This window comes from Oncorhynchus masou, chromosome 5, assembly GCF_036934945.1.
Source record: "Oncorhynchus masou masou isolate Uvic2021 chromosome 5, UVic_Omas_1.1, whole genome shotgun sequence".
Classification (NCBI taxonomy): Eukaryota; Metazoa; Chordata; class Actinopteri; order Salmoniformes; family Salmonidae; genus Oncorhynchus; species Oncorhynchus masou.
In genome coordinates, this window is record NC_088216.1 from 50815040 (window position 1) to 50885199 (window position 70160).

A 70160-nucleotide genomic window follows, 5' to 3' on the forward strand; every position below is an offset into this window, starting at 1 on the left:
ACAATGTCATTACTGACATGCAAAAACAGCCGTTGATGAACGTACCCTCTTGGGAGTGGCCTTCCTTGCTGTCTGGACGACTACCTGGCTCATCTCGACTCTTCTCTTTCGTCTCGTACATCTTACGGATCACAGACGTGGGCACGAAAGATGGTGACAACTGTACAACACACAAGCATCAGTAGTTAAGTTATTTTACTTACATAGGAGGGCATTCAAAAATAAAAAGCAAATTAAACCAGACAGTTGATCAATACTGAGCAGATGGGAAATGTCCAGCTTAACAGACAAGTGCTTATTTATCGCTGTTTCCTGAAACCACTATGGGTTTGAGTCAGTGGAGGTATTGAACAAGGTTACAATGTTTTCACTGGAAAAATGTAATGAGTGTTTCTTATTGGACAAGTTCAGGTAGTCCCGCCCCGTTTTGGTTCTCTGGTTGGCGACTAATTAATACAACGCAGACAACCTTTCGACGTACCATGCTGGTGACTGTGTTGCCAGGGGAGTGTCTGCCTGCAGGATGAGTGCCTGGACCAGGGGATCGGTTCATCCTGGGTTGCCGGATAACACACGTAAATGTAAAATGGCACCCCCATAAATTGTGAATGATGTCAAATTTTAACCCTACTTCAAAAGCGGCAAAAACTCAGTCACCTGTTGTGTTGGTAGACCTTGTTCGGAGGCAGTTTGTTGTAACCGGGCTGGAAGGCGTTGTGGGCATGGAGAGCAAGGTCCTGCTGGTTAATCAGAGCCTCCAGGTCAGCCTGGTCGACAGCCATGGACAGTGCCCTCATCTGGAGGCAAAGTTATAAACCACCAGTTTTTACTTACACCACGAGTCAAACGCATTCCACAGAGGGCTGAGTGTCTGCGGGTTTTCACTCCCCCTTGTACTTGATGAATTAAGGTCTAATTGGTAAAGAACTCTCCTCATCTGGTTGTCTAGGTCTTAATTGAAAGGGAAAACCAAAACCTGCAGACATTTGGCCCTCCATGGAATTCAGGTTTCAGTTTGCATGCCATAGTCGTTTGGTTACCAAGACAACGCAAGATGTAACAAAGGGTGTTGCACCATAAAGAATTATAGATTTGATGTGCTTCAGATAAGGTTTACTGTAAACAACATCTAACCTGTTGCTGGTGTAGGGTGGGTCCATGTCCAGGGCTGAGGGATCTATGCATATCTGGGAACTGCTCCCCCATCATGGGCGCCGCACCAACAGGGTACCCTGAAACAAGACCAATCAGACAAAATCACTTAAAAGTGAAGGAGCACAAAAACATTTAGGAGCACAATGAAAAGAGGGAAGAGTGTTTATGATAAATTACTAAGTTAATGAATAAAACATTATTGGAGTGTTCCATGCTCAATAAAGTAGTCACTTAGGTGAGAAATGTTCAGCTGCCCCTTTAAGGGGTGGGTGATCACTGTGGCAACAGAGGGACTCAAACGTCTGAGATCAGCAGTGTTGGAAACTCAGTGACTGTCGCTATATTTTGTGAGTTAGACTGCACTAGCCACTTAACGGTCAAATATTCAAGAGACAAATTCAGCTACTTCTCAGGCTGCTTTTGGGGTAGTTTAGAAATAGCATTTAGCGATTTTTCACACAATTCTTCAGCAAACGAGAGTGGGAGAAGATGTCTGTGGAGAAGTCACAGCAACGGTGCACGTACAGGAAGGAAACAAGGGTAGGGGGGCGAAAACGCTATGTCGGGGACCGCAGCAAGGCAAAACGTCACCTATCGATTAATCAAGGAGCCAGGAGACGATTTCGCTGAAAAATATTTGGTAACATTGGAGATTAGATGCACCGACTTCTCTTTCCTAGCAGTTGAGAAAGGTCGAACAAAGATAGACAAACAATTTAACGTTAGCGTGTGAAGAAAACGATGTAAACTGCCAAGAAACACTAGTCACTAATAGACTTTCAAATAAATTCAAACTTCATGCCTGTGAGCTTCTAAAAATGAATCTTTCAGGAGAACAGGTTGCTGCACGAGGTGGGATATGAGACTACAGACTGACCAAAAACAAAAAAACGCAACGTGTTGGTGGTCCCACGTTTCATGAGCAGAAATCATCCATACACACAAAGATTGATTCTCAAATTTTGTGCACAAAAGTGTTTGCATCCCTGTTAGTGAGTATATCTCCTTTGCCAAAATAATCCATCCAAAACATAAAGAAACTGATTAAACAGCTTGATCATTACGCAGGTGCACCTTGCACTGTTCTGTACCTGCAGGATATTCTAATGGGGGGTGCTGAGGAGTATTTATGTCTGTAATAAAGCCCTTGTGGGAAAAAACAAATTCCGATTGGCTGGGCCTGGCTCCCCAGTGGGTGGGCCTATGCCCTTCAAGGCCCACCCATGGCTGCACCCCTTCCCAGTCATGTGAAAAGCATAGATAAAAGGCCTAATACATGTAAATTGACCGATTTCCTTATTAGGAACTGTAACTCAGTAAAATCTTTGAAACTATTGTTTATTTTGGTTCAGTATAGTTCTGTGATTAGCTACCCGCAATGAAACAAAACCACAGAATTAGTTTGAAAATAGTCAAGGCAGCATTTTCGTTGCAATAAATCACAACCTCCACGTGCTCATACTTGACTTGATCAGTTCTCACATCTATTTTTAGGCGCAAATTCAAAAGTGGTCGCACTGTAGTGCCCAGTTTTTTCCGTAGCTAGTGTGCCCTAAATTAACACCACCCTTTGCTTCCATATTGATGTAATGTTTACCAGCGGGTGGCCGCATGCGTCCATGGAAGTAGTCAGGCAAAGGTGCCCTCTGTAGGAAGAGTGGAGGCGAGGGCCCCCTGTGCTGAAGACCAGGCCCAGGGGGTGGAGGGGCGTCAGTGCTGCCTAGCACGCTGTGGAGGGTAGGGGAGCCGCTACGGGGAGGGCCCTGGGCACCTAGAAGCTCCTGTAGCAATTATACACACTGCTCAGACAGGACCAACACTCCAACTGAGCCACACAACATAACACCAGCCCCTTATTCCTTAGAAAGCACCCCAACCAGAATGCTACAGCCTATCAAACTCAACAGCTTATAATAAGTACTATTTTAACAGAGTTCCACACACCCACCCTGATAACACGAGCTAGCCCCAAACTACACACCTGGAATACATTCCTCTGCGATGGGGCAGGCACTGTGGCTTCAGGCAGGGGCACTATAGCAGGGTCCGTGGGCTGATTGAGCTGTAATGGGTGGAAGAACGTGGAATCTAGCAGCAGTCTTGGTTGTGGACACGCCTTTAAAACCAATCCCTCTGGGCATTTTTCACTTGCATAAATGTTTTGCATCAGACCAATTAACATTGTTAGACATTGCTACAATGTTGTCAAATGTCCAAATACAAGTTACTTAGACATCATCCCATGGAAAATTATGAGATTGTAATGACGTATATGTAACAACTTATGACTAAATTCTAACGTTGCGGCAGATGACCAAAATGCAACATTAATTGATCATCAGATATGAAAAGCCCATTGGGATGGAGAAGAGCATAGCTTGGCTCAGCCAGAGGCAATGAAATGGTCTTGAATGTAGATATCCCTCCATGCCCAGAGACCAAAGTGACAGACCCTGACAAATTCACCAGGGCACCCACCCCCCCCAAAATGTCACAGTCTAATTTGATAAAGGATAACATTAAGTTTAAATATAAACAAATCTTCCATATGCAATTATTTGATTGACATGTTAGTTCATGTGAATCCAGAACTCTTGGGTGGAACTCAAACTATGCAAATTTATGCCCATCATTTTCCAGACCTGACAACTATTAGTCTAGGAGTTCAGTTATGGTTAGGACGCTAGCTTGCATGCATCATTTGGTTTTGAGAACCTACATGTGATGTAAGAGGCCAAACTTTCAGCAGCACACAGGCAAGAGTCAGTTTACCTGAAGCAGCATGCAGCTCAAAGCCGTTATGGTTTACACATCCAGCATTACCTGAGGCAGCTTGCCGACAGGACAGGCGGCACACTTACGTTGCTGTTCACTTGGTTGGCTTTGGGGTGGGTAGGCAGAGTTCCACTTGCCTTCATGCTGCTGACCAGCTTGTTGAAGGCTGACATGTCAGGGTCTCTGGCCTGTGGCCTCGGCGGCCCTGCACTGGGGCCTACACCGCCTGTTAGAGCCTGCTCCAAGTGCTCAGCCATGAAGGGCGTGCCACTGCCGGTGCTGCCTCTGATTCCTCCCCGATGTGGATTCTGGTGCAGTTTCCGATGAGACTGGTGGTTCTGCTCAGAACCCACCTTTAGCCCCTTCAGGCCTCCCTCCACCTCCTCCAGAGAGAGCACTACACCAGAGTTAGCTAGGGGACAAGATGAGGGCTTTACAAGTGTTGGAAAAGCGTACATGTCTTACTGCAAATTCACCATATGACATTAGGCAGCATGGAAACACGGAACTGCCTGGAACTGTTTAATAAGAAACAATTGTTTTCCCATTACAAAATGTTTTAGTGCTCGAATTAAACGACCCCAATGGAAATTAAGTACTGGTCACACGAACAATTGCTACTTACTGCTCTGCTGTAGCCGTTGTTTGTTGACGTTGAGGCTCGAGAGGAGAGGCTTCAGGTCTATCTTTGCCTTGTGTAACAGCTCCAGAATGTCCACCTTGTCCCGGTGCTCCACTGACTGGATGGGGGTGAAGTAGGGGACAGGGCCCATTTGGCTGGGGGAGGTGCAGCGGGGGTCCTGTCCTGAGAAACGGTAAGTAAGTTTCCAAAAACCTCATTAGAAAACATGCGCAGTCATCAAAACAGAAAGCATCATGGAGTCCTTAGAGGGGTTTGTATGTAATTTCAGAAATTGTGGCTATCAAAAAAAATATGAACCGCCATATCAAAACAGAAATGTTGTGGCTTTATGATTATAATATGAAAAATGTTTCAGGGTGATCCTTCATATGCAAAAGACTGCATATAATTTCACATGTTTAAAAATAAAATTATACTTAACTAAAAGAGGGCCAATGTTTGCTAGGATGTGTTCCACAGGTTGCTTAGCAACCGCTGTACCAATATGCATTTCCCTTACTTGAATTCCATGCTGGGTTACAAAAAACATAAAAAATACAATGTGCAACATCTCTTGCAAAATCAACAATAACTGCTCTTTTTCCACATAAAGTAGTAAAATAATGGCAGTATTATATAAAAAATATTTTAAAAACCCTCATGGCAGTACAAAAGAGGGCTCGCAATTTCAACCAATCACTACACATTTACCTCATTATATGGCTCAGTCAAGAAACATGTCAAACTCTCCCTCGTCAGCACATTTTCCCAACAAATATCCCACATTGCCACGCAAAACAGTAGAAATACAAAAATGCACTTTTTTTGTACGCAATTATCACGAAACCTCCCTGCAAAGTCCTGGCGGGACTGTTTGATCCTTGAGGGCAACACATTTGTATTAATCAAAAACATTCACTTCAGAAGCAGCCCTCTTACCAGCCAGTCTCTCCAGCTCCTCATGGGGGGTGGAGCGCAGGCTGGAGGAGCGGCTGCCCGAGGGACTCAGGTTGCTGGAGAACCACCGGCTGAAACGGCTGGCTGAAACAGGGCCCTCCCCCAGAACATCCTCTATCATCTGCAACACAGAACCAGAGGCCAGTCAGATGCAAGCTGCTGGTCCAGAGTGGCAGACTGCTAAAGGGTGGGTGTGAGCAAAGGTTGCACTTACGTTTCGGCGCTGTCCATCTGCACACTTTTGGGCTTTTTTTGGATGCATTTTGTCAGTGCTTTTTTGTCAGTATTGTATTCTTTCTTCATTGAATCTGTACTTTATTTCCCTATCCCATAGCTAATTTCCTTTTTTATAGATTCCTTCGCAAGGTATTGTAATAAGTACTGAATAAACTGGAACAGATGGGCATAAATTTGCATTGACTGAAACCTAACAAAACCACCCTACTGGAGGTAAAAACCTGTTGCCTTATGACGTTTCACTGGAAAATCACAATACGTCAAGGAAACCTTAGAAAGAAACAGTCCTGGCCAGGGTGACAATACTGCTGTTACCACCACCCATCCAAACAGTCAAAGGACAGTACCACGTGATAAAACCATGGAACTAACCAGTGTAGGTTAAAGGGATAGTTCACCCAAATTGCAATATATTGGTTTCCTTACCCTGTAAGCATTTTGTGGACACGGTATGACAGCAATCTATGCTTTGGTTTGATTTCCATGGCACAGTTTCCACATGCTAACAAATGCTAAAAAATGTGCATGTGGGATCAGTGCCAGGGAAAATAAAGCACGGACTGCCAAAACACTTGGTCCACACACTGCTTACATGTTAAGGAAACAAGTGTAATTTTAGTTAACTATCCCTTTAAACTACACTGAACACTTAAAAAGTAAAATGACCAAGTGTAGCCAACTACAACCCAGTGTGTGATGCACTTAGAACACATTACTGTGGATATTAGCCCAGAGAGCACAACTTCTAGCACCCAAAACACACCTTAAACATGCAGTGCTCCCCAGGACTTACAGAGGCCAGTCCTGGCATGGTCTTCTCCAGATTGAAAAACTCATTGAAGTCAAAGTCTCCAGATGTCTGCTCTGGGAGGACCACTGGGTGTGGGACCTCCTGGTCTGCTGTAGAGTGGGAGTCTTTTACCACCTGCTCCGGCTCCTCCGCAAGCCCACCATTACATTCCACTACAATAGACAGAGTGCAAATTAACATTCAGGGTAGCTTCTTTCCGTAAACAATCCAATGGCATACAGTAACATCATACAGAAAGTACTCTACTGATCATTTGGTGTCTGGTGTCTGGAGCCCCCCCCCCCAAAAAAACCCACCTAAAGACATACCTGTACATTGTAAAGGTAGAAACATTACTATGCTCATGAACCAAACATTGACCCTCACATCAGTGTGGTCATAATTCAAAAATAAATGCACAACAAGTCATCAAGGAGCCTATTCAGACTTGCAATAAGTTAATTTGGATATTCTACAGTACTTTTGTATGCTTTTAAGCCAGTAGTTCTGAAAGTAGCACCCACGAGCCAACTGTCCCAGAAAATTGCCTACTACGTCAAAATGTACAGATGTGCACCACGTTAAGGCTCCCCTCGCTCTACTACGTGTTCATTCAATGGCTGACACTCAAATTGCTGGGGGGCTGGCTCACGTGGGTGTAGTGGAAATTGTGCTGTAGATCTTCCGGAAAACATTTGCTTTCTAACTAGGGATTTCATGGCTAATTGAGGTAAGACTAATTCTGCATGTATGAACTACACATTCACAAACAGCTCAAGGTGGGAGGTCCAAAAAAATAAAAGTCCAAGTACCAGTGCATGTCTTTAACATAGACTTCAGTAAAAAATTATTTATAATAAGTGTTTACTTAAGCCCATGTTGTCTACTTATATCAAGCCTGAACCAAACGCAAGAAAATAAAACATGGCATCCATAACACTGCAAAGCCAATGGGATCCTTTTGGGGGACAATCCAAAAGTTAAAGTATGAAGAACCCAGCATGACATGCCTTCTCTCACAGAGTCAGTCCTCTTCCTGGACCGTTTGGGTCTGCGCTTGTCCTCCTCCAGGATCTTGTCGTCAAAGCCAATGAGCTCTATAGTCTCTGATTGGCTGGTTGGGCCCCCTGAGAACCACTCTGGCTCCTCTTCCGCTTCGTTCCTTCTCCTCTCACTGAACACACGCTTGTCCCCAAAGTCTCGCTGCAGAAAAAAAATATTATATATGACACAAGTTTGGGGTCACATGGAAAGGGGCATTTCTATAAAAACATGAAATTAGTTGACTATTTCCTATTCATTTCGCAAGACATTGACAAGGTTATAAATAATGGTTAATTGAAAATGTCCTTCAAACTTAACTTTCACCAAAGAATCCTCAATTTGCAACAATTACAGCCTTGCAGACCTTTGGCATTCTAGTTGTCAATTTGTTGAGGTAATCTGAAGAGTTTTCACCCCATGCTTCCTGAAGCACCTCCCACAAGTCAGATTTCCTTGATGGGCACTTACGTACCACATGGTCAAGGTGCTCCCACAGGCGACTGTGCTGGCCACTCCATTATATAGACAGAATACCAGTTGGCTGCTTCTTACCCAAATAGTTATTGCATAGTTTGGAGCTGTGCTTTGAGTCATTGTCCTGTTGTAGGAGGAAATTGGCTCCAATTAAGCGCCGTCCACAGGGTATGGCATAGCTTTGCAAAATGGAGCGATAGCCTTCCTTCTTAAAGATTCCTTTTACTCTGTACAAATCTCCCACTTTACCACCAAAGCACCCCAAGACCATCACATTGCCTCCACCATGCTTGACAGATGGTGTCAAGCACTCCGCCGGAATCTTTAAAATAATTTATGCGTCTCACGAATGTTCTTTGTGATCTGAACACCTCAAACGTCTGTCCATAACACATTCTTTCAATCTTCCTCTGTCCCGTGTGTGTTCCTTTGCCCATCTTAATTGTTTATTTTTATTGGCCAGTCTGACATATGGCTTTTTCTTTCCAACTCTGCCTCGAAGGCCAGCATCCCGGAGTCGCCTCTTCACTGTTGACGGTGAGGCTGGTGTTTTGCAGGTACTATTTAATGAAGCTGCCAGTTGAGGGCTTGTGAGGCATCGGTTTCTCAAACTAGACACTAATGTACTTGCTCAGTTGTGCACTGGGGCCTCCCACTCCTCTTCCTATTCTGTTTAGAGCCAGTTTGCGCTATTCAGTGAAGGGAGTAATACACAGCGTTGTACGAAGATCTTCAGTTTAGGCAATTTCTCGCATGGAATAGTCTTAATTTCTCAGAACAAGAATATACTGACGAGTTTCAGAAGATAGACATTTGTTTCGGGCCATTATTTGAGCCTGTAATCGAACCCACAAACGCTGATGCTCCAGATTCTCAACTAGTCTAAAAGCCAGTTTTATAGCTTATTTAATAAGCACAGCAGTTCTCAGCTGTGCTAACAATTTCAAAAGGGTTTTCAAATGATCAATTAGGTTTTTTAAATGATAAACTTAGATGAGCTAACACAGCATGCCATTGGAACCCCAGGAATGATGGTTGCTGATAAAATTAAAATAGAAAGCAGTTTCCAGCTATAATAGTCTCTTACAACATTAACAATGTATTTGTGATCAATTTGATGTTATGTTAATGGAAAAAAAAGTTTTTCAAAAAACGGACATTTCTAAGTGACTCCAAATGTTTAAACGGTAGGGTAAATACACTTTAAAACAATTGAGTCACTGGTAAACTTTGAATCTAACACGCTGCTAAATACCATGGGATATTTTAAAAAGGTGCAATATGCAGAAATCGCACAGCCGTTTCCTTTTTGCTTAAGTCAATAGTTCCCCTAATTTCCGCTTGTGACAAAACAAGAAATGTATAGTTGAGAACCATTGTACCGTCTAAAACTGCTGTGAAAAATCCGAAAGTAAAACACACAAGAAAATAAACTTCAGAACAGTAAACAGAAATAGCCCACAGACCAGATACCTTTCTTTTTTTACCTTTATTTTAGAGTCTTAGAGTTGCTTTCAATGAGAAAGATCTACAACTCACATTTCTACCCAAATTTGGTCAGGTTACATATTGCAGCTTTAAAGAAGAAATAATGGAGTGTACACAGCTCCTGATGATTGTCATTTAGATTACCGCAGAACATATGCCTCTCCTTGAGGCACAAGTAACTGCCATTTTGTGGGGTCGGAACATATAGATAGAATAGCCCTAAAAGGAAAAATAGTTTAAATTGAATGCAGATCAGGAAGCAACAGACACTAACCCTGAACCTCTTATCTTTGAAGTCCCGTTCCTTCTCCATGCGGGGTTCCCTCTCGAAGCCTCGCGCCGCCATGATGCGGCCACTGCCAATGCGCCGCGCACCACCCAGCCTGAGACTCTCGTTCTCCTTATTCTCCAGGGGGCTGATGGGGCGACGGGTGGGTGCAGGCAAAGCATTGCCAACACAGCCCCCTCCAAAGCTACGACGCTGGGGGCTGAGCACCACGTCCAGGTCATCCTCCTTTAGTCGCTCGCGGGGATCTGATCGACAGCGTCACAAGGAACAAACATCCACTATAATGCTTCATGTTGTATTTTACAACGCATATAAGTGTAAGCAATATGGCACTTGTAAGGGTAGCCAAAATAATTTGAGCTTAAAACCACTCAACCCTTAATGAATATGCAATAGATGATTTTAAAATGTATGCCACAGGGATTTGAAAATGAGCTTTGAATATAATATACTACACAGCTTATTTACCTGCAATTCTACGTTTTAAAGGGACCCTATCATCCACAAAGTCCTTCTTATATCCATCCACAGGAGAGCTGCACTCTGAGGTTGGGTACAACGAGGCATGCCACTTCTCGGGGTCCCAAACACAATCACTGTAGCCAAATGTAAGACCAAACCAGAGGGACAAACTCAACAATTAGCATAGAACCAACATGATTGGCTAAGACTATAAGCTTTGTAGGGTGTCAAGTTAATCCAAAGTGTGACAAAGTAAAACACTCACCTGTCATATTTTTCAGAAAGACAGTCTGGCCTTTCATTAGAAATTGGGAAATCTTTTATCTCCAAAAGCTGCTCCTGTAAGAACACATTATGTGAACCTAAGTCCATGAAGCAATCTAATAACTTGCACATCTAGCAACTTATACTAGCCATATCTCCCAAATACCTTGGTGTATCTGTAAGGGGATGGTCCTGTTGATTCCTTGACCACTTGGTCTTTCACCACCACTGTGTCACCATTCTCCTGCTCCTCTACACAAGCATCCCTTTTCCATGACTCTTTTAGGGGGCTAATGTATAGCTTCTGAGACTAGTAGTTGACCTGTTGAAAAACGACATGCTGGTATGACAACCCTCACAGGCTTAACAAAAGTAATTACAATTCATAAACATAAAAGTAATTCTATATTGGTCAGGAAGACACTGCAGATAAAGTACGTGCAAAGACATTAAAACAACGTATTGGCACACTTTTAAAATGTAGTTTGTGTAGTAATATCGATACAATAGTAAAACGCAACAAGCTTAGATCAATGAAATTAGTCGAAAAATCTATACCATAGCACATTAAGCACCGAGGTATATTAACGACATTAGCGCAAGGGCTTCGATGTGGACTGGTGAAAAAAAAATCCGACTCAACCAATTCGCCAAAGGAAGCTGGCCTGGCAACATGTCATCCATACCTGAGCAGCACAGGCAAACTAAATCATAGCAATAGAGTAGCTAAATTGGCTACCATTAGCATGCTAGGAAACTGGCCAGAATTAATTAGCAAGCTGTCAATCTACTGGTAGTAGGGTAAATTAGCTAGCATATTTGCGTAGTTAATTAGCAAAACTGCGTTGGCATATGTAGCTAATGCATGTGTTGATGCCAATTTACAAGACCGGCGTCAAATATTTGATGGACGGCTGACAATTAGCTAAATTACACGACCGTCGTGTTTGGTTTACTGGTAACTAGTTAGCGAATATTAGCTGCCAAAACTTTAGTTTAGCTCGTTAGCCTGAAAGGCGACTTGTCGGCTAATCCGATAGCTAGTTGACGTGTGTGTTCGGCTACTCAATTGATAAACGCCGAGTGCATATGTAACGTTAACAAAGCAAACAAACAGGCCATCATATCACTCTTGATAAATTGCAGATACTTATACATGTAGAAGGTAACCATTAACTTACAATACTGTTTAGAAAACGTTTGAAGCCGACTCAGAAGCTAGCTATGTTTGCTAGCTAAACTAACTCTATGGCTAGTTAGCCAGCTAGCTTGCTGGAGATAAAGCCTTCCAATAAGTGCGATACGTTTTTCTAAACAGCTAGGGTTGTTATTTTGTCAAACAGCCAACGCCCGTGATATTTCTACGAACTGAAATCCGAATGTACACTAGCGTCTTCCTGGGATTGTATTCGAATGTCGAAATATACTTCTCTTTGGTCTCTTCTCTCAGTCGTAGCAGTGATTTTTCTCCGATCACCGCTTCTGAATGAGGGTCCTTCGTAGGATTATATAGTGCCTTACTCAAACATATAAAATAGTATAAATCATTAATTTAAACCATTACTGTCTTTGATATAGTCTCTTTTGACTACGAAATTAATATATATTAATTTAGATGAAATATCAACGACTGCTTGTATTTTACGATTGAGTAATTTCATATCAGGCATTATGTATGGACAGCTAATTGTTGACATTACAAAGCGGATCGATGAAAGCCCAAACTGATCGATCGTTGACATACTTTCAATTTACTTTTTAAAACAAACTAGCGCTTTCATTAATTAATGATTTGACGTATAGGCCAACCAAATGGCACGCAACACATCCACCTTTTTTATTTATTTGTAAATGATACCATATCCTGTCATTTTAGGGTAAAATTCGATGTACTTTAAATCACGCTCATCAGTTCAGTATTTGTACAGAGGGTTGCTACAGTAACGTTTGCAAGACAACACGCGGTCACTGTGAGTGGTAGTAACTTCACCGTCATTGGTTCCATCATAAAGATCCGCATGTTTATTAATTTCACTGGGTATGACACAAATATAGCTAATTTAGCAGGTGTGGTGATACTGATAATTTTGGGCACAGATGGTTTGTTTACATAGCAGTCAGGATAATTAACGTCGCAGGTTACGAGAACTAACGCAGCAGGATATGTGAATTAATGTAGCAGGTTATGAGAATGAGGTTAAGGTTATGAAAAGAGTTAGGATTAGTTCATGTTTCGGTTGGCAACAGCTGTTTTCCCCGACGCGACCACTGGATAGAGATGTAGGCCTACCCCATCCAACCACAACAGAGGAAACGTAAACAAACCATATGTGGCGACAGATCACAGAGGAAAAGGCTAAACGAGAGGGTTTACTCAGCCCAAAAAAATGTAAGCGAAAATTAAACCGTGAGAGTGTCGAATTTGTTCAACGAAAATGTAATGTCTTATTTTCTACCTGAGGTTTATTTGATCGAATAGAAGTTTCGTAATGCTTAAATTGTTACGCGTATGCTGATATAATTTGGACACGTGACATCCCAGCAACTTTGAGAAAAAAACACTTTATATTGGAGTTGTCTCGAGATGGTTTAACGTCGTATTAATGTAATGTGGCTGTAGCATATAATCTCTCGTCATTGAATATGGGCGGTTGAAGTTAACCACCCTCAACGAATATTAAAAACAAATAACAATAAATAGATGTATCCACCAATCCAAAGAATAGGCGGGAACTAGACAGCCAGCCGTGCCACTTTGTGAACAACGACTCCCATTGTTAGGGCGGAGAGACATTTAAGTCTTGTCAGTTTTCCATAATCTTTGGTTTGATGAAAACATCTCTGGTGGGAAAATGCATATTGTTTTAGGCAGATGAGGTTGTTCGCATGAAAATCTGCCCCAAATTGGTTGGAAATCTAGTTATAGACGTCAAACTAGTTAGGGAATTTAAAAAAATGTAATGGAAGCTAAGTTATTCATATGAAGATAATGAAAGGGTGATTTCTGTTCGGCTAGTTGAAGAAGTCAGTTATCTGATTGACAGCCAGTAGTACGAGCTAGTGAGTAACGTTAGTGTTCTCGTGTTGTTAGCTAGGCAACTGTTGTGGCAATAACTTCTAGAGGTAGAGGAACCCAAAAACCAAACATATCTGGTACAAAAGGAACTCCACGCATTGCTATATCCAGTTATAAAATCGGATACACCTGGAACCAAGGTGGAAGACAAGGCGCCGAGAATAGGGTGAGAAGTACCCCCTTCAAATAAATTGCATTTTCTATCTGGAATCTCTGGGACGTCCCTACCCCATTTGAAGTTGACATTTTAAAATGGTTAGGGTAGGTGTAGCTCTCAAAATCTAGGCGATGTTCTGTCTTCGATCTACAGTTTCCGGCTGACGTTAATTAGCTTCGCCCACGCCGACCTCACCTGAACTAGCTACAATCCCGACTCGTTTCTAGAAACGTCAATAATCATCGCTTGCGATACGGCTTTCGAAACATGGCCCTTATCTTTCATCAACGAGAAATAATCCTTCAAATAAAAAAAATATAAGAGTCTAATGACTCTCATGTGTTATGTAACGGATCTGAGAGTCACGATCAAGGGCTAGGACGTCCCAACGATTCGAAATGGCACTAACCACAAATACTTGACCTATCCACATGGGGGTACTTGAGACTACTCATGAGACCATAAACCTACCGGTAAAATGTATACGAGGACGTATTTCAGGGGTACCCGTACCCCCTGACCAGAGCAAACTTCAGTTGGTGGTACAGTAACCGAAAAACGTTGGGAACCACTGATTTAAGGTACTGTATGTTTAGTGACGAGTTGGCCATCCCTGAAATCGGTCTTTCTTCCAGGCAACTTGCATGGAGTTCCTCAAACTATGGATACAGAAGACTTTTGGATGGGGTTATCCTTACAATGCCAGATGCACTTTCTCAGGAATAGCCTATAGATTACAGACATATTACATCACTGCTTGAATTTATAATACATTGCAATGTCAATTCCAAATGGTGGGGAAATAACATTGGTAAAGCTCTTGATACTATGCTGTTAATATATCCACTGTGTGTAGCCTGAGTTCGCTAACATCACAGAGCGAGGCTGGAAGGATGAGTGGTGGACAGCTAGGAGGGAGTTGAGGCTCACAGTGAGGGCAGAGTGCCATTACAGGTCAGTGTCCGGCTCTACCCTCTACATGCTGCTCAGCTGTGGGGTGACCATACATGCCCATCAGTACTTATGGAGAAAGTCTGTTTGTGGAAATGATATTATTACAAAAAAGCAGTAACGAGTTGCTCCTGTATGCCAGCTGAGAGGCTGTGTCTGCGTGTGGCTTGGGACAGCTGGGAAGTGTACATGAGGATGAAACACAGGATGCAAGAATCTGCTCTTCAGTTCCAGAAACTCACAGCTCTATGGTGAGGCATTACGACTGATAGATGCTATTTTTGTTCATTTTATATGGAATTACTTTGAATCAGGAACAATACACTGCCTCTGGGAGGTTACTGAGCTTCCTACATACAGTCATTGCGTGAGTGATTTTATATATATATATATGTGTGTGTTGACAATATAATAATTTGTGAGTGAAAGGGGAGGAGGCAGCCTGTGTTACTGCTGATGTGTGTTTCCCCCAATACAGTTGGGTGTGGACTATGTGGCAGACTAGGATGTGGAGGAGGTATGATGCATGTGATATGGAGGACCAAGCACTGGGCTCTGACTCTACAGAGTAAGGTGAATTGATTACATCAATATTTATGTGGCTCTTTTTCAATTAATCTTTCCTTGATTCCTCACATCCTCATCGCCCCTCAAAAAACACATTCACTACCTTGTTGTCTGTGAATTACAATTTGCAATGAATGTCCATTCGCATAATTGTATGATTTATGCATGTTGTTATTCTGTCATAGGCACTACGTTCATGCCTGTATAAGCTATGTTCACCTCCGCCAAGCTAAGAGGAAACCACAAGGTGCCATCTTCTGTTAATCATGTGTACTACTGTACCTCTTATCACAATCACTGGATGGCATTCATGGTCCAGGATAATATATTCCCAGTTTAGGATATCAGAAACTTATATTGACAATTGTAGCCAAACTTGGGTTGTCTCCAACACATACTACAGATCTGCCTGTTGTCTTCAAGAACTTGCGTTCACATTACCATTGCTTTCTGTTGTTGTTAACCCTCATGTATTGGTCTACCTCCTGTGTTTCAGCTGTTGCTGTGTGAGCCTGGCAACTCCGCTTGGTCCTGAGGTATTGGTATGTGTGGAGAAGTGGACTACAGAGAGCAGGGTGTTGACCATGTGGCACAATGCAGCATACAGCATAGCGCTGGAGACACTATCCTACCACACACACACTGACAGATGTGAAGTCACACACCATTGCAAGAACAACATTAGCAATGCTCACCTTATGGTTAACTTCATGTGCCCTCATCTACCTCAACATCATACTTCGGAACATATTGCAAGAAGATTAAGTGAATTTCCTGAGTTTATGTGCAGATGTGGACTTGTGCATGTGGGAGTCAGAGGGATCAGGCAGCAGCAAGTCAACACCGCCATCTATTGGTGAGATGGAGCAAAGCACTTCTGAATTATTTCTGCTATACTCGGTCCATAGACATGTTGCTGTACCACAGAGTATTCCTTAACTTTCTGTCTCTAATTTGTTCTGTCTGCAGCACGCTGGTCTGAGAAGTCTGGCCCTTAATATTGCTCAGATACTCATCGACTCAACAAGAACATCGCTGTCCAGCATCATCATCACACTGTAAGAGTTATGCTGCTACAGTACTATAATATCCATGTTAGTATATTCACCCTGCATTAGTATCAGTACAATTTTGAAGGTTTCATTTGTATACATGTGTGTGTATATACCCTGTGCTTGCTTCTAATCCTTTATACTGTATCCTACGTGTTTTTGTGTTCTATGTTGTTATGCGTCTTGTACGTACCATTTATCACACATGAAGTTCTCGCCCAGGAAGTAATAGTTATTGGAATTGAATTGTTCCGGAGTTAGTACCACATCTGCTATGTTATGTGTTTTCTCCGTATCTTACAGGCAGGTATTGGATACTCTGGCAGCAACGTCTGGAGGAGGCTGAAGAGGGGGTACTTCAGATGCAAATGACACACACCCACTACAGGTTGGCAGGCTCCTTTTGGCAAATTTCAGCGACGCACGCTGTCCATACACATGTTTTGTTTTACTTCCCAGACAACTAGTGTGTTGCGTGTTAGAAGAGTAATTCTGAAAGTAGTTTCTCTGGCCCGACGTCACTACAGAGCTACTGCTTGAATTACTGGAGAGAGCAGCTTGTTGAGCACTGACAAATGCAGGTACACACACACCGACGTGTAACTGTCAAAATAAAGGAAACGCCAACATAAAGCGTCTCAATAGGGCATTGGCTCCACCACGAGCCAGAACAGCTTCAATGCACCAGTTGGTGTTGATTCTGCAAGTGTCTGGAACTCTATTGGAGGGATACGACAACACTCTTCCACGCAAAATTCTACGCTGTCTCAAGCCCCACTCTGAATCTCTCATAAGTGTTCAGTTGGGTTGTGATCTGGTGACTGAGATGTCCATGGCATACGGTTTACATCATTTTCATGGTCGTCAAAGCATTCAGTGACCACTTGTGCCCTATGAATGGGGTCATTGTCATGCTATGGAGGCATAGCCATGGTAGCTAAAATAATGGCCTGCCAAGCATTTTTGTACGTGACCCTAAGCATGATGGGATGTTAAATACTGAATCAACTTATAACCACACCTGTGTAGAAGCACCTGCTTTCAATACACTTTGTTAATCAAGTGGTTCTGTTATTTCTGACAGTTACCTGTACATTACTGTGTGTGGTTGTAGGGTCTGGAGCGTCGTGCTCAGGCCTGGTTTGCGAACCACATCTTTCCACAGTGTCTGAACTCCTGGGTTGCGTTTACCTGCCAGAGAAAACAGCACAGGGAGAGGTGAGACGACACAATCACATCCTGTTTCTGAACTAGTGCTGATCTAGGATCAGGTCCACCCAGTGCATGTGATCTTATTAATTATGATCTGAAAGGTAAAACTGATCCTAGATCAGCACTACTACTACATATATATATATATATTAATATTATTTTTTTTAAAGGCCCTGGGCTACGTTTATGAACTACATATAGCTAGTCTTGTGTTGGTGATGATGACGTTTGTCTGAATGTGTGAAACACTCTAATGGTCTGTGGGCAGCGTCAGTACACCTGGGCCTTTTACACCTGGTGGGGACATTCAGGGGAGAGAAAGGATCAGAGGCTGGCTGAGAGGATGGTAAAACAGCTGTCCCGACACACACACACACACACACACACACACACACACACCGTCATGGTACAGCCATACACCCAGCCAGAGCCCAGCTGTCCTGCCCTTTGGGTCTTGCTGCATGAAGAGAGGTTGCATTTAAGTAGAGCCTGGCACCACTGGCAGTGGAGGGCGGGGCAGGAGAAGGAAAACGGAGCGCCTCTGACATACTGGACCACCATACTGTAGTCCACAACACACTGAGCCAGTGGAAGGACAGCGTCACCATGATCCGGGACAGGTACTGTACAACTGACTGTAAAATATCAGTGAGGATCAGCATGATATTTTTCTTGATGTTATAATGCACGTTAATGACCTGCTACTTACGCTGACTGTTGGGGACCAACTGGTTCAGAAAGACGTAGACTGGTGTGTGTTCTTAACAGGATTTGATTAGACCCTTTTGAGATTTTGGTTAATCCTTCAAGTGTGTTTTTTTTTAATGTATCTCTTAAGGCGAAACCGAGAGGTGCAGGCAGGTCGACATGGGGATGTGTCTTGTGTGCGATGCGCCCTGAGTGGCTGGAGTGAGGTACAGCATCTTACCATATACAGTATAGTTTACCATTAGCCTTGCTCTGTTTGGTTTCTCCAGAGTAATCCTACATTCTTTGATGTCAGTGTGTCCAGCACAGGGGAGAGAAGAACAGCAGGCTGGATCAGTTTGTCTTCATGGCATGAGTCAGACTTCTCAAACACAACAGGCCTGGAAGGCACAACAGAGCTCACATCCTATACATCACGGATGGGCAAAATATATATATTTTCTTTCTTTCGGAATTCCGGGTCTGAACTTTTGACAGTTAGAATAGTAGAATACACAAGGTGCAGCTTCGAAATTTGGTTGTGCATCATCACTTTATCTTCTGTCACTGACAGTCACTCAATTAGCCCAAGTCAACTAAAATGTATTAGATTGATAAGTTAGTCTAGCGGCGTGCTGTCTAAACTTGTATTTATCATGGTAGAACTACCAACCAGGGGGGCCCCCATTGATTTTGGGAGTCACTCACTCAGATATCATATTAAAAACTGCTAACATTTCTCTTTGCCCCATGTCAAAATCTGTAGCATTGCAGGAAATTAACTTTAAAACTTAAACAACAACAAAAAATTGCTCCGCTGTCAAGACGGGGGCCCCGCCAAAAGGCTAGGACTGGCTCTGACCGCATGTTTGGGTATGGATGTGCGTACGCACCCCTCAAAGTTGCCCATCCCTATTTATACATTAACTGTTCTGAATGTTAGTTAACACTTCTATTGTTCATTCATTTGGTCATCATGTGTCATCTGACCTGACTGATGCTCCTTGCAGAATAGGCTCCACCCTTCCTTGTTTGTTTGTGTCCGAGGGGACGTGCTGTAATCTCTGCCTATGATCCCCTGTGGTGGCATCACCTCCAGACAGAGCAGGCTTGTCGAGGAGCGCTACAGCCTGCATCAGCATGACTTCCTCCAGCATCAACCCAAATGGATCCACCGTCTCAATCTCTTTATCCACCATCTCTTACTTGGAATGTTGATTTTGGTCATCTTTCTGACTGACACTTGTATTACTTTCTTCCCAGGAGGGTTCTGCGTGTGTGGAAGGAGACTACAGCAGCCAGGAGCAGTGAGAAGAGGGCAGAGAACCACTACTGGTACTGTTCAGGCTAAGGTGTTAGAGCAGCTCTATCTGTTACCTATGATAAAGTCTCAGGCTTCATTGAAAGTTTTGTAGAAGCTCAATGACTTAGCTTCTAATTTATTTCTACAGCTTCGTATGTTATCAGTACTGTTACCACGACTGATTCTGGGTGCAACTACTGCTCAAGTCAGTGTGAAATACTCACCAACAAATATCTTTTTTTTTTTCCTATAGGTGCTGTTGGCATGGAGGAAAGCCACATCCTGTGTCAAACCGTCACCGGCTGTGAGCAGGGCTCCGAGTCGCATGGATAAAGGTAAAGAGATACTAAGATGAAGACAAATTGTTCATTATTCAATGCTATTTTCTGTTAGATCAGTCTCCTGGCACATTGAATGAAGCCTCCACTGAAATGTGAAGCCTCCTGCCACCATTTTGTATGTCTCAGTGAGGCAGCGGTGGACTTTCAGGGAGCGAAGCAGAGCGGTTGTGGAGGAGAGAACCAAAAGGCACCACCACCACTCTTCTTTGCAGTATATTCAGATTGGGGACTATGTACCGGCAGCATCAGCAGAGCTATAAGGTAGATGGATACTGCGTTCGGTCCTGTGTTCGAGTCTGTTGTGTGGTGTGTGATACATTCTGATCCTATGTTAGTCTGTGTTTAATATTGTGTTTTTCATGTCCTTATTTAGGTGATGCAAGAAACGGGACACTCAATGTTGAGACGGGCCGCCCCCAGGTGGCAAGGGGAGGTAACAACACAGCCGCCATGCTTATCCTCAACACGGGGGCCCCTCCTGTACCCCCTGTTCACTCATGACTGCACGGCCAGGCACAACTCCAACACCATCATTAAGTTTGCCGATGACACAATAGTGGTAGGCCTGATCACTGACAAGGATGAGAAAGCCTATAGAGAGGTCAGAGACCTGACCGTGTGGTGCAAGGACAACAACCTCTCCCTCAACGTGATGAAGACAGAGGAGATGATTGTGGACAACAGGAAAAGGAGGACCAAGCATGCCCCCATTCTCATCAACAGGGCTGTAGTGGAGCAGGTTGAGAGCTTCAAGTTCCTTGGCGTCCACATCAACAACAAACTAACATGGTCCAAGCACACCAAGACGGTCATGAAGAGGGCACGACAAAACCTATTCCCCCTCAGGAGAAAAGATTTGGCTTCAGATCCTCAAAAGGTTCTACAGCTGCACCATTGAGAACATCCTGACGGGTTGCATCACTGCCTGGTATGGCAACTGCTCGGCCTCCGACCACAAGGCACAACAGAGGGTAGTGCGTACGGCCCAGTACATCACCGGGCCAAGCTTCCTGCCACCCAGGACCTCTATACCTGGCGGTGTCAGAGGAAGGCCGTAAAAATTGTCAGACTCCAGCCACCCTAGTCATGGACTGTTCTCCCTCATAAGACTCCTGAACAGCTAATCAAAGGGCTACCTATACTATTTGCACCCCCCCCCCCGTGCTGCTGCTACTGTGTTATTTTCCACTTTAACAACCCTATCTGCATGTACATAATTGTTAATTACCTCGACACCAGTTCCTGCACATTGACTCTGTATCGGTACCCCCTGTATATAGCCCTGCTATTGTTGTTCACTGCTGCTCTTAATTATTTGTTTTTCTTATCTCTTACTACTTTCACTGTAACCTGTTGTATTTGGCGCATGTGACAAATAAAATTTGATTTGAAACAATACATGCCAGCTCTTTTTTTCTTTTTTTGCACACTGGAACATTGTGGTGAGGTTATTGCTGTTTTAACATGGTTATTTCAAATATTAAAGGTCAACTTACCAAGACTTGTGTGAGAAATTGTGTTCAAGTTACTTTAAAATACAATGATTTAATTGAAAAATAGTGTTTTTGGATGTTTCTTGGCTTTAATGATCTCCTCTTTCTATGATCCATCTGTGAGCTTCTGAGTGTCCGGGTGAACTCCTGGCTGTTATGTAACTCAGTGTTTTTCTTCCCTGGCCTGCACAGCTGCAGCACAGAAGGGGAGAGAGGCTGAACAGACAGAACTGGCCCTCTGGCATTGGTCCCTCAGTCTGCAGGCCAAGGTAACACCTGGACACATACTTCACTGGCAGCTGGCCTTCAGCCTAACTAAAACATGAAATATTATCCCTGTCTCTGTCTGTAGTGGAGGACGTCTCTCCCGTATGATTACCACTGCTGACCCTGTTTAATGTACAGCCTGGGTCCAGATCTGTTTGTGCTGTCTTTCCAATGACCATAGGAGTTAGCAAGACCGCAGAAACGGCTCTGTGACCAGGCTAATGGGTGTAACGTCAGAGACCTATTTTCCTCATTGATGATATCCAGGCTACAGCTGGAATAAGGATATGAAAGGGACTCGATAGACATAATGAATGAGACATCCCCTGGTGAATAGAGTGGAAATGTATAGAATAGTGTATACTCCTCAGACACACTGGATGAGACGGAAGATCCCCTGGTGTGTTCTGTTCCAGGTGCTGGAGGCTATGGGTCGCGGAGCAGCACCGGAAGCAGGAGAGGCTGGCCCAGGCTGCCCAGTTCTATAGAGACCAGCTTCTGAGGAAAGGGGTGGCCCACGCCGCTCACATGGGCAGCTTCTGCACCAACATAGCACTTCACAGCCAGGAGCAGGTGTGTGTGAGCAGATGCTGTGTTTTATTATTCTAGTGTGTCTTGTCTGTGTGGAACTGTATCAAGCCTGTCTTTTTTTGTGCTTTACAGAGTTCTTTGCGGTGTCTCCAGGGGTGGTGTTGCAGTGGAAACAGACAGTGAGTTTAAAAAAATAAATATATTATTTCACCTTTATTTAACCAGGTAGGCTAGTTGAGAACAAGTTCTCATTTACAACTGCAACCTGGCAAAGATGAAGCAAAGCAGTGCGACAAAAACAACAGTTACACATGGGATAAACAAACGTTAAGTCAATAACTCAATACAAAAATCTGTATACAGTCGTGTGCAAAATGAAGTAAGGAGGTTAGGCAATAAATAGGCCAATAGTGGTGAAGTAATTACAATTTAGCAATTAACACTGTGATATACGTGCAGATGAGGATGTGCAAGTAGAAATACTGGTGTGCAAAAGAAAACAAAAACAAATTTGGGGATGAGGTAGATAGTTGGTAGGATGGGCTATTTACAGATGGGCTGTGTACAGCTGCAGCGATCGGCAAGCTGCTTTGACAGCTGACGCTTAAAGTTAGTGAGGGAGATATGTCTCCAGCTTCAGTGATTTTTGAAATTCGTTCCAGTCATTGGCAGCAGGGGACTGGAAGGAAAGGCGGCCAAAGTAGGTGTTGGCTTTGGGGATGACCAGAGAAATATACCTGCTGGAGCGTGTGCTAGAGTGGGTGTTGCTATGGTGACCAGTGAGCTGAGATAAGGTGGAGCTTTACCTAACAAAAATGTATAGATGACCTGGAGACAGTGGGTTTGGCGACGAATATGTAGTGAGTACCAGCCAACGAGAGCAAACAGGTCGCAGTGGTGGGTAGTATATGGGGTTTTGGTGGCAAAACAGATGGCACTGTGATAGACTGCATCCAATTTGCTGAGTAGAGTGTTGGAGGCTATTTTGTAAATGACATCGCCGAAGTCAAGGATTGGCAGGATAGTCCGTTTTACGAGGGTATGTTTCGAAATGGGAATACGATAATAGATTTAATTTTGGATTGGAGATGCTTAATATGAGTCTGGAAGGAGAGTTTACAGTCTAGTCAGACACCTAGGTATTTATAGTTGTCCACATATTCTAAGTCAGAACCGTCCAGAGTAGTGATGGTGGGCGGGTGCGGGCAGCGATAGGTTGCATTTTGTTTTAATAGCATTTAAGAGCAGTCGGAGGCCATGGAAGGAGTGTTGTTTGGAGGTTTGATAAGTGTCCAAAGAAGGGTCCGATGTTTACAGTTTGGAATCGTCTGCGTAGAGGTGGATCAGGGAATCACCTGCAGCAAGAGCGACATCATTGATATGTATACAGAGAAAAGAGTCATCCCGAGAATTGAACCCTGTGGCACCCCCATAGAGACTAAAAATAAAAGAGAGCCGCACACTCTTGGAGCTCAGATGCAAAAATTTAATACCAACGTTTCGACAGCCAAGCTGTCTTCATCAGGGTATAATCACAAACACTGCAGGATGACTCGTTTATATAGTGTCAAAGGACACAGGTGTCTGTAATCATGGCCAGGAGTGGCTTAATATCATTGGTTAATAATCAAATATTAAAATGTCATACAAAGAACAGCATACAAACAAATGGATAGCATACAATCATAGATTAATTTGACTATACAAGTTTACACACAATTACAATGGCAAAGTCACAATAATCCGTTTGAAAGAATGGCTTCAGATCAAAGTCTACGTTGAGACTAGTAAAGGTGTTGCAACAATGGCGGCGGATCTTTAAATTAGAAGGATCCAGGCAGCCTCTGATTTTAACAATAAATTATCAAGGTCACATCAGTTGTCTGGATTTGGGGAAGGTGAATGCTTGGGCCAGTTGCCAATGCATAACTGCAGAGGGTTGGGGTAGCTAGGTGGAAGTGGCATGCCAGCTCCAGAGAAATGCTGGGACTGAAACTGGATAAGTGGTGACAGTTTTTACACCTAATGGTGCTAGGTGCTTATTCTGAGATACAGTGTCCCAAACTTTTAATTTCTGCAGGATGCAAAATTTGTTTTACCTACCTTTTTTTACTGACAAGGACAAGTTTAAGATAAATAACTGCCTTAGTGGATGCACAGTAATAACAGGGTGTTTTTATTGGGATCGATTTCCCTGTTTGTGGGTGTTTGAAGGATCTACATTTATGGGGCATGCTTATTTGATTGAGCACAGCCATTACATTTTTGCTAATTTCCATCCAGTAGGAACTGGAAATAAACGTTGTTCAGGAATATCTTGGGGTGGTAAATCAGAGTTTGAAAAAGCTAATTGATCTAACTGAGATTTATTGGTTCCTGACTTCCCTGAGAAAGTTTCATATCAAGGGAAGGTCCCACTTTTAAAGAACATTACCAAGAATCATCGGATTTTGGGATGTGCCAATGTTTGGAACAATTCCCTTAATTTGTTCAGAGCACTTTGAATGAACGTGGTAGTTAGAACCCAAGAATGCGACAATGAGGCAGTGATTTGAGATCCTGGTTGAAAAAGGTCATGAGGTGTATTTGAGGGAATTTTCTCAATGGCATATATTAATCTGATCATTTTGTAGCCCCTCTCCTTGAACTTTGTTTGAGTATTCAGCCATATTTCTGTAGGATCGGACTGTTTTATCCAAATTTTTTGATTCGACAGAATTGGCTGTAGGGCAAACTGTTTTTCAATGGGGAAGTGGGTGACAACTCAAAGAGCTCCAAGAGTGTGGGCTCTCTTTTATTTTTATTTTCAAGTTTCTACTCCGATATTAGCCAGCACTCTGCAGGCTATCTTTATAGGTGTGCAATTTCTCTTTAGCTTTTTCTGTTTTACCGGAAAATAGAGACTGCCAGAGGTCCGGACAACAGGCCCTCCGATTTGACACACTGAACTCTGTCTGAGAAGTAGTTAGTGAACCAGGCGAGGCAGTCATTAGAGAAACCAATGAACCCAAGGCTTTTACGGTAGCAGAAGTCAACAAATGAGGGTGCCTGGGGAATGGGAGTGATGCTCGAGGATGCAGGGCCTGGGTTAACTTCTACATTAACAGAGGAGGAGTAGGATGAGGGTACGGCCTAAGGCTATAAGAACTGGTTGTCTAGTGCTTTGGGAACAGAGAATAAAAGGAGCAGATTTCTGGGCGTGGTAGGATAGATTCAGGTCATAGTGTACAGACAAGGGTATGATAGGGTGCGAATACAGTGGTTGTAAACCAAGGCATTGAGTGACGATGAGAGAGGTTGCCTCTCTGGAGGCGGCAGTTAAGCAAGGTGTGGTCTCTGCATGTGTGGGGGGTGGGACAAGGGGGCTATCTGAGACATGTTGAGCAGGACTAGGGGCTCCGCAGTAAAATTAAACAATAAGAGCTGCCCTAAACAACCGTATACAAGGCATATTGACATTAGAAAGAGGCATAAAGCAATCACAGGTGTTGATTGGGAGAGCTAAGACAACAACGGGGAAACAGCTAAGACAACAGCAATGGGTAAATGGCGATGAATGGGCAGAGAGGGTCAGTTGGCTACACAGAGGGCCTGAGTTCGAGGCTGGGGCCGACAGATAAACAAAATGAAGTACCGTATTAATGAACAGTCCAGCAGGCATCAGCTGTGTAACCTAGTGATCATAGGGTCAAAAGCAGCAGTAGATGAAATGGGGAGCCGTTGGGTAGTTGATCAGTCCCATACTGGCACGCCCAGCGCCCCCATCTCAGTCTCCCAACAGCCCCACATTATGGATAAGTAGACCAGACTGCCCCCCTCCTCATTCATGACCACCTACACTCAAACTAAGGTAGCGGTTACTATATTCCAAAAACACATGCGTGTGTGTGTTTTGAATTAGATTTTTTATGCAATATTTTTAAAAATCTAGCTAAGGCAGCCTAGTGGCTCATCATGGGTCACAGACCTGTGGGTCCTTACTGAAGTTGCTTGCAGTCCTTTTGGAAGCGCTGCATGTCCAGGTGGATATTGAGCAGCTCTATGGTCCAGGCTAAGGTGGGGGGGGGGGGCAGTACTGTACAGTACCCCCCCACCTTAGCATGGACCATAGAGCTGCTCAATATCCACCTGGACATGCAGCGCTTCCAACAGGACTGCAAGCAACTTCAGTAAGGACCCACAGGTCTGTGATTAACATTACTGTTGGACCTTGTTTATACATTCTGGTGGATTTGTGAGCGTGTTTGTAGGGCGTACAGTACCTTGCAAAAATATTCATCCCCCTTGGTGTTTTTTCCTATTTTGTTGCATTACAACCTGTAATTTAAATAGATTTTTATTTGGATTTCATGTAATGGACAAATACAAAATAGTCCAAATTGGTGAAGTAAATTTTTAAATGTATTGTTTGAAAAAATGTGATAATATAAAACCGCAAAAGTGATGCGTGTATATGTGTTCACCCCCTTTGCTATGAAGCCCCTAAATAAGATCTGATGCAACCAAATACTTTCAGAAGTCACATAATTAGTTAGATTGCACACAGGTGGACTTTAAGTGTCACATGATCTCAGTATATCTACACCTGTTCTGAAAGGCCCCAGAGTCTGCGACACCACTTAACAAGGGGCACCACCAAGCTTAAGAAGACCACCAAAAATTCTGAAATTTCCATCCCCAAGCAAGCGGCACCATGAAGACCAAGGAGCGCTCCAAACAGGTCAGGGACAAAGTTGTGGAGAAGTACAGATCAGGGTTGGGTTATAAAAAAAATATCATAAACTTTGAACATCCCACGGAGCACCATTAAATCCATCATTAAAAAATGAAAAGAATATGGCATCACAACAAACCTGCCAAGAGAGGGCCACCCACCAAAACTCACAGTCAAGGCAAGGAGGCCATTAATCAGAGAGGCAACAAAGAGACCAAAGATAACCCTGAAGGAGCGGCAAAGCTCCACAGCGGAGATTGGAGTATCTGTTCATAGGACCACTTTAAGCCGTACACTCCACAGAGCTGGGCTTTACGGAAGAGTGGCCTGAAAAGGCTGTTGCTTAAAGAAAAAAATAAGAAACACTTTGTGTTTGCCAAAAGGTATGTGGGAGACTCTCCAAACATATGGAAGAAGGTACTCTGGTCAGATGAGACTAAAATTGAACTTTTTGGCCATCAAGGAAAACGCTATGTCTGGTGCAAACCCAACACCTCTCATCACCCTGAGAACACCATCACCACAGTGAAGCATGGTGGTGGCAGCATCATGCTGTGGGGATGTTTTTCATCGGCAGGGACTGGGAAACTAATCAGAATTGAAGGAATGATAGATGACGCTAAATACAGGGACATTCCTGAGGGAAACCTATTTCAGTCTTCCAGAGATTTGAGACTGGGACAGAGGTTCACCTTCCAGCAGGACAATGACCCTAAGCATACTGCTGAAGCAACACTCGAGTGGTTTAAGGGGAAACATTTAAATGTCTTGGAATGGCCTCATCAAAGCCCAGACCTCAATCCAATTGAGAATCTGTGGTATGACTTAACGATTGCTGTACACTAGCGGAACCCATCCAACTTGAAGGAGCTGGAGCAGTTTTGCCTTGACAAATCCCAGTGGCTAGATGTGCCAAGCTTATAGAGTCACCCCAAGAGACTTGCAGCTGTAATTGCTGCAAAAGGTGGCTCTACAAAGTATTGACTTTGGGGAGTGAATAGTCATGCACACTCAAGTTCTTTTTTCTTCACAATAAAAAATATTTTGCATCTTCAAAGTGGTTGTGTTGTGTAAATCAAATGTTACAAACCACCCCGAAAAATCAGTTTTAATTTCAGGTTGTAAGGCAACAAAATAGGAAAAATGCCAGGGGGGTGAATACTTTCGCAAGCCACTGTAGCTAAGACTTGAAGAGGTGTTGAGAAGCTGGCTGCAGACGAGTGGAAGTGAGGGAGGGACTGCGGAGAGGAACACAATCAGCCAAGGGCTGGATGAGGTAAGACTGGAAGGGAAGATGCTGCGGGCATTGGTATATGTAAAGGCCACAATGTCTTCAAGGCAGAGTAATTAAGGATTTATAAACAAACAATGGTGATTATGAAAAGAAAAGAAAAATGGAGGGAAAAAAAAAGTATACCGGCTATTCACCAATCCATAAAGAACCAGAACCAATCATTGAAGTAATACTTTTTTCATTGGTTTCCTATCCACTTATAAATGAATAACTAAACTGATGGCTTTGATTTAGCATGCATTCCTCTGGAGGTGTCATTTTCATGTGAGCCATAAATCTTCAGCTATGAAAACGGAGCAGTCAGAATTTACAGCAAGTCAAGTATATAATAACCATGCCATATTGTGCAACAATTTTTCCCATTTTGTGGTCATTCCAGATTCATTTCCAGCTCTTTGTATTGTTATTGACAAATGGAGTGTATTGGCAGACTGTCAGCTGAGCTGGCAGAGCAGAAGCCTGTAAATATCTTGCATGCTGCCAGAATCCACAGGATAGAGAGTGTTCTCCACAGCAGCACAGCCACAGGACTGGGACTGGGACTGGGACAGGCGGTTCTCAGCAGGCCTCCAGAGCATGGGGCTACTGATCATTACTCTGTCCACCACACTAGATGACAGACCGGACCATGGTCGCCCCAGTGGTGTAAGAGAATGACTGGTTGTTTTTTATAGTATAAAAACAACATTATTCAAAATAGAGGAAGATGTATGGAAATTGTTCAATTGAAGCTTTTGAATTAAAAACCCTGATCTTGGTGATAATCGGTTGGACTGAAAAAGAATGGCATATGGCAAGGCAGCTGTTTGATTTATGTTTGACTTGACTATACTGTAATGGCTTTTTTTACATGTATAATGTTTTGGTGTTTGTACATTTTAATAAAATATTGGCTACATGCCTAATTATGTTGGTATTTTCTGCATTAAACTTTGCAGTGCTGGACTGTTTTTCACAAAACTATTACCAAAATAAATATAACACTCGATTTGTGTTATTACATAATCATGCATTCAATGTGTTCACCGCGATAAGCCAAACAAACTGGAGGTGTGAGATACTGGCAACTGTTCTACAGATCTCAAGCGCGTAAAAGTGCTTGGATGCGGGTCGTCCGCGTGACGTTAGATGGAAATATTTTCCAGATGCGCGCAGAGCAGTGGCGCAGAATCCCCTATTTTTGGCTATTTCGGAAGTTCTACGCTTGCACAATAGTTTGATTTCTTTAGGTCGCCTGTTGTAATAAGAAATCATGTTGAATTATGTAGACGGATTTCAGGACGAATTGGAAGGGGTCCGCCAACCTCGCTGCGTAAAGTAAACTGCGTTTGGTTTGTTCAGCTCTTCAGTCCTTTTCAGAGACCAAAATGAGGGCAATGCATGCCATTCTAATCATTTTCATCTGCCTTCACTATAGTTGGGGTAAGTGTTCATCCAATCTAGTATAGTTTTGGGTGGAGGTACTCAAAATACCAATTGTTAATCGTTTGGTTAGCCTTGCTGGATAATGTTGCCTTTTTCAAAAAATATTCTTGTTTTTGTGGTTTCACCTAATTTCAGGGATTGTTCTGAAAATGTTGTGGTCCTATACATTTTAATGAATCTTATACAGTATTGTAACAATGTATTCTCCCTCTACAGCAGTTGTTTATTTATTTCCCATTGGAAAGGAAATAGTGTGTTATGCATGCAGGTTAATATTGATGCTATTTCTTAGGTCCTAATATTACTATCCTTAACCCCAGTTTTATTTCCCTTTTGTGTTAGGTAAGAAGATGCGCTGGTGCACGGTGTCTGAGCAGGAGCAGAAGAAGTGTGCTGAGCTGGCCAAGGCCCTGGTGGCAGTGTTGCCTCCTGCTGCTGTGGCAGCATTCGCAAGGCTCTCCTGTGTCCTTGCCTACAGCACCACCGACTGCATCAACAAGATCAGGGTCAGAAAATACCTGCTCTCTCCAGATACCAGAAAGACTCACTATTTGCCCTAACCACTCATGTTGTTAATGCTGATACTGATTTCAGGCAGGGCAGGTTTACCACACAGATGCTCCTTCATAGCCAACTGTATCTGATGCTTTTCCTCCAGGCTAATCGTGCTGACATAGTAACATTGGATGCAGGGGAAGTCTACACCGCAGTGAAGCAGTTTGGCCTCACTGCCATTGCCAAGGAGATCTACAGTGACGGTTGGTTAACGACACTTAAGATTTTGATCCTTTTAGTCCAGAACTAGGCACAATCTGTGTACGGGAATATTTAAGCAATAAGGTACAAGGAGGTGTGGTATATGGCCACTATACCACGGCTAAGGGCAGTTCTATTGCACGACGCAACGAGGAGTACCTGGATATACAACCCTTAGCTGTGGTATATTGTCCATACACCACAAATTCTCGAGGTGCCGTATTGCTATTATAAACTGGTTACCAATGTAATTAGAGCAGTAAAAATAAATGTTTTGTCATACCTGTGATATACAGTTTGATATAGCACAGCTTTCAGCCAATCAGCATTCAGGGTTCGAACCACCCAGTTTCTAATTTTGTTTATGACATTTTGTGTGCCAGTGTCCAGTATGTCTGTCACCTGTTTGCCCAGGAGGCTGTATTCTGTCGGTGGCGGTGGTGAGGAACCGCACCCTGGACGTGCGCTCCCTGCAGGGCCAGAGAAGCTGTCATACTGGGGCCCGCTGGACGGCAGGCTGGAGTCTACCCTTGGGCTTCCTGCTGTCCCGCAACTACCTGACCTGGGCAGAGGAGCAGCCACTCAGTCAGGGTAAGAACATAGACCGACATATCCATCCAAATTGTTGAATCATAATTTTATTAAGTGTAATCCCGGTTACCCAAAAGTTTGTCATTTTCTGTTTTACTTCTGGGGGGAATGCCGTTAACAATTGCTCACTTGTGAAGAAAAGGAAGTGAGCCTTGACAAGTTCTCGCCGTTTCATCTGTCCATGAGAATCTGTCCACGAGAGCTTGTTACATTTTAAACTGCGTTTCCAAAACTCAGTACCGGGGACCCCAAGGGGCACATGTTTTATTTTGATGACTAGTTCATTATTTAAATCAGCTGTGTCGTGTTAGGGCAAAAACCAAAACGTGTACCCCTTGGGGTCCCCAGGACAGAGTTTAGGAAACGCTGGTGTTTCTGGTGGCATTAGAACCCGGGACTCCCGCTCGCTAATCCAACTTCTTAGAGGACATGCTCAAGGTCAGAGGCTGACAATAGGGCTTCCAAGTCTCAGGCAGGCCTAACTTATCACGAGATGGCGCGATTCCAAATCACCTCCGCTACAAAGGAATGGTCTCTATCCCCACTCTTCTCTTTGGCAGCGGTCAGTGCCTTCTTCAATGCCAGTTGTGTTCCTGGGGCGGCTGCCATAGCACCGGTCCTGTGTACCCTGTGTCAGGGTCAGAAGTCCTACATCGCCCAGCGCAACTTCCACTGTGAGACGGCACATGGCGAACCCTTCTACAACAGCCAGGGGGCGCTCAGGTCAGATGGGAGGGTCATATCAGGACAGACAATGATAATGATATGGTCATTTAAAAATGATTCTCGTTGTCTATCAGGTGTCTCAAGACTGGGGCAGGGGATGTTGCTTTTGTGGACCATACAGCCCTGGAGGGTATTGAAGGTACACAAAAAATATAGATATTCTGGAACAATACACAATTACCATTCAAGTACTTCAGAGTTCTTTCTCAAGACTAGTCAAATAGCTGTTGAAACATCCCCCTCCGCTCTATCTCTATCCCTGTTTTTTTTTCTCTTCCAGAGAGTGAGAGGGAGGATTACCAACTGCTGTGTACTGATGGTACCCGTGCGCCACTAAGCCACTATGGGAGCTGCAACCTGGGAAGGGGACCAGGACAGGGCATGGTCACTCGACTCAGTGTTCGTAAGATCGCACGCAAGTTCCTGGCGGCAGCACAGGTAGTAACCCATTCTGTCTTCAACCACTTCTAGAAGAAGCACATGTGGGACTTGTCGGGACAGCTCAGGGCTTCCAGCCCTCTACTCAGGATGACCACTTGTGAAACAGGGTTGGGTTTGCAAGGGAAAGCGTGTCCACTGTATTTAACATCAGTGTATATCACATTTGTATCCATCCACCTGCATGTGTCATCTATAGTATATCCCTTGTTTGTATTTTTGTTGCTGAGAGAATGTCCGATGGATTTCCTAATCAGATGGCGTTTGGCCGGCGGGGTCGAGAGAGGCAACGTTTCCAGCTCTTTAACTCTGCTCCGTTCGGCGCCGCTGATCTGCTCTTCAAGGATGTCACAGAGAAGCTGTCCATTCTAGAGGATAACAAGGACATCAGTCAGGTGCTGGGGCTGGACTATGTGGCTCTCCTCAAAGGCCTTGGACATGAAGGTGCCTACCTACTCACATGGGCAGTGGGGGTGTATGTAGGCTGCTCATTGGGAAAACTAATTTGCTGCTACATTATGCATCATAACTAAATATTTTTTCTTCTGTTGTGTATCTATAGGAAGCTCATTGGAGGACAGTGTTGTGCGTTGGTGCTGCATTAGCCATGCAGAACAGAAGAAATGTGAGCAATGGGCTCTCAGCATTAAGTCAGACCCATTGGTGTGTGTTAGAGCCATCTCCATGAGCGATTGTGTCGAGAAGATTAAGGTAAGCAGACTAAGATAAAACTACAGCATGTGGAAAATCATAACCCTATCCATAACCTACTGTCATTCTATGCAGCCCTACATCTTGATATCCACTTACTGTGTTGTCACAGAGAGATGAGGTGGATGCGGTCTCGCTGGATGCCACACACGCATTCATCGCTGGGAAATGTGGCCTTGTCCCCGTGGTAACAGAGTATTATGGTATGCCTGATAATAATGTAATGGTTACAGAACTAGTTATTTACCATGGACGCTCACTGCAGTCAGTGTCTGTCGTCGACTCTTTCTCTCTCCGCTTCTCTCAGGGAAGACATGCGTACCGGCTGAGGGAGGAGCTGAAAAAGCAGGCCATTTAGAGACGGATGGTGAGCTGAACAGAAGGGAAGTCCATTCATCTGTAAATGTACATGGTTTTATTCTAAGCCGCTCCTTGTGTCCCCACAGTTTTGCCGTCCGTCGTTGGTGTGGCGGTCGTGAAGCGCTCCACCAGGGGTGTGTTCTTTGGGAACTTTGGGGGCAGGCGCTCCTGCCACGGCCACATGTACAGCCCTGCAGGCTGGCTTCTGCCCTTTAGACACACCCTCAGCCTGGAACACAACAACACCTCTCCCTGCGAACCAAACCAAGGTACCATTCCTGCCTGACAGTTGCATCTCCCTTTCCTGTGTGTGTGTGTTTTATATTTATATGTATGTACCAGTCAAAAGTTTGGACACACCGACTCATTCAAGGGTCTTTCTTTATTTTGACTATTTTCTACATTGTATAATAATAGTGAAAACATTAAAACTATGAAATAACACATAAGGAATCATGTAGTAACCAAAAAAGTGTTATAAAATATATTTTGATTTGTTTATTTGAGATTCTTCCAAGTAGCCATCCTTTGCATTTATGATAGCTTTGCACACTCCTGGCATTATCTCAACCAGCTTCATGAGGCAGTCACCTGGAATGCATTTCAATTAACAGGTGTGCCTTGTTAAAAGTGAATTTGTGGAATTTATTTCCTTCATGCATTTGAGCTAATCATTTGTGTTGTTACAAGGTAGGGGTAGTATACAAAAGATGGCCCTATTTGATAAAAGACTAAGTCCATATTATGGCAAGAACTGCTCAAATAAGCAAAGAGAAACGACAGTCCATCATTCCTCTAAGACACGAAGGTCAGTCAATACGAACAATTTCAAGAGCTTTGAATGTTACTTCAAGTGCAGTCGCAAAGAATCTTCAAGAGCTATGATGAAACTGGCTCTCATGAGGACCGCCATAGGAAAGGAAGACCCAGAGTTATCTCTAATGCAGAGGATAAGTTCATTAGAATAACTGCACTTCAGATTGCAGCCCAAATAGATGTTTCACAGAGTTCAAGTAGCAGACACTTCTCAACTGTTCAGAGGAGACTGTGTGAATCAGGCCTTCATAGTCAAATTGATGCAAAGAAACCATTATTAAAGGACACAAATAAGAAGAATCTCCTTGCTTGGGCCAAGAAATATGACCGGTGGAAATCTGTCCTTAGGCCTGATGAGTCCAAATTTGGGATTTTTTGTTCCAATGCAGAGTAGTTGAACGGATCTCTGCATGTGTATTTCCACCATAAAGCATGGAGGAGGAGGTGTTATGTTATGGGGGTGCTTTGCTGGTGACACTGTCTGTGATTGATTTCATTTAGAATTCAAGGCACACTTAACCAGCATGGCTACCACAGCATTCTGCAGCAATACACCATCCCATCTGGTTTGGGTGTAGTGGGACAGTCCATTTGTTTTTCAACAGGACAATGACCCAACACACCTCCAGGCTGTGTTAGGGCTATTTTACCAAGAAGGAGAGTGATGGAGTGCTGCATCAGATGACCTGGCCTCCACAATCCCCCGACCTCAACCAAATTGAGTCAGACTGCAGAGTGAAGGAAAAGCGGCCAGCAAGTGCTCAGCATATGTGGCAAATCCATCAAGACTGTTGATGAAGCTGGTTGAGAGAATGCCAAGAGTGTTTAAAGCTGTCATCAAGGCAAAGGGTGGCTATTTGAATAATCTCAAATATAAAATATATTTTGATTTGTTTCACTTTGTTTGTTTACAAAATTTACTACATAATTCCATATGTGTTATTTCATAGTTTTGATGGCTTCACTATTATTCTACAATGTAGAAAATAGTACAAATAAAGAAAAACCCTTGAATGAGTTGATGTTTTAAAATGTTTGACCAGTAGTGTATATAAGTTCCCACAGTTGACAGTGCATGTCAGCAAAAACCAAGCCATGAGGTCGAAGGAATTGTCCGTAGAGCCCAGAGACGGGATTGGGTCAAGGCACCGATTTGGAGAAGGGTACCAAATCTGGGCCTGACTCCCAAGTGGGTGGGCCTATGTCCTCCTTGGCCCACCCATGGCTGCGTCCCTGCTCAATCATGTGAAATCCATAGTGTAGGGCCTAATGAATTTATTTCAATTGACTAATTTCCTTATATTAACTGTAAATCATTGAAATTGTTGCGTTTATATTGTGTGTGTGTGTGTGTGTGTGTGTGTGTGTGTGTGTGTGTGTGTGTGTGTGTGTGTGTGTGTGTGTACTAGTATGCAGATAACTAGCTCGGGTATACTGCAATTCACAATTTTATCCTCGTGTAGACTGCAACATGAAATGACATAATTCTTACAGCATAATAGGCTGATATTTGGTGAGGATGTGTATTCTGCTCATCTCTCCTAGTGTACAACGAGGTGTTCTGGAAGGGCTGTCTCCCTGGTTCTCAGGGAAACCTCTGTAAAGTGTGTATGGGGGGCACTGGGGAGGCTGCCACCAAACGCTGTGCAGACAACCACAACGAGCGTTACTACGGCAACATGGGGGCTTTGAGGTGAGTGGTGGCTCTCTTGTTGCATGTTCATATTCATTGTTCATGGAAAAAAATGCAGTCATTCAATCTTACATCAAGTTGTCACAGTGCTTTACAGAAACCTGGCAATGTGAAAGATTTGTTGTGATTGTTATGACGTTGCCCCATGGTTATTTGTGCAGGTGCCTGGTAGGAGATGCCAGTGGGAAGAGCTATGGAGATGTGGCCTTTGTTGAGCAGCACAATCTAGAGAGCAACATCCTCAGTGAGAACCTCATACAACGCTTATACATAGTTAGGCTACATACGGCCACCACACTCACACACCATGAAGTAATAATGGTATATGTTCAGGCAAACAGTTACAGGTTATAATAATGTTCTTGTTTTTCCTCATTTGGTTTGTGATACTTTTGATATTACATTTAGTTTGTTTGTGTTGTGCTCCAGGTCTGAGCCCCAGTGGGTGGGCGGATGGGTGGCTGTCTTGGGACTTTGAGCTTTTGTGTGGGGATGGCCGGCGGGAACCTTTATCTGAATGGGAGAACTGTAACCTAGGAGCCATCCCACCCAACATCATCATGACAAGACCTGTGCTCACTTCTCGCGTCTACGACTTCCTCATGAAGTCACAGGTGAGACTGCGGAGTCAGACAAACAGGAATCTAAACCAACCTAATTATTCTGGCGACACTGTATTAATTTCATACTATTTTTTTTCTTCTAACAAGCCATTCCAAATGTTCCCATCCCTTGAAGGAGACTCTGGCATCCAACCCAGACACAGAATTCCGTCTGTTTCAGTCCCAACAGTATGGAGAGAGTGATCTGCTGTTTAAAGACGCCACTCAGTGCCTCATCCACACCAGTCACCTGGACTACCGCACCATACTTGGAGATGAGTTCTACAGACTAGCAGAGACTGTCTTCAACTGCACACACTCAGGTGGAAATTTATACTTTATCATGTGCATGTTTATACTGAAACTGTGTACTGTTGAAATGTTATTGACTATAAAGTAGCCAATGTATGTATTAATTTTCTCTCTGACAGACATCTTGGAATTTTGCAACCAGGACGTGTGCAGCATATTTTGAGCAACAGAGAGAAGAGAAATCCCATGTTTCACATTGACCTATTGTGGAGGCCCTAACCAAAATGCCAAAATGTTTGCCAAAATGTAATATTGTTTCTTGCTTTTTGTAATTCCTCAGTCCACACCCACCTGAATGTTAAAAATATATATAGAATTGTCAGATATATTTCAATGAAAGCTTCTGTTTCTTTTCAGCAATGTAATTTTTCAAACTTTTGGTAATGTGTGCAGGGGTTCCAAAAGTAGGGTCTGTAGCAAAATCTCTAAATATTAAAGCAAATATTTTTATTTTATTTTAGAATAATTACTAGCAACAACAAATTATAAGGATTTTGGACAAGGGATCTGTGGAAAAAGTTGAAGTTACAATACAATGTCATATTCATGTTCTTAGCCCTTATATGCACAACATGGGCCTGTGAGGCTCACAGATTGGTCTTCACAATACTCCATCAATGATCTTGTTCAACAGAATTATTCTTCTATTCCCCCAAAATTTGGTTTTGAACACAGTGCATTATTTTAATATTGCAAAATGTGTAGAATTGCAAGAAATTAGCTTTAAAACGGTATGATATTGCCAAGGTCTGGACATGCACTGTTTTAGTCAACGTAGAACTGCTTGTATGCTATTTTTAATGCCGTCTACAGTAGGAGTTGTATTCTGATGAGGGCGACTGATGCATTTGCTGACACGAAATGGGTCCCCGACGCAAACAAAGTTTGGGAACCCCCTTGTGTACCACACACTGAGCTGTGAACGTCAGTACGTTGGTAAATTCCACCGGACTACAAGTCCCTGCGTGCATAGCGGCGGTTGCCGTTCTTCGTTACACTGGTATTTCCTGTCGCTCTTTTTCGTAAGAGTTGGCTGCCTGCTACATTGTCGGCTGTTTATTCAATCAAACGTGTACCTCGTGCCATTGTAAGGTACGTTACATGACGCTGAATTTTATTACTACTTACAATGTCTAATTCATGCCTTTTTGTGGTTCTATGCTTCTTATCGTATTTATTCCACGTAACCTTGTTACTGATGACACGAGTTCAAATGATGAGCCAGAACTTGTAAACATACACAAATCAAGCCTTGACAAAAAGTCGAATACCGTAAAAGACTAGATGAACAATGACTGTCAGATAAAGCTAGATACATATAATTATTGCTTGGTGACCATAATTATATTATTTTTAATAAAAGATGTTACAAGCTTGCGAGGAGGCATCAGGGCATGTCCATGTTTTCTTGAATTTACATAAGAGAAATCTAAATAACCTACAGCTCGCGTCCTCTCTCTCGTTACCTCCTTCTCGAAACCCATTGGATGAGAGAGCCAGAGGTCCCGCCTTCTGACCTTTTCCTCCAATGGGTTTTGAGAAGGAATGGAGATTCTCCCATCAACATGAGATTTTGGTTGCAATCCAAAGTCAAAGTAGACCGTCCTATACCCTTTTTCTTTTTTTTAATATCAAATCAATACATAAAGCACAATGAGGGAACACAAGCATACATAGATTACAAACAGACAATCGAGCTAGGGGGTGCAATATCACATTACAATTACACTAGGACCTTAAGGGACATGCATATACTTACAATTCTAACAGCTTTTTTGTTAGTAGAGCATTTAACCGTCTTAAAATACAGTTCAAATTCTTTTTGTAGGGTACGGGAAAAAAAATGTTTAATTTTATTTAACCAGGCAAGTCAGTTAAGAACAAATTCTTATTTTCAATGACGGCCTGGGAACAGTGGGTTAACTGCCTGTTCAAGGGCAGAACGACAGATTTGTACCTTGTCAGCTCGGGGGTTTGAACTCACAACCTTCCGGTTACTAGTCCAACGCTCTAACCACTAGGCTAACCTGTCACACTAAAATGTGGTTTTCTTTTGTAAATTTACATTTGTGTATATGAAATTTGGCCAAAAGAATAATGAAATTAATTACATAAAAATGATTCCGCTTATTTCTATTCTATGTAAAGAATCCAGTACAGTACATCTCCACAATAGTGTAAAATCTTCATAAATGTGTTCAATTACAAACCTACTGATGTCTTGCCACAGTTCTTACATGCATACAATGCCAAAAAAGATGCACAACTGTTTCTGGGTGGTCATTACCAAAGGAGCAATTTGAGTTGATGTTTTCCTTAAACTTCTTCATATAGTGGTTGGCAGGATAATATTTATGAATCATTTTAAAGGAAACTTCCTTAATTTAACAAGTAGGTATGTGTGTGGCAACATCCAAACTTTTTTCCAACAGATATTATCAATAAATCCATTCCAATAAGGCATGACATAAGGTATAGATATGATCCTTGTTTCAGCAGGATGTTGTATCGCTCTGTTGTTGAATGGACCAAAAGAGAAACAAATCTTTCCTACTGATGAGTCAAGAGAAGGTAGGCTCTGAGGGTCAGGTCTTGACATGTTCCTGAATAACATAGCAACACCTGAGGGATTGGCATCTAAAACAATTGCAAAATCTTTAGGTGTTACAGGGACCTTATAAAGTGATAAGAATTCTTTATAACTGAGTAAAAGACCCTCTGCATTTACCAGTTGGCTCACCGATAGGATATTATTTTGGAACCAATATTCTAAAAACAGAGAGGTATTTTTATACAATATATCCCGATTATTCCATATATAATAGTGTGGAGAAAAATTGTGTTTATAAATTAAGGACCATGACAAGAAAACCTGCCGATGAAGCAGAAAGTTTCACTGGAACTTTGTCAATATTATAATTGCAAAACATGAAGTTAAGGCCACCAAAAGTAGAGAAGACATGATGAGGAATAAAATTCCAGATAGAAGTGGGTCTTCTTAGGAATTGTTTTATCAAATTGATCTTAAAAGTATTATTTAAAATAGTAAAATCCAGAAAATTCAGTCGACCATTCTCATAAGTGTTCATCACAACAGTTTTCCTAATGTAATGGGTACGGTTTCTCCAAAGAAAGTTGAAAAGCATCTGGTCTCCTTGCTTATTTTACGGTCAAGATATAAAGATAGAGCACCATATGTTAGTCTTGAGATTCCTAATAACCAAGGCTGAAGGTCTCTACCTTTTAAAGATAAGTCCCTCTGTAGCCATTGATTTAGTTTCTTCTGGGTTTTTTTAATAAGAGGGTTAAACTTTAGTAAGCCTCTAGACTTCTGATCCTTTGTAATGGTTATGCCTAAATATGTAAGTTCTTCTTTTACTGGAATACCATAACATGAAGGTGTCACACAATCTTTGACAGCTATGAGTTCACATTTATTAATGTTAAGATATAGACCAGACGCTTTGGAAAAGGATTGTCACATTGATCGATATGGGAATTTGGTTAGCGTCTTTCAGAAAAAGTGTAGTATCGTCAGCCAGCTGGCTTATAATAATTTCTTTACCAGCTATGGAAATACCTTGTACAGGACTATTATTTAAAGAATTTGCAAGACGTTGGGTGATTAATAAAAACAGGTACGGAGAGATAGGACAACCTTGCCTAATTCCTCTCTTTAACTCAAATCTAGGTGAGGTGCCATATTTCAATTTGATAGAGCGGTTACCATTTGCATAGAGTCTTAATAGCCTTACAGAAAAAATCCCCAAAGCCAAGTCTCTCAAGGGAGTGGAAGAGAAACTGATGCTCTACCGTGTCAAATGCTTTATAAAAATCTAAAAATAATATGAAGCTATCTTCAGTTATTAGGTCTGAGTAGTCAAGTACGTCTAATACTAGTCTGACATTGTTAGAAATATGTCTGTTCCTCATGAAGCCAGACTGTGTTTCATCAATGATTGCATCCAGGACTTCTTTAATTCTATTTGCAAGTAGTGAGGCTAATATCTTATAGTCATTATTAAGAAGACAAATTGGAAGCCAGTTATCGATGAGCAGCACTTCTTTTTTTAGGTGTAGGTATCAGTGTTATTAACCCCTGACTCATTGTAGGAGGGAGAACATTGTTTTTAATACTCTCTAAAAATACTTCAAATAGGAAGGGAGCTACGTTTTCAGAAAATGATTTGTAAAATTCTGATGTAATTCCATCAACACCTGGTGATTTATTGTTCATTAGATGTTTGATAGACTCTAATCTCTTCAACTTTGATGGGTTCATCATACTGTTTAGATTCTATATCACTGATAGAGTGAACATTATTCAGTGAGTTAAAAAACATATCTGTGGATTCCTGACAGTACGCAGAGCTATACAATTTTCTGTAAAAATTGCTGCAGTATTTAGCGATTAATTTTTGGTCATCTGTAATAACATCATCAATGTTTAACTTAGGGATAGTGTTATTTTTAGAGTGAAATTTCTCAAGTCTAAAGAAATAGGATGAATTCTGTTCTCCCTCCTCAATCCATTTTTTCCTAGATCTAATAAAGGCTCCTTCTGCTTTTAATTTATATATATTATCCAGTTTATTTTGTAACTAAATTAGTTCCATCTTCTCCTCCCCCAAGAGGTCAGCTGGGGACCTCTGAGAAAGGGAAGTTATCTTAATGATCACCTTTTCCTCCTCAGCTCTTCTGGTCTTAGCAAGATTACTACCATATTTTCTAAGATATTTGGACACCTCAAATTTAAAGAGCTCCCAGTTCTTGCAATAAGATTTTTCTTCACAAGCCCTTTCCCAAAAGTGTGAGAGCAGATCTTTAACCTCAAAATGTAACTATATCATTATTTAATAATGAGCTATTTAGCTTCCAGTAGGATGCTCTACCAAGGTTCGTATCAGGGGTAAATATTTTGATATCAATGTAAATAGCCTTATGGTCTATGAGGGGAGTAGTACAAATATTTGTAGTAACACACTCACTATCAATACATTTGGATATAAGCCAAAAATCTATTCTGGATTGTCTGGAGCCTGTTTTGTTACTCCAAGTGAATGATCTGTCGGCCGGAAACCTCTCTCTCCATATATCAGTAAGATCAAACTTTTCCATAAAAAGTATTAAACCCAAATTCTGATTGGTTGGCCTACCTGGGGGCCATCTATCAGTTGAATTATCTATTGTAATGTTAAAGTCCCCTCCTATCAATAATAACGAATTGGGAAATTTAGATAACCAATGAAGTTAATGTTTCTCTATAGATTCAAGCAACTCATCATTCTCATGTTTGGTGTTGTACCCGTAGAAGTTTACAGTAATGAGTGTAATGTCATTGTAACTGATCACAAGACAAATAAAGTGACCAAAGGGGTCACATTCCGAGTGTAGAATATTACCACCAAAGGTATTTTTCATTGTAGTGACACCAGCAGAGCGTTCAGATCCATGGGAAAGCCAAATATCGTTGCCCAGATCCATGGGAAAGCCAAATATTGTTGCCCCACTGTGACCTCCAGAAGTTGGCATCAGCCAAAATTGAGACTTGAAAGCAAAAATCTGTTCGAAATGGTTTAGCAAATAAAAATAATGCCTTGCGCTTCACACTGTTTCGTAACCCCCTAGCATTAAGAGATAATATAGACAAAGACAAAACAAAGATTATATAAAAGTATAAACTGTAGTAGGATGAGTCAAAGATGTAGGAGCAGTGAACGTAAACGATAAGGAACCGAGATCTGCACCATTTGAGTCAATTTAAAGTGAAAATAGCTTATTCCATAACCTTTGAAATTCAACTCAACTGGAAATTATGTTCAATACCAAACCAAGGGTTCTTGTAGTAAGAGAGACTAAAAACCCTCTTTAGTGTAATCAGGAACTATTCTGAGAAATAAAGGGTACCTACTATTTTAAGTACATATGAAAACTGATCATAAAATAATTGAATAACAAAATGTTTTACATATAAACGTTCCTAAGACCTTTTTTGGAAATAAGTATTAATAACTAAATAGAACAATAACCGTGTAAAGTCAGAGCAGACCTGTATGCCATTTAAAACAGTATCTTAGTTACATAAAACATAAATTCAGCTTTCAATATTCTTCGTAAGTTTGTAAACAAAATAGGTCATACGAGAACAAACTAATGAATTGAAATACCTGAGTATTCCTGTAAAATAGCCACCTGATGCTTGTTAGGTAAACCACATAAGTAAAATGAGAATACCATTGTTGAAACCATTGTTGAAATCAACCTGTTCCTTCTGGTGAGATGAAACCTCGTCCTCCGACGAAGTAAGCAGCCTTCCCCTCACTTCGTGCTATCTTGATTGTTGGCCACAACTTGTTCCTTCTTTCTATGTCTTCCGGGCTGAGATGCTCGGCGAAACACATACCATGGCTCTGAAGGAAGGCGTTCTTCCTAGCAGCTTTCCAGACAGCATCCCTGTAGAATCTGGTAGTGAATAGGATGATGATACCCCTGGGTCTTGAATCGTTTTGCTGTTGCTTCTTGCCGAGGCGATGCACAACGTCGATGGTATCACCAACTTTGTTCTTCTCTGCAGGCAAAACTTCTTGGCAGATACGGATAGCCTCTCCTCGCACATCTTCATTCTCGACCTCTGGCAAGCCGTAGTCTCAGGTTCCATTTTCTTGTGTATTGTTCCAGATCGGTGAGACGTCTATGGTAGACATTGTTATTCTTTTCCAACCTTTCCACATTTTTTTCAACTTTTGCCACTCTCGTTTTCACATCCTTATTTTCACCACATGCAACCTTTTCAAGCCTTCGATAACCATTGTGTGAGCGCATACCATTTCCCAATGGCGTCACACCTGGAGTTTATGAGTAAGGAGAGGGTCGCCACGATGTCAGAGTTCATGTTGGGTTTTTTGGAGGGTGGAGGTTTGCACGGAGTAACCGGTAAAGAGGGGAATTCGTCATCTTCAGCATTCGAAAGCATGCTATTATCCATAGGCGAAGCGTAGTTATGGCAGTTGTCTATAAGCACGTTTCTCTCTTGTTGATTAGCAATAGAACGGCTAACTTCTTCCTTTATTTTTTTGTCACGACTTTGCATGGACATGCTCAAATAAATTATCCAATTATCTTTCCAGTCACAGGAAAGGTCTTATATCTTGAACAAATAAAAATGACTAAACTTTTTTTGGTTTGTTTTCACAATCTTTCTGAAGTTTGGTACGGAGCTCGGTAAAAAAAAGCGTCTGTTCAAGCAGCCATCTTGGCACCTGTCAGACCGTCCTATACCCTCAGCCCTTGAATGAAATGTTTACATCGTCACATCTGAGTGTACCAAGCGAGAGATGATCAAAGACGCAATCTTCCTTTATGGAAATCTTGAAGATGCGCTAATAAACAACCAACCTAAAGCATTTAATGTACCTAGCAAGCTAACAGTTACACATAGCTGGCTAGCTAGTTTTATAGTTGTGATTTTATTCTAATACATTTCAGAATTCCCCCAAAATATGTTTATGAAGCTAGGTACTTTTTAAAGGCTCCTCACTATGAGACTAAGACTATTGGCAAACGCTGAAATCAATGTCATATCTGTTGAGCGAACTCGAGTCATAAATTTGTCTGACATGCCAAAAGTGCCACCGTGTTGAATGAATGTAACACTTCGCGCCCACTGAGTATGACACGTGACTACAGTTTTGCTTTACATTGTGGGCCAAATCAACCCCACAAGTGATCGTGACAACCATGGAGTTTATTGCCCAGTGAAACACTTGATCCCGACAGGTTCCTTTTTTGATATGTGTATAAGAAAACAACAGCATGCAACAGTCGTTCCATGTCATTGCAGCAAGCCATGACACCCGCGATCTCAGATTGTTCTTAAATAGTTTGTGGTTATAAACAGGTTATATTATTTTGTTGACATTTTAATTTGATCTATGCGAAATTAAGCGAATTTATTGCACGCAAATTGGCAATTTTAATAAATAGGATTCAGATATTCAATAAATATTGTACCTAAATTCTTCCTTCACCCCTCCCCCACCTATACATGCCCAATGATCCGTGAACCGTACATGATACAGACAACACCTTGGTGTCATTGTACTCCTTAGTGTGGTTTAAAATATGGAGTATCGCTACATTCTGGAATACAATTGTACACATGCATTTAATTTTAAAGCTATTAACATTGATCTCAAAATACATCACATTTCAAGACTGAGTTCCCTGCTACTTTTAAAGTTACGATAAATGTTATGAGCACCAACAACACGGAATGGATTCAAAGGGAACTCCCTCTGCTGGTGATTTGTTGAATGGGCAATCCTGCAGGAGGGCTGTGATTGGTTAATGACCTATACATGTTCATTTCTATGTATAACGTTTAGTTTTTTCAAGTAGCAGAGAGCCCACTGGAAATTGTATATTGTTCCAAACAATGTCTAAATTAATCAAACATGAATACATTAATGTGAAAATTTGTATTTCAGAATACAGTGCCTTCAGAAATGATTCACACCCCTATACTTTTTCCACATTTTGTTGTTACATTTAACATTACATTTAAGTCATTTAGCAGACGCTCTTATCCAGAGCGACTTACAAATTGGTGAATTCACCTTCTGACATCCAGTGGAACAGCCACTTTACAATAGTGCATCTAAATCATTTAGGGGGGGGGGTGAGAAGGAATACTTATCCTATCCTAGGTATTCCTTGAAGAGGTGGGGTTTCAGGTGTCTCCGGAAGGTGGTGATTGACTCCGCTGTCCTGGCGTCGTGAGGGAGTTTGTTCCACCATTGGGGGCCAGAGCAGCGAACAGTTTTGACTGGGCTGAGCGGGAACTGTACTTCCTCAGTGGTAGGGAGGCGAGCAGGCCAGAGGTGGATGAACGCAGTGCCCTTGTTTGGGTGTAGGGCCTGATCAGAGCCTGGGGGTACTGCGGTGCCGTTCCCCTCACAGCTCCGTAGGCAAGCACCATGGTCTTGTAGCGGATGCGAGCTTCAACTGGAAGCCAGTGGAGAGAGCGGAGGAGCGGGGTGACGTGAGAGAACTTGGGAAGGTTGAACACCAGACGGGCTGCGGCGTTCTGGATGAGTTGTAGGGGTTTAATGGCACAGGCAGGGAGCCCAGCCAACAGCGAGTTGCAGTAATCCAGACGGGAGATGACAAGTGCCTGGATTAGGACCTGCGCCGCTTCCTGTGTGAGGCAGGGTCGTACTCTGCGGATGTTGTAGAGCATGAACCTACAGGAACGGGCCACCGCCATGATGTTGGTTGAGAACGACAGGGTGTTGTCCAGGATCACGCCAAGGTTCTTAGCGCTCTGGGAGGAGGACACAATGGAGTTGTCAACCGTGATGGCGAGATCATGGAACGGGCAGTCCTTCCCCGGGAGGAAGAGCAGCTCCGTCTTGCCGAGGTTCAGCTTGAGGTGGTGATCCGTCATCCACACTGATATGTCTGCCAGACATGCAGAGATGCGATTCGCCACCTGGTCATCAGAAGGGGGAAAGGAGAAGATTAATTGTGTGTCGTCTGCATAGCAATGATAGGAGAGACCATGTGAGGTTATGACAGAGCCAAGTGACTTGGTGTATAGCGAGAATAGGAGAGGGCCTAGAACAGAGCCCTGGGGGACACCAGTGGTGAGAGCGCGTGGCGAGGAGACAGATTCTCGCCACGCCACCTGGTAGGAGCGACCTGTCAGGTAGGACGCAATCCAAGCGTGGGCCGCACCGGAGATGCCCAACTCGGAGAGGGTGGAGAGGAGGATCTGATGGTTCACAGTATCGAAGGCAGCCGATAGGTCTAGAAGGATGAGAGCAGAGAAGAGAGAGTTAGCTTTAGCAGTGCGGAGCGCCTCCGTGATACAGAGAAGAGCAGTCTCAGTTGAATGACTAGTCTTGAAACCTGACTGATTTGGATCAAGAAGGTCATTCTGAGAGAGATAGCGGGAGAGCTGGCCAAGGACGGCACGTTCAAGAGTTTTGGAGAGAAAAGAAAGAAGGGATACTGGTCTGTAGTTGTTGACATCGGAGGGATCGAGTGTAGGTTTTTTCAGAAGGGGTGCAACTCTCGCTCTCTTGAAGACGGAAGGGACGTAGCCAGCGGTCAGGGATGAGTTGATGAGCGAGGTGAGGTAAGGGAGAAGGTCTCCGGAAATGGTCTGGAGAAGAGAGGAGGGGATAGGGTCAAGCGGGCAGGTTGTTGGGCGGCCGGCCGTCACAAGAAGCGAGATTTTATCTGGAGAGAGAGGGGAGAAAGAGGTCAGAGCACAGGGTAGGGCAGTGTGAGCAGAACCAGCGGTGTCGTTTGACTTAGCAAACGAGGATCGGATGTTGTCGACCTTCTTTTCAAAATGGTTGACGAAGTCATCTGCAGAGAGGGAGGAGGGGGAGGAGGATTCAGGAGGGAGGAGAAGGTGGCAAAGAGCTTCCTAGGGTTAGAGGCAGATGCTTGGAATTTAGAGTGGTAGAAAGTGGATTTAGCAGCAGAGACAGAGGAGGAAAATGTAGAGAGGAGGGAGTGAAAGGATGCCAGGTCCGCAGGGAGGCGAGTTTTCCTCCATTTCCGCTCGGCTGCCCGGAGCTCTGTTCTGTGAGCTCGCAATGAGTCGTCGAGCCACGGAGCGGGAGGGGAGGACCGAGCCGGCCTGGAGGATAGGGGACATAGAGAGTCAAAGGATGCAGAAAGGGAAGAGAGGAGGGTTGAGGAGGCAGAATCAGGAGATAGGTTGGAGAAGGTATGAGCAGAGGGAAGAGATGATAGGATGGAAGAGGAGAGAGTAGCGGGGGAGAGAGAGCGAAGGTTGGGACGGCGCGATACCATCCGAGTAGGGGCAGTGTGGGAAGTGTTGGATGAGAGCGAGAGGGAAAAGGATACAAGGTAGTGGTCGGAGACTTGGAGGGGAGTTGCAATGAGGTTAGTGGAAGAACAGCATCTAGTAAAGATGAGGTCGAGCGTATTGCCTGCCTTGTGAGTAGGGGGGAAGGTGAGAGGGTGAGGTAAAAAGAGGAGAGGAGTGGAAAGAAGGAGGCAGAGAGGAATGAGTCAAAGGTAGACGTGGGGAGGTTAAAGTCGCCCAGGACTGTGAGAGGTGAGCCGTCCTCAGGAAAGGAGTTTATCAAGGCATCAAGCTCATTGATGAACTCTCCGAGGGAACCTGGAGGGCGATAAATGATAAGGATGTTAAGCTTGAAAGGGCTGGTAACTGTGACAGCATGGAATTCAAAGGAGGCGATAGACAGATGGGTAAGGGGAGAAAGAGAGAATGACCACTTGGGAGAGATGAGGATCCCGGTGCCACCACCCCGCTGACCAGAAGCTCTCGGGGTGTGCGAGAACACGTGGGTGGACGAAGAGAGAGCAGTAGGAGTAGCAGTGTTATCTGTGGTGATCCATGTTTCCGTCAGTGCCAAGAAGTCGAGGGACTGGAGGGAGGCATAGGCTGAGATGAACTCTGCCTTGTTGGCCGCAGATCGGCAGTTCCAGAGGCTACCGGAGACCTGGAACTCCACGTGGGTTGTGCGCGCTGGGACCACCAGATTAGGGTGGCCGCGGCCACGCGGTGTGGAGCGTTTGTATGGTCTGTGCAGAGAGGAGAGAACAGGGATAGATAGACACATAGTTGACAGGCTACAGAAGAGGCTACGCTAATGCAAAGGAGATTGGAATGACAAGTGGACTACACGTCTCGAATGTTCAGAAAGTTAAGCTTACGTAGCAAGAATCTTATTGACTAAAATGATTGAAATGATACAGTACTGCTGGAGTAGGCTAGCTGGCAGTGGCTGCGTTGTTGACTTTGTAGGCTAGCTGGCAGTGGCTGCGATGTTGACACTACACTAATCAAGTCGTTCCGTCGAGTGTAATAGTTTCTACAGTGCTGCTATTCGGTGGCTAGCTGGCTAGCTAGCAGTGTTGATTACGTTACGTTAAAAGAATGACAATAGCTGGCTAGCTAACCTAGAAAATCGCTCTAGACTAGACTGTTAGTGTCTGAATTTAAAATTGATTAAATGTATATGTTTGTCACTGGCCTACACAGAATACTCCATAATGTCAAAGTGCAATTGTTTTAAGAAAATAAATAAATTAAAATGTTTTGACTCAAGTATTCAATGCCTTTGTTATGGCAAACCTAAATAAGTTCAGAATTAAAAATGAGTTTAACAAGTCACATAAGTTACATGGACTCACACTGTGTGCAAAAGTGTTTCAACATGATTTTTTGAATGACTACATCATCACTGTACCCCACAAATACAATTATCTGTAAGGTCCCTCAGTCGAGCAGTGCATTTTAAACACAGATTCAACCACAAAGACCAGGGAGGTTTTCCAATGCCTCACAAAGAAGGGCAACTATTGGTAGATGGGTAAATGTAGATGAATTGTGCATCAATACACCAAGTCACCACAAAGATACAGGCATTCATCCTGCTGGAGAGGAAGGAAACCGCTCAGGGATTTCTTCATGAGTCCAATGGTGACTTTAAAACAGAATTTAATGACTGTAATAGTAGATAACTGAGGATGGATCAACAACATTTTAATTACTCCACTATACTAACCTAATTGGCAGAGTGAAAAGGAAGCTTGTACAGAAAACATGCATCCTGTTTGCAGCAAGGCACTGAAGTAATACTTTAATACAAAAAAATTGGCCAAAAATCTTTTTGTTCTGAATAGAAAGTGTTATCTTTGGGGCAAATCTAATACAATACATTACTGAGCACCACTCCATATTTTCAAGCATAGCATATTATTTGTACTATTTTCTACATAGTAGAATAATAGTGAAAACAACCCAAAAAGTATATGTTAGATTCTTCAAATTAGCCACCCTTTGCATTGATGACAGCTTTGCACACTTGGCATTATCTCAAGCAGCTTCATGAGGAATGCTTTTCCAGCTGTCAAGGAATTCCCACATATGCTTAGCACTTGTTGGCTGCTTTTCCTTTACTCTGCTGGCCAACTCATCCCAAACCATCTCAATTGGGTTGAGGTCGGGTGATTGTGGAGGCCAGGTTACCTGATGCAGTCCTCCATCACTCTTCTTGGTCAAATAGTCATTACACAGCCTGGAGGTGTGTTTTGGGTCATTGTCCTGAAGAAAAACAAATGATTGTCCCACTAAGCGCAAACCAGATGGGATGGCATATCACTGCAGAATGCTGTGGTGGCCATGCTGGTTAAGTGTGCCTTAAGTTCTAAATATATATCACAGACAGTGTCACCAGCAAAGCACACCCACACCACCTCCTCCATGCTTCCGGTCAGAACCACACATGCAGAGATCATCCATTCACCTACTCTGCGTCTCACAAATACACGGCGGTTGGAACCAAAAATCTAATTTGGACTCATCAGACCAAAAGGACAGATTTCCACCAGTCTAATGTCCATTGCTCATGTTTCTTGGCCCAAGCAAGTCTCTTATTATTGGTGTCCTTTAGTAGTGGTTTCTTTGCAGCAATTCAACTATGAAGGCCTGATTCACTCTCCTCTGAACAGTAGATGTTGAGATGTGACTGTTACTTGAACTCTGTAAAGCATTTATTTGGGCTGAGGTGCAGTTATTTCAAATAAACATGTCGTCTGCAGCAGAGGTAACTCTAGGTCTTCCTTTCCTGTGGTGGTCTTCATGAGAGCCAGTTTCATCATAGCGCTTCAAAGTTCTTGAAATGTTCAGTTTTGACTGACCTTCATGCCTTAGAGTAATGATGGACGGTCATTTCTCTTTGCTTATTTGAGCGGTTCTTGCCATAATATGGACTTGGTCTTTCACCAAATAGGGCTATCTTCTGTATACACTCCAACGTTGTCACAACACAACTTGTTGTCTCAAACGCATTACGAGTGAAAAAAATCCACACATTTACTTTTAACAATGCACACCTGTTAATTGAAATGTATTCCTGGTGACTACCTCATGAAGCTGTTTGAGATAATGCCAATAGTGGGCAAAGCTGTTAGCAAGGCAAAGGGTGGCTACTTTGAAGAATCTCAAATATAAAATATATTTTGATTTGTTTAACACTTTGTTGGTTACTACATGAGTCCATATGTGATATTCCATAGTGTTGATGTCTTCACTATTATTATACAATGTAGAAAATAGTCAAAATAAAGAAATACCCTTGAAAGAGTAGGTGTGTCCAAACATTTGACTGGTACTGACTCTAACTAGACATGTTCATATATAAGGCTGAAATATTAACGTTTCAGGGGAGGTCTAGGCACAGCAAGTTATGTCAATTAGGCTATTCTTCAAATATTTTTAACATTATCACAATTAACGTTACATGGCTACTGTTTTATAGAGGTAAATCCCAGCTTTCTAACGGTGCAGATTTCTTCAGGCTCTACAGTGCGACAACGAAATGAATGCTTAGTTAGCTATAGTTAACTAGCGAGAACTGCTACAAGTTGTGTTTCTAAATGGTGATCTAGTTCGTCTGTCATTATTTTATACCTGCTGCTGAAATGTCGTCGTCTATCTCCTCCGGCACTGGCACACACTGAAGGATCATTCCGATAATGGTGGATATGTCGTTTTATTGATTGATCATATTTAAGTGTGCTTTCATGAATTACAGTAACAACAATTATGAAACTAATTTCCATGACCTGACAAACCCTAATTGGACAACTTGGATCAGCACATCATGCTATTCAGGCTGGCGCATTTTCAATTTGCGCAATCTCGGAACAGTTTACTGTCAACACAGACTAGTTGCAAATACATTTTAACAAAGCAGAATCAGGAAATTAATGATGCGGACTCTCTATTGCTATTCAATGAAGATCCCGACTTCGTTCATATTTGATCAACCTGTTTTGCCTTGGTGTGTGAATCTGGGCCAGCGATAGGGTACTTTGTTTTTATAGAGGAGCTGGTACGCAGTTCCCCAAACATTAGAAGTGCCAGTAAGGCGTTCAGGACAGTTTCGTCCCAAATCAAGCACTGTGGGTATAAAACTGAATTGAGTTAAGCACAGGCAATATCCTAGAGGACAACCTGGTTAAATCTGATTCCCACGACATTAGGAGATGAATGGACCTTTCAGCAGGACAATAACTTAAGACCAAATCAACACTGGAGTGTAATGTTTCAGGAATGCTAATCATATCTGTTACAAACTTACAGAAGCTATTTCAGAACAATCTGAGATAGTGGGTCAAAATCCTCAAGTGCTTTTTGAGGTGGATAATAATAAAAACCATATAAACCTATATGCATCAATCTTACACTGTACTCTGTATGCAGATGCGGTTCCCATGGAGACCCTTGGCACTGTGTTGCGCAGCCCCTGGGAGACGGGCATCATCATCAGTTCCCGAGGGCATCCAGAGCTTTGTGCCCGCCAGCAGCACCATCGATGCCCACACCCTGGAGCAGCTACAGGCCTTCTTGTCCCGTGCCACGCGCCTCTTCGTCATCACTGGGGCGGGTCTGTCCACAGAGTCTGGCATTCCAGACTACCGCTCAGAGGGGGTGGGTCTCTACGCCCGCACAGACAGGCGACCTATGCAGTATGCAGAGTATATACGCAGCGCCAAGTCTCGTCAGCGCTATTGGGCTAGGAACTATATGGGCTGGCCACAGTTCTCCTCTCATCAGCCGAACTCTGCCCACCTGGCTCTGCAGCAGTGGGAGGAGCAGGGAAAGGTACACTGGCTGGTAACTCAGAATGTGGATGCGCTTCATTCCAAGGCAGGCCATCAAGGACTGACTGAACTGCACGGCTGCGCACACAGGTAGTGAGGTAGAAATGTACTGTGTCACACATACAATACAGACTGACTTCTTCTTCAAGGACATTGGCTCAGAACAACTCTCAGCTTTTTACCTTTGTGTGTGTGTGTCCCTCTTAGGGTGTTGTGTCTGGGCTGTGGTGCCGTGTCTCCAAGGGAGGACCTCCAGAAGCGGTTCAAAGCACTGAACCCTAGCTGGGGTGCACAGGCAGGAGGTGTGGCTCCCGATGGTGATGTCTTCATTGAGGACGAGCAGGTCCTCCACTTCAGAGTGCCTTCATGTAAGGATTGTGGGGGCATATTGAAGCCAGAGGTGACATTCTTTGGGGACACAGTGAACCGAAGGACAGTGCAGTTTGTACATGAGAGACTTGCTGAGTCCGATGCGGTTCTTGTCGCTGGATCTTCTTTGCAGGTGGGCATGATATATATAATTGTTCAAGACCAACCATAAATGTTTAAATTGATAGTGTTGCTATGTTGTTGATATAGTCAACTGTTTGTTACAGGTGATATTCTGTTATGTTTGTCTGACTGATATGGTATACTTATAAAAACATGTCCCTGTGACACAAAGGAAACAACTCAATAGCCTTACAATATGTGGAAGTTTCACATCCCTTCTAATTTTCCAGGTGTATTCTGGATACAGATTCCTACTGGCAGCAGCTGACCAGAAGATCCCAGTAGCCATCTTGAACATTGGGTCTACCAGGGCCGACCACCTGGCAGAGTTCAGAGTCAGTGCTCGTTGTGGGGAGGTATTGTCTGTCATTCAGCCTCACTGACCACAAAGACAGACGGAAGGCCTCACTAGGACTTCAGTCACTGATCCACAGATACCGTTGTATTGTTTTGAGAACTATTCAGTGGGCTCTACTATTCTAACTCTTGGTCAACCTGGCAGCAATGCAATCAGCTTTAGGACATTGGGCTGAAGTGATGGACACTACTAGTAACCAGGAATCATGTGTTATGGGCTTGTACATGTACAGTGCCTTTAGAAAGTATTCAAATCTCTGTACCCCACAGATACAATTATCTGTAAGGTCCCTCAGTCGAGCTGTGAATTTCAAACACAGATTTAACCACCAGGGAAGTTTTCCAATGCCTTGCAAAGGGCACCTATTGGTAGATGGGTAAAATAAAAAGCAGACGTTGAATATCCCTTTGAGCATGGTGAAGTTATTAATTACACTTTGGAGGGTGTATCAATACACCCAGTCACTAACTACAAAGATACAGGTGTCTTTCCTAACTCAGTTGCCAGAGAGGAAGGAAACCACTCAGGAATTTCACCATGAGGCCAATGGTGACTTTAAAACAGATACAGAGTTTAATGGCTGTGATAGAAGAAAACTGAGGATGGATCAACAACATTGTAGTTACTCCACAATAGTAACCTAAATGACAGTGAAAATAAGGAAGCCTGTACAGAATATAAATATTCCAAAATATGCATCCTGTTTGCAATAACACAAAGTAAAACTGCCAAAAAATGTGGCAAAGAAATGTACTTTATGTCCTGAATACAAAGCATTATGTTTGGAACAAATCCAACAACACACTTCATATTTTCAAGCATGGCTGTTATGGGTATGCTTGTCATCAGCAAGGACTAGGGAGTTTTTTTAGGATAAAAAGAAACGGAATAGAGCCAAGTACAGTCAAAGTCCTAGAGTAAAACCTGATTTAGTCTGCTTTCCAACAGACACTTTGAGAAAAATTCACCGTTCAGCAGGACAATACCCTGGAATACAAGGCCACCTATACACTGTTTGCTTACCAAGATGACTTTGAATGTTCTAGTTACAGTTCTGAGTGGCCTAGTTACAGTTTTGACTTAAATCGTCTTGAAAATCTATGGCAAGACTTTAAAATGGCTGTCTAGCAATGATCAACAACCAACTTGACAGAGCTTGACTAATTATTTTTAAAAGTATAATGTGCAAATATTATACAATCCAGGTGTGCAAAGCTCTTAGAGACATACCCAGAAAGACTCACAGCTGGAGGCCTAATCCCTGCCAAAGATTAGTTTAACATTAATTGATTCAGCGGTGTGAATTGCTTATAGCACAGAAAGTTTCGATTTTTTAAATGTTGTGCACTAATTTGTTTACATCTCTGTTAGTGATCATTTCTCCTTTGCCAAGATAATCCATCCACCTGACAGGTGTGGCATATTAAGAAGCTGATTAAACAGCATGATCATTACACAGGTGCACCTTGTACTGGGGACAATAAAAGGCCACTCTACAATGTGCAGTTTTCTCACACAACACAATGCCACAGATGTCTCAAGTTTTCAGCGAGCATGCAAATTGGCATGCTGACTGCAGGAATGTCCACAAGAGCTGTTGCCAGAGGATTTGAATGTTAATTTAGCTACCATAAGCCACCCCCAATGTCATTTTAGAGAATTTGGCAGTACGTCCAACTGGACGGATCATATAAGACCAGCCACCCGGACAGCTGATGAAACTGGGTTTGCACTGGGTTTGCACAACTGAAAAATTTCTGCACAAATTGTCCGAAACCATGTCAAGGACGTTCATCTGTGTGCTCGTCATCCTCACCAGGGTCTTGACCTGACTGCAGTTCGGCATTGTAACCAACTTCAGTGGGCAAATGCTCACCTTCGATGGCCACTGGCTCGCTGGAGAAGTGTGCTCTTCACGGATGAATGCCAGTTTCAACTGTCCTGGGCAGATGGCAGACAGTTTGTATGGTGTCGTGTGGGAGAGCGGTTTGCTGATGTTAATGTGAACAGAGTGACCCATGGTGGCAGTGGGGTTATGGTATGGGCAGGTATTAGCTACGGATAACAAACACAATTGCATTTTATCGATGGCAATTTGAATGCACAGACATACCGTGACGAGATAAGGCCCATTGTGCCATTAATCCGCCGCCATCACCTCATGTTTCAGCATGATAATGCACAGCCCAAAGTCGCAAGGATCTATACACAATTCCTGGATGCTGAAAATGTTCCATTTCTTCCATGGCCTGCATACTCACCAGACATGTCACCCATTGAGCATGTTTGGGATGCTATGGATGGACATGTATGACAGTGTGTTCCACAGTCATTTGAAGAGTGGGACAACATTCCACAGGCCACAATCAACAGCCTGATCAACTCTATGCAAAATATATATGTCATGCTTTGTAACCGATGTGAAATGGCTAGCTAGTTAGCGGGGTGCTTGCTAATATCATTTCAATCGGTGACGTCACTCGCTCTGAGACCTTGAAGTAGTTGTTCCCCTTGCTCTGCAAGGGCCACGGCTGTGGAGCGATGGGTAACGAATCTTCGAGGGTGGCTGTTGTCTATGTGTGCAGAGGGTCCCTGGTTCGAGACCAGGTAGGGGTGAGGAGAGGGACGGAATCTATACTGTTACAGCTGCATGAGGCAAATGGTGCTCAAACCAGATACTGACTGCTTTTCTAAAAAAAATGTAAGGTATCTGTGACCAACATATCCATATCTGTATTCCCAATCATGTGAAATCCATAGATTAGGGCCTAATGAATGAATTTCAATTGACTAATTTCCTTATATGAACTGTAACTCAGTAAAGTATTTGAAATTGTTGCATGTTGCATTCATATTTTTGTTGTGTAAATGAGATTTCTGCATTGAAATTAAAATACATTTGCAAACATTTCTAAAAACATGTTTTCACAGTGTGGTAGCCATTATGAGGTATCATGTATAGATGGGTGAGAAAAAAAATCTGTTTAATCCATTTTGATTTCAGGCTGTAAGACACGTGTCAAAGTCATTCCACAGAAGGCCGAGGGTCTGTGGGTTTTCACTCCTCCTTGTACTTGATTGATGAATGAAGGTCACTAATTAGTATGGAACTCCACTCACCTCGTTGTCTAGGTCTTAATTGAAAGGAAAAAAAAACAGCAGACACTCTGCCTTCCATGGAATGAGTTTGACACCCCTGCTGTAATACCACAACATGTAGAATAAGTCAAGGGGTATGAATACTTTCTGAAGGCACTGTATACTCTATGGCTGACAGGGCAATATTCTGAAGTTAACCTCTGCCTTATTGATCCTTCCTGGAAGTAATAGTCATCCATAGGAATGAATGGTTATTATTCTACTTTTCACTTAGCCTATCCATCGCTTTAGCTAACTAGTATATACTTTACAGACAACCACCAATATGGAAAATAGGTGCAATAACTATTTTAGAGTTTTAAAGATGAGCTTTAGATATGTAGGCCTACTAATAATAATATTGTGGGGGATCTAGTCTTGTCAGTGCACAGACATGGTTTAGGTAATGTCAACACCACAGTAATGCATTTACCAAATGAGGGGGATTTGCATTTCCAATAAATAAATAAACCATCTTATGTAAATCCATGTTATAGTATGTTCTATAATATCCATCAACATAGTGCTATTGGAATCACAGAGCCACAGAAGGTAAGGTGACAGTTGATCTGGTCACACTGAGTCAGTCTGCGCTGAAAGCCTTCCTGAAGTTTAGTCCAGTTATCCAGAACTGACTGAATTTCTGCCTGTGGCAGAGCTAGGCGATTCTCAAAGCTCCTGCTCTGGTCAAACCAGTAGGTGGAGTGGTAGTCCAATAGAATCCCAAAGAGAATGCACAGATTCCACGTGTCACAATATCTTTCTTCGATACAGAGGACTATTCCTCATCATCTCTGTTGCCCGAACTGTCTGATATGAGCAAGTAAAGCATGAATCGTCCCTGATAGCTCCCCACTGTAGCTCAGTAACTGCAAATCAAATTTTATTGGTCACATACACATGGTTAACAGATGTTAATGCTAATGTAGTGAAATGCTTGTGCTTCTAGTTCTGACAGTGCAGTAATATCTAACAAGTAATCTAACAATTCCACAACAAATATCTTATACACATAAATGTAAAGGGGTGGAATAAGAATATGTCCATATACATATATGGATGAGCGATGGCCGAGTGGCATAGGTAAGATGCAATAAATGGTATAAAATACAGTATATACAGGTGGGGCAAAAAAGTATTTAGTCAGCCACCAATTGTGCAAGTTCTCCCACTTAAAAAGATGAGAGGCCTGCAATTTTCATGATAGGTACACTTCAACTATGACAGACAAAATGAGAAAGAAAAATCCAGAAAATCACATTGTAGGATTTTTAATGAATTTATTTGCAAATTATGGTGGAAAATAAGTATTTGGTCACCTAAAAACAAGCAAGATTTCTGGCTCTCACAGACCTGTAACTTCTTCTTTGAGAGGCTCCTCTGTCCTCCACTCGTTACCTGTATTAATGGCACATGTTTGAACTTGTTATCAGTATAAAAGACACCTGTCCAAAACCTCAAACAGTCACACTCCAAACTCCACTATGGCCAAGACCAAAGAGCTGTCGAAGGACACCAGAAACAAAATTGTAGACCTGCACCAGGCTGGGAAGACTGCATCTGCAGTAGGTAAGCAGTTTGGTTTGAAGAAATCAACTGTGGGAGCAATTATTAGGAAATGGAAGACATACAAGACCACTGATAATCTCCCTCGATCTGGGGCTCCACGCAAGATCTCACCCCGTGGGGTCAAAATGATCACAAGCACGGTGAGCAAAAATCCCAGAACCACACGGGGGGGGACTTATTGAATGACCTGCAGAGAGGTGGGACCAAAGTAACAAAGCCTACCATCAGCAAGGACATTGAAGATGAAACGTGGCTGGGTCTTTCAGCATGACAATGATCCCAAACACACCGCCCAGGCAACGAAGGAGTGGCTTCGTAAGAAGCATTTCAAGGTCCTGGAGTGGCCTAGCCAGTCTCCAGATCACAACCCAATATAAAATCTTTAGAGGGAGTTGAAAGTCCGTGTTGCCCAGCAACAGCCCCAAAACATCACTGCTCTAGAGGAGATCTGCATGGAGGAATGGGCCAAAATACCAGCAACAGTGTGTGAAAACCTTGTGAAGACTTACAGAAAACGTTTGACCTCTGTCATTGCCAACAAAGGGTATATAACAAAGTATTGAGAAACTTTTGTTATTGACCAAATACTTATTTTCCACCATAATTTGCAAATAAATAAATTAAAAATCCTTCAATGTGATTTTCTGTATTTTTTCCTCATTTTGTCTGTCATAGTTGAAGTGTACCTATGATGAAGATTACAGGCCTCTCATCTTTTTTAAGTGGGAAAACTTGCACAATTGGTGGCTGACTAAATACTTTCTTGCCCCACTGTACATATGAGATGAGTAGTGTAAGATATGTAAACATTATTAAAGTGGCATTATTTAAAGTGACTAGTGATCCATTTATTAAAGGGGCCAATGATTTGAGTCTGTATGTCGGCCGCAGCCTCTCTGTTTTAGGTATGGCTGTTTAACCCACACTGTCTGTGTGGGTGGACCATTTCAGTTTGTCAGTGATGTGTATGCCAAGGAACTTAACTTTACACTTTCTCCACTACTGTCCCGTCAATGTGGATAGGGGGGTGCTCCCTCTGTTATTTCCTGAAGTCCAAGATCATCTTTGTTTTATTGACGTTGAGTGAGAGGTTGTTTCCTGACACCACACTCTGAGTGCCTTCATCTCCTCCCTGTAGTCTGTCTCATCGTTGTTGGTAATCAAGCCCACTACTATGGATTTCACATGACTGGGCATCTGCACAGCCATGGGGGGCCTGGGAGGGCAAACACCCACTCAGAATGAATCTATATATTTATAAACAAACACATATATATATATATATACAGCACCAGTCAAAAGTTTGGACACATGAAATCATGTAGTAACCAAAAAAGTGTTCAACAAATCTAAATATATTTTATATTTGAGATTCTTCAAAGTAGCTACCCTTTGCCGTGATGACAGCTTTGCACACTATTGGCATTATCTCAACCAGCTTTATGAGGTAGTCACCTGGAATGCATTTCAATTACATTTACATTTAAGTCATTTAGCAGACGCTCTTATCCAGAGCGACTTACAAATTGGTGTGCCTTGTTAAAAGTTAATTTGTGAAATTTCTTTCCTTCTTAATGCGTTTGAGACGATCAGTTGTGTTGTGACATGGTAGCGGTGGTATACAGAAGATAGCCCTATTTGGAAAAAGACCAAGTCCATATTATGACAAGAACAGCTCAAATAATCAAATAGAAACAACAGTCCATCATTACTGTAAGACAAGAAGGTCAGTCAATATGGAACATTTCAAGAAGTGCAGTCGCAAAAACCATCAAGTGCTATGATGGAACTGGCTCTCATGAGGACCGCCACAGGAAAAGAAGACCCCGAGTTACCTCTGCTGCAGAGGATACGTTCATTAGAGTTACCAGCCTCAGAAATTGAAGGCCAAATAAATGCTTCACTGAGTTCAAGTAACAGACACATCTCAACCTCAACTGTTCAGAGGAGACTACTTGACTCCGGCCTTCATGGTCGAATTGCTGCAAAGAAGCGACTACTAAAGGACACCAATCAGAAGAAGAGACTTGCTTGGGCCAAGAGACATGAGCAATGGACATTAGACCGGTGGAAATCTGTCCTTTGGTCTGATGAGTCCAAATGTGACTGGTTCCAACCGCCATGACTTTGTGAGAAGCAGAGTAGGTGAATGGATGATCTCTGCATGTGTGGCTCCCATCATGAAGCATGGAGGAGGTGTGATGGTGCTTTGCTGGTGACACTCGTGATTTATTTAGAATTCAAGGCACACTTAACCAGCATGGCTACCACAGCATTCTGCAGTGATACGCCATCCCATCTGGTTTGCGCTTAGTGGGACTATAATTTGTTGTTCAAAAGGACAATGACCCAACACACCTCCAGGCTGTGCAGTCTATTTGACCAAGAAGCAGAGTGATGGAGTGCTGCATCAGATGACTTGGCCTCCACAATCACCCGACCTCAACCCAATTGAGATGGTTTGGGATAAGTTGGACCGCAGAGTAAAGGAAATGCAGCCAACATGTGCTCAGCATATGTGGGAACTCCTTCAAGTCTGTTGGAAAAGCATTCCAGGTAAAGCAGGTTGAGAGAATGCAAAGACTGTGCAAAGCTGTCATGGCAAAGTGTGGCTACTTTGAAGAATCTCAAATATATTTTGATTAGTTTAACACTTTTTTGGTTACTACATGACTTCATGTGTTATTTCATATTTTTGAAGTCTGAACTATTAGTCTACAATGTAGAAAATAGTCAAAATAAACAAAAACCCTTGAATGAGTAAGTGTGTCAACCTTTGAAAGGAACTATTGTATGTGATGTAGGGGAATTTTAATGTTTGTGCTTTTCTTTTACCTAATTTCTGTCTTCTATTCATGTGCTGTTCTAATAACCAATATGTGTTCATGCAAGTGGCTGACTGTACAAATCCTCACTTATCAGTAGCTGCAATTTGGCAGTACGTCCAGACCGTGTTTTGAAAACGAATGATAGATATCGTTTCAAGGTCTCAGTTTAGAGAGAAGCCTTGTGAGGTGTTGGTCTGTCACGTGTTGTGAAACAGTATTGGTCGGTCACATGAATGAAACAAAACGGTATTGATTAATTATGCTCTATCATAGCTGTATATTAGACAACTGCTGGGTCTGCCCAGGCATAGCTCCTGATTGACTTGTGTACTATTGTGCAATGAGTTGGTTGGAACCTTTCCAGCGCACTGACAATAAACAATGATTCATTTAAGATTGACTTTGAGAGTCCGTGTAAGAATTTCCACAACAATGACATTGATTTTAGAGATGGCAAATTGGCTTAGTCTCAGAGTGAGGAGGCTATAAAACTTAGCTTGCTTCATAAACATATTTTTGGGAATTCTGAAATGTATTGGAATAAATGACCAAACTATAAAACTAGCTAGCCAGCTAGTATGGGTAACTGTAGCTAGCTACATCAATAGCTTTAGGTGGGTAGTTTTTAAGGTCAACTTTAAGATTTGCACCAAGGACATTGCGTCTCCGATCAACACTCTCCCTCGCTTGGGCAAGAGACATTTAAGGAGCACTCGGATGTGACAATGTAAACATCATTCAAGGGCTGAGTGCTGTCTACTTTGAGATTGGACCGCAGCCATTGTGTTGTGTGACAAAACTGTACACTTGAGTGGCCTTTTGTCCCCAGCACAAGGTGCACCTGTGTAATGATCATGTGTTTAATCTGGTTCTTCATATGCCACATGTCAATTGGATGGATTACCTTGGCAAAGGAGAAATGCTCATTAACAGGGATGTAAACAAATTTGTGCACAAAATTTGAGATTGAAGCTTTTTCTGCATATGGAAAATGTCGATAAAAGATTTTTTATTTCAGCTCTTGAAACATGGGACTAAACTTTACATGTTGCATTTATATTTTGGTTCCACAGTGTAGCTAGCTAGCAAAAAAAAAAACAGCTAGCCTAGTAATAAATGGTACACCAGTTCAACGCTTATGCCTTTCTTACCACATATAATTGACTTTGACTAATGAATTATAGATCATTGTTTCTAGAGTTTATTTGTTTATCAATCTAACGGTAACTTCAAAGTATGCCTGCTTCTGGTCATCACATTTCTTTGTTGATACTGACAGCAGTAGCATAGTGCAGACTGGTTATCTTGCCCCCATGGCTAAGTGGGCATGCACAGACTTAGATTCTTGAAGAATTTCTGTTTTATGATTGATTCCACACCAAGCTCAGTTTTGAAGTTCTCTCTAGCACTTAAGATGCAAGTTAAAGTATTATGAACTTTATTTAAGCAGGTAAATGATTGCCATAAGTTATGTCACTGTGTGCATTGGATCTAACATGTACATAATACTGAAAGCAATACAGTTCAAATAAAGTAATTACCAGTTTCCAGACTCTCTTTAACATTATCCCATCACCAACCAACAAAATAGAAAATATAAAGCATATATCTTGTCCCTTCGACTGCCATTTTGGTCCGGAACACCTGAAAATAAAATAGATATTAATACTGGTGTTCATTCAACTAGCAAAAATCAATATTACACATATACCAGGTAATGAAACATGAATTGAGGTGAGGCCTGCCCTGTACCTCCCGACATCCATCCAGTTATTGCACTACGTGATTGGTTGAGGAGACATCAGGTCAAAATCTGAGAGATTCCTGGCAACCCAAACTCCAGCTGCAAAAAGGCCCAGGTTGACCAGTAGGTTCCTAAATAAAGACACATTAAACAATGAATTAATATAATTATATACAACAAAATGATCTTCATGAACAAAGTCACGGGAGACAATTCATTACTTTACCGAGTTAGTTCCACGTTGACTCTTACAGTTTGTGTTGGGGTGTATTGTTATGGGGTTGCCCAACCCCACAACGTATCACAAAATGTGTCCCAAATATCACAAAAACATGTTCGTTCGAATTTGATGTTATGCTTGCAATGACTGCTGAGCAATTAGCTAAGGGGTGTTCATACCGGTATATCCAAGGGCAAAGCAGGCACATGTTTAGCAAGATAGCTAGCTACAATGTGAATGTTTAATCATAACTACCTTCGAAAATCATTCCTATCTGTAGCAAACCGACATGCGGTACTGATCCATTCCCCGACACCACCAGACGGTGCCCCGACAGCCTTTTTTCCAGCTCCACTCATATTAGCTTTTTAGTGTGAGTGCTTGCCTTTCTGCTAAATAACGATTTCCCAGCGAGGGGAAGGATTAACATGTAACACCAATACGGAATGCCATGAAGTTGAAACTATGGTCGCCGATAGCGGCCAAACTCAGGTCGTTCAATGATGTTTTTATCTAACATATTCATAGTCGTTTTTGCGTTCCATAACAGAAAATGTCTGCAACACGGTACCGTCGGTTTTTGAAACTCTGCGAAGAATGGCCACGGGACGAATCAAAGAAAGGCCGTGATTTAGGAACGTTTCTAAGACAGAGAGTAGCCCTTGCCTTTCGTGAAGGTGAAAACACACAGGTAAAACGATTCCGCTTCATATGTCGTACGAGAACGCTAACCAATGTGGCTAGATAGCTTCAGGCTGAAGTTTAGCTAGCGTAGGATGGTGATGATAGGGCACCCGTCCATATCGACCTTGCAGTTACAGGCTAAACAAACATGTTTAGTAATGACAATCGCAACCTTTAGAGCTATAATCAAATGTTTTTCAATATATTTTATTGAGTTGTGAGACACGACAGTCCAAACAATCATTCAGTAGCACGGAGGGATTTGTTTACTTACAAAAGGCAAAGGCATTATCTGTCATTTGAAAAGCCTTCTGCCACTGTTTGGTAAATTGAGGAATGGGGCTAAGGAAATGTAGCCTCACCTAAGATCAACATGATGGTTTTAAACATATTTCTTAACTTTTAAATTAGTAATTTTCACACTTATTTTTAAATTGAACTGACCATTGAACAGCATGAAATCTTACAACATTCCCTTATCTGTATGTGGATAGTTGCTAGATGTGGATATTGTATGGTCCCCCTATTAACTGTTCTGATCTTTCTTGACAGCTCTCGGATCCAGAGAAGTGTGATCAAATGTATGAAAGCTTGGCCCGGATTAACACTAACATATACAGAGAACGAGTAAGTATTCCCCTATATCCCTATTGATATTGGCTTTAATGTAGAGACTTTCATATCATAGCATAGGCCTAACCAACCCATAGGCCCAAATCCACAGCCAGGACCACTCAGTGATATCTGTTCATTACTCAATACATTTGCTTCTTGCGGCAGCTATGAAAGAGCTTGGAATCAGCCAAGTGATGTCAGTCAGGGTTATCATCACCTTTATCTCCTGTAATATCTGTTCACAGTTCCCCCGCACAAGAGACACCAGTTTTACAGGTGTCACAGTGGAAGAATGTAGAATGCTATTAGCAACAGGTATGGACACAGTATCTCTACATATCCATTTTCCCAAGTATATTACTTTCTTTCTTTATGCTTGCAGCTCTGTGAATATGACATTGTCATCACAAGTGAAAATGCTTCTGTATTTATTTTGAGGACCTCCCTATTTATTTTCAATACCAAATGTTCTATTAATAGTTCATCTCTTCTACTACTGTCAGTTTTAGACACATCAATGAAAAAGCATAGAGTGGACTTTGAGGATACCAGCATGTTCATAGAAGCTTTTTCCTTAGAGAGGAGAAACAGACTAGCACTAGCCTGGGGGCCCTCTGGCAGACTAGACACCCGCACTCTTTCAGCAGGAGGCTGGCACCCAGACTGCAAGAGAGCCAAAACAGCAAACTGGCACACAAGCTAAAGGAACTCCACAGGGTGTTCAGAAAATGCATGGTGATGGTTCTGATGTCTCTATAACCCTCTCTTGTATCTCCCCCCTCACAGGTAGCATGCAGCAGATGGATGAAGAGAAGAAGGGCTTGTGGAAAACTCTCACAGAGCGTTTCTCCACCAAACCAGAAGATGTCACCCCTGAGAAGGTTCCTGAAAACAAGTAGCACTTGTGCTGTGTATCTTTCCTCTCCCATTCAGCCACTTTAGAAATAAAACGTTATTCTTATTTCTTTGGATCTCTTGTCATTTAAGCAGGGCCATTGTATCATACAGAAGAAATGGGGCATATAAAGTATTCCATTTTTTAATATGAACAACATAATAGGCAAATGTAAATCAAATCTGATATACTTAAGGCTTTGCTGGCATGTACTTTCCTTGAAATATCGGTATAATACAAAGCCATGGTAAGTTTCTTAAACAGATATATTGAAATAAATTAAAGGGCATTGAAAAACATTTCTTAAATCTTGCAAAAGCCAAGCCCCAATTTCTTCATTGGCGATTAGGTTATGAGAGAACTTTATTTTATGTAAAAAAGCAAAAATGCAGTAGCACATCATTATACAAATTGTTTGGCCAATGGATGGAGCTGGAACCAAGTACAGAAAATAGTGTTGCCTACTCCTCCTTTTCACCCTCATCCGGGTTATCTCTCCATATGCAGTAGTTAAGGGAGGTGGCCAGGCACAGCCATGCAAGGTAGGGTGTCAGGAGCAGGCTGGCCGTGCGATTGACGGGATACCAGGATACCATGGTGGCTCCAACAGCACCAGTCAACATCACTATCTCTATGAGTGCCTGGGGGAGAGAGGACACAACATTGATCATGTCGCACTCACAGCAGCAGAATGGAGGTGGTTTTTACAATATAATGTGTCTAAGGATCACCTATTGGAAAAAAAATTATATTCAGAGAAATTCTCATTGAGTGTACTGCTCCTCATTATCTCAACCTGAAGCCACGAGTCCTTTTGACCAGCCCACAACCATTGCATTATCTGAGAGCTCACCATTTTCAACTTGTGTGCTCCAAAGAAGATCGGAGTCCAGGCCCAGTTGAGAGCCAGCTGCAACCCATAGAATCCCAAAGGTACCACAGCATCCTCAGTGAAACCCCCACACTCCTTCCACACCAGGTAGGAGCCATACCTATCAGGGTGATCATCAATGATAAAATGCATGTTAGTTCCATATTTCATGATTCATAAAAATAAAATAGTGGTAAAATGCTTTTCTGAATGAAGTGCATGAAGCTGATTTCCACCACATTCAGTTGGGAAACAGCATACATTATGTAGAATCTAGATAGGTGTACAGTACCATATTGGTTGCAATTAAAATCTGATAATGGAAGGGGTTTAGAGGATTGTTTTCAAACTGGCAGAGTATGCTGTCTCGCACTCACCCCATGCCTGTGTAGAGGGTGGTCCACACTATTGGGAACACAGCATTAGTTGGACGCCATGACGGCTTGTTGAGAGTGGTGTACCAGGTTTTCACCTGCTTGCGTGTCACGTAGCCTCCATAGAGCCCCCCTAGATGAGGCAGGGCAGTCAAACCAAGCATAGGCAGCCACGACATGTCTGGAGAAGAGAGGGTGCTGTCTGTTAATGATTAGTTAATTACATTGGTTAAACCTGTTCATTATTATTCTGTAGAATTCATTACACTTGTAGGCTATAATTTAATGGGATGGGACACACTCCTTTCAAGGCATTTTGCTCAGTGGGCGTGAGTTTCAAAGTGCAAGTACTGTCTGATGCGCGTCCACGTTCCAACGAGAACCCTCTGCCTGTTGTCTCGGTATCAGTCGTTTTAGCTAACATTACTTACACCACAGGTTTTCCAGTCATTTGCCAAAGTTTTTTCTGGTCATTAACATTTTTTTTATTAACCTTTATTTAACTAGGCAAGTCGGTTAAGAACAAATTCTTATTTACAATAACAGGTATTGTGCCGAAAATCTCTCCCTGCCAGAATCCTACTATTGTCAATCACTGAGATGCATTGATGGCTTCATTAAAATCGGTTAATCTGATGCATTTTGTTGTCCTTTGTTTTATTTATTTGTTCGAACGCCGAACATGAGGCAAACTACCATGTAATCCTTGAGTGGAGGCATACACACCCAGTCTCACAACCTAGGGCGCGTTCGCAAATACACCGAGTGTGCCAGAGTGCAAGATAACTGAGGAATTTACGAACGCGCAACACCAGTTGAATATGGCAGGTGCCAGTAAAAATCGGCAAAAAGCGTAATTAAATCATTGACCACATAACAATTACAGTCACCAACACTCTGGCTAATGTGAAAACAGCCTAACCAGCTCTGCTAGGCGAGTAAAATGGTCAAAGTGAGTTTTGTCTGGAAGTAGCTAGCAACCTGACCTACCGTAACCTGTTAGCTTGGTTGCTTGACTGCCTTAGTCTTTTGAAATTCAGAGCGTTCTGACCTCACAATGCTCTGAATTGGCAAAGGGCCAGAGCTCACTGGCACTTCAGAATGAATTTACGAACAAAACCTTGAGCGGTGGCCAAAAATAACCATACTAACATACTTGCAACGACCCTTGGTTTAAAAGAGCGGATATCGACTGCCGCTTGAGCATGCTTTTGGGGCACAATCGACAGCGCGCTGGACTTTGGGCTAGGTCGAGACCTGCTTCTTGCCTGTTTGATTACAATACTGTATATATACTCCATAATGAGTATATACTGTAATGAAGCAGCAGGAATAGTATACATTTATTTTAGTATACTGTAAATTAACAGTATCATTTGTTGACATTCATTACTCTGCGTTCTGGTACACTCAGACGAGAGTGCTCTGAAATCAAGAGTAACGTTAGAAAGCCAGAGCGAACTTAGAAATGACCCGAATGTCCATTGAGATCGCTCGTCTATACCATTTAGCTAAACGAAGAATGACGGGAATAATTAAGTCAATGAACGTTGGGTGGTTAGCCTATAGTTAATATACTGGCACGTTTTATGCATAAGTGGCCAAGTAACATTTTCATGAGCATTTGTCATAATTAATTAAAGCACTGAACTTGAATTCGCTCTCGTACTCGGGCTGTATATTTTCCGCCATTTTCTTCAAATCTGAAAATGAGGTGAAGTCACGCCCATTTTCCTGAAGAATTGCATTATGGGCCGTAAAGTATTAGCGTCCTCTGCGTGAAGACTTCATATTTTGGCAAATTAAGTGCGACATCCGGGAACTTTTGGCATACTAACTAAATCCATACTATGACCAATAAGCATGCTATATACTAAATTCACTTAACAAATAGTACGGTTAGTGTGGGAAGTATGAGTATTCAAACACAGCTCTAGTCTCATTAGGATTACTTTGCGTAAATTATCAACTTTTAAAAAAATGTGAAAGTCGAATACTAAATAATTTAGTTAGTTTCTTTCTTTGTCTGCATGAAATAGCAAACATTCAGCGATTACATTGGTTTACTTCATCTTTGTAGCACCCTGATGAAACAGCAACATCCATTACTATAGTTCCGTTTAGCCAACCTGCTCTCTATTACTGCTTTCTATACACCCTGATGTTATAAATTGTGTTTCCATAGCTATGACTGACAGTGGGGACTTGTGAAGAGAGAATCAACAATCTCTGCATAATCAAAACAGTTACTTTGTGAGACGGTGTTAACCTTAAAATGTGTACTGTAAACCCATGTTCATAGTTAGCCGGCAGAGTAGCCTAGTGGTTAGAGCGTTGGACTAGTAACCGGAAGGTTGCAAGTTCAAATACCCGAGCTGACAAGGTACAAATCTGTTGTTCTGCCCCTGAACAGGCAGTTAACCCACTGTTCCTAGGCCGTCATTGAAAATAAGAATTTGTTCTTAACTGACTTGCCTAGTTAAATAAAGGTATTGTTTTGTTAATGTCTTCCGGAAAACCCCGGCGGCCTTGCCTTGGCCCCAAGTTAAAGCAGGTCCGCTGGAGTCATGGCCCAGTGAGACACAGGTGCTGGCCTGCGTAGGTGGTAACACTACAGTCTGAGCCTTTTGGGTTAAACACTGGGGTAAAGCCCCATTGTACATGCACAGTGTGTTGAATAGTTTACAAGATCCAGACATGAGTAAGGCTTGTTCTCAACACTGTGCACGCATATGTGCGCTGATATCTATAGCAAAAGTGTGTCCCATAATTTGATGTGCCTATTGCAACTTCAGAATTAAAATGACAGTTCAAACGGCTGAATGGTATAATACATTAAAAATATTGAATAATTGCTAATAGCCTATAGGCCTGCATGTATAATTTATAAACTACAAACACTTTCCTGGAAACTAGTTTTAGAGTAGGCCTATGTCAATTGCAAATCCATTTCCCTTTTAGGACCAAAAACAAAAACGGTCATTCAATCACATGATGTAAAAGGGCCGTGCGCATTCACTTCTCCTGACAACACATCAACAAAGTTATAGTCGGCAAAAGGCTAGGCATTTTAGGACAATTTCACTGAAAAATAAATGGCATTATCAAGCTATATACGTTTCGTTTTAAATAAACACATGACTTAATAAACAAATGCTTTACAAAGATCCCATTAATGCATCAGAAGAGGAAATTAAACACATTTATCAAATACCAAACCACACTAGCTACATTCTCCACTCTGTTCCGTTTATGATTATTGAACCTTATGGTTAATTTGCAACTTTGTAACAACTAACAAGTTAAATTGCAACAATGCAGTCTTCTTACCTGCTTACCTGTTAGATAGATGAGTGCGATTGTTCGAGGATGTTACACGGAGCTTGGTCGGCTACGGTTCGGGAAAGGTGAAATGAACAAATTAAATGGTGGCCTGACACCACCTTTCTAAAATATTCTGAAAAACGAAGATACAATGTTTCTCTCAAGGATCGGGTTCTCTTATCATGCAGTTCTTGTTTAGGAGGACACTCCCAATGTGTTACAAAACCCTTCTATAACCACTAGTATGCTGCTAACAGCACAAACGATGAACTACATTCGTATGGTAATGACCGCATTTTAAAAAATTGGATAATTCATTCAAAATATATTTAATATATGGCCAACAAGAAAAGGCAATAAGTAATTTTAATTTATTTTTATGACCAATAATGAAAATGTACAATGTTGAAACGGGTATGTTTAGAATATTGGTTTGGAGTGAACTTGCCTTTCTACATGTCTACGCTAAAGTATGGTGGAAAATTATCCTTAGGGTCTTTAACCAAATATGGTTAGGTTTTTGAGGGGGACTATCTCACACAGCCTTCTGCTGGCTTTCACTCCGCCCCTCCATAGCCCCCAATGCAATAAACTGTAATAATAGACTGTATGTGGGATAGATGTTGGCTTGTAGAGAACTTTTCTACCTGTCTCAACTAAAGTGGGGTGGAAAATACTCAGTACGGTCTCTGCTAACCAAATATGTGAAGTTTGAGGGGGACTGTGTCGTGCATATCCAGG

General features: G+C 42.4%; 6 protein-coding genes across 11 annotated transcripts in view; 3 read left to right on the forward strand and 3 right to left on the reverse strand.

Moving 5' to 3' along the window:
* The window catches only part of LOC135529260 (eukaryotic translation initiation factor 4E transporter-like), a 13515-nt gene extending 2210 nt beyond the window's left edge, over positions 1–11305 (reverse strand). The window contains exons 1-16 of the mRNA XM_064958107.1: positions 11297–11305; positions 10724–10867; positions 10559–10632; positions 10300–10427; positions 9817–10076; positions 7547–7739; positions 6540–6709; positions 5492–5630; positions 4556–4735; positions 4017–4342; positions 3137–3217; positions 2753–2936; positions 1135–1232; positions 658–797; positions 482–554; positions 46–160 (exon numbers count right to left, since the gene is read on the reverse strand). Of these exons, the coding sequence (XP_064814179.1) occupies positions 46–160; positions 482–554; positions 658–797; positions 1135–1232; positions 2753–2936; positions 3137–3217; positions 4017–4342; positions 4556–4735; positions 5492–5630; positions 6540–6709; positions 7547–7739; positions 9817–10076; positions 10300–10427; positions 10559–10632; positions 10724–10867; positions 11297–11305 (2314 nt within the window). The remainder of the gene's footprint in view (positions 1–45; positions 161–481; positions 555–657; positions 798–1134; positions 1233–2752; positions 2937–3136; positions 3218–4016; positions 4343–4555; positions 4736–5491; positions 5631–6539; positions 6710–7546; positions 7740–9816; positions 10077–10299; positions 10428–10558; positions 10633–10723; positions 10868–11296) is intronic.
* Positions 11306–21059: 9754 nt separating this feature from the next.
* Positions 21060–38009, forward strand: sxph (saxiphilin). 4 transcript variants are annotated; one of them, XM_064965896.1, is made up of 19 exons: positions 21060–21665; positions 22080–22236; positions 22327–22373; positions 29970–30133; positions 30286–30385; positions 30798–30974; positions 31535–31697; positions 31775–31839; positions 31981–32138; positions 32396–32582; positions 32701–32849; positions 32962–33052; positions 33157–33216; positions 33296–33478; positions 35571–35718; positions 35880–35962; positions 36148–36332; positions 36457–36643; positions 36752–38009. In XM_064965896.1, the coding sequence occupies exons 4-19, from the start codon at positions 29978–29980 to the stop codon at positions 36793–36795; spliced, it is 2136 nt and encodes a 711-aa protein (XP_064821968.1). In that variant the 5' UTR covers positions 21060–21665; positions 22080–22236; positions 22327–22373; positions 29970–29977; the 3' UTR covers positions 36796–38009. The 4 variants fall into 4 exon arrangements, with proteins under 4 accessions (XP_064821968.1, XP_064821969.1, XP_064821967.1 ...); XM_064965895.1 differs by lacking the exons at positions 21060–21665; positions 22080–22236; positions 22327–22373 and adding an exon at positions 29297–29624 and having other exon boundaries at positions 36502–36643; XM_064965893.1 differs by lacking the exons at positions 21060–21665; positions 22080–22236; positions 22327–22373 and adding an exon at positions 29299–29624.
* On the forward strand, positions 37635–53561 carry sirt4 (sirtuin 4). The gene is made up of 4 exons (XM_064965898.1): positions 37635–37724; positions 51907–52397; positions 52515–52809; positions 53030–53561. Exons 2-4 carry the CDS (start codon positions 51907–51909, stop codon positions 53180–53182), a joined length of 939 nt encoding a protein of 312 aa, XP_064821970.1. The 5' UTR covers positions 37635–37724; the 3' UTR covers positions 53183–53561.
* Positions 53562–61684: 8123 nt separating this feature from the next.
* Positions 61685–63105, reverse strand: tomm6 (translocase of outer mitochondrial membrane 6 homolog (yeast)). The gene is made up of 3 exons (XM_064965903.1): positions 62912–63105; positions 62445–62567; positions 61685–62336 (listed from the first exon to the last, which is right to left on the reverse strand). Exons 1-2 carry the CDS (start codon positions 63013–63015, stop codon positions 62471–62473), a joined length of 201 nt encoding a protein of 66 aa, XP_064821975.1. The 5' UTR covers positions 63016–63105; the 3' UTR covers positions 61685–62336; positions 62445–62470.
* A 30-nt stretch (positions 63106–63135) lies between these two features.
* LOC135539779 (ubiquinol-cytochrome-c reductase complex assembly factor 2) lies at positions 63136–64916 on the forward strand. Its single transcript, XM_064965902.1, has 4 exons — positions 63136–63347; positions 63893–63967; positions 64201–64270; positions 64742–64916. The coding sequence occupies exons 1-4, from the start codon at positions 63210–63212 to the stop codon at positions 64852–64854; spliced, it is 396 nt and encodes a 131-aa protein (XP_064821974.1). The 5' UTR covers positions 63136–63209; the 3' UTR covers positions 64855–64916.
* Positions 64917–64980: 64 nt separating this feature from the next.
* On the reverse strand, positions 64981–69667 carry tspo (translocator protein). 3 transcript variants are annotated; one of them, XM_064965900.1, is made up of 4 exons: positions 69426–69667; positions 66099–66276; positions 65704–65842; positions 64981–65491 (listed from the first exon to the last, which is right to left on the reverse strand). In XM_064965900.1, the coding sequence occupies exons 2-4, from the start codon at positions 66272–66274 to the stop codon at positions 65312–65314; spliced, it is 495 nt and encodes a 164-aa protein (XP_064821972.1). In that variant the 5' UTR covers positions 66275–66276; positions 69426–69667; the 3' UTR covers positions 64981–65311. The 3 variants fall into 3 exon arrangements, with proteins under 3 accessions (XP_064821972.1, XP_064821971.1, XP_064821973.1); XM_064965899.1 differs by having other exon boundaries at positions 69434–69666; XM_064965901.1 differs by lacking the exon at positions 69426–69667 and adding an exon at positions 67086–67196.
* Positions 69668–70160: the final 493 nt, after the last annotated feature.

Coding starts and splice junctions, on each gene's coding strand:
- sxph (XM_064965893.1), top strand. CDS start 29,570: ATGAGGGCAATGCATGCCATTCTAATCATTTTCATCTGCCTTCACTAT. Junction 30,134..30,285: donor ACTGCATCAACAAGATCAGG/GTCAGAAAATAC, acceptor CTTTTCCTCCAG/GCTAATCGTGCTGACATAGT. Junction 36,333..36,456: donor ACTTCCTCATGAAGTCACAG/GTGAGACTGCGG, acceptor CATCCCTTGAAG/GAGACTCTGGCATCCAACCC.
- tomm6 (XM_064965903.1), bottom strand. CDS start 63,015: ATGAGTGGAGCTGGAAAAAAGGCTGTCGGGGCACCGTCTGGTGGTGTC. Junction 62,568..62,911: donor GATAGGAATGATTTTCGAAG/GTAGTTATGATT, acceptor GTCTTTATTTAG/GAACCTACTGGTCAACCTGG.
- LOC135539779 (XM_064965902.1), top strand. CDS start 63,210: ATGTCTGCAACACGGTACCGTCGGTTTTTGAAACTCTGCGAAGAATGG. Junction 63,348..63,892: donor GTGAAGGTGAAAACACACAG/GTAAAACGATTC, acceptor CTTTCTTGACAG/CTCTCGGATCCAGAGAAGTG. Junction 63,968..64,200: donor CTAACATATACAGAGAACGA/GTAAGTATTCCC, acceptor ATCTGTTCACAG/TTCCCCCGCACAAGAGACAC.
- sirt4 (XM_064965898.1), top strand. CDS start 51,907: ATGCGGTTCCCATGGAGACCCTTGGCACTGTGTTGCGCAGCCCCTGGG. Junction 52,398..52,514: donor CTGCACGGCTGCGCACACAG/GTAGTGAGGTAG, acceptor TGTCCCTCTTAG/GGTGTTGTGTCTGGGCTGTG. Junction 52,810..53,029: donor TCGCTGGATCTTCTTTGCAG/GTGGGCATGATA, acceptor CTAATTTTCCAG/GTGTATTCTGGATACAGATT.
- tspo (XM_064965900.1), bottom strand. CDS start 66,274: ATGTCGTGGCTGCCTATGCTTGGTTTGACTGCCCTGCCTCATCTAGGG. Junction 65,843..66,098: donor ACCCTCTACACAGGCATGGG/GTGAGTGCGAGA, acceptor TCACCCTGATAG/GTATGGCTCCTACCTGGTGT. Junction 65,492..65,703: donor GAGCACACAAGTTGAAAATG/GTGAGCTCTCAG, acceptor TCTCTCCCCCAG/GCACTCATAGAGATAGTGAT.